This window comes from Cheilinus undulatus, linkage group 4 (genome assembly GCF_018320785.1).
Source record: "Cheilinus undulatus linkage group 4, ASM1832078v1, whole genome shotgun sequence".
NCBI classification, from domain to species: domain Eukaryota; kingdom Metazoa; phylum Chordata; class Actinopteri; order Labriformes; family Labridae; genus Cheilinus; species Cheilinus undulatus.
The window spans coordinates 48,160,533-48,231,074 of record NC_054868.1 but is presented as its reverse complement, the minus strand read 5'-3'; the positions used below and the strand labels follow the sequence as shown (position 1 = coordinate 48,231,074).

Here is a 70,542-nt window from a genome sequence, read left to right as displayed (position 1 = left end):
ATAGTTGCCCAAAATATCCATAAATTTTTAGTAATTTGTTTGTACTGTTAGGAAAATCTGCTGTGAAATTTTCAGGAATCTTCATGGAAATATTTAGGAATTGTATTGGTAATTTTGGGGAATTTTATTTGATTTTTTTGTGGAAAATTTGGGCGTATGTGTTAATTTATTTGTCAATTTGGGGGAAATAAATATATTTTATTTTATGATTATCATCATTATCATTATGCTGCAGGTGTGGTCCTTTTAAATTTTCAAATGTTTTGGTAATTTGGATGAATTTGAATTGATTTTTGGGGGAGATTTGGGGGTATTTGTTAATATATTTGTTTATTTTGCGGAATTAAATGGGTTTATTATTATTTTGCTGGGGGTGTGGTCCTTTTAAATTTTCATGTAAATATTAGAGAAATTTTTTGGTAATTTTCAGGGATTTGAATTAATTTTTGGGGGGTGTAAATTTGGAGGTATTTGTTAATTTTTTTTTTCATTGGAGGAATTAAATGGGTTAATTATTATTATTATTGTTTATATTTTTTTTTGCTGGGGGTGTGGTCCTTTGAAATTTTCATGGAAATTTTTTTAAAAGTATTTGTAAATTTGGGGGAATATTATAGGATGGAATTTTAATTGAAATTTTGCAAAATAAGCTTGAACCTTTTTAGGAATTTACTTTTTTATTGTAATGTGCTTTATAAGGAAGTTCCACTGACATTTTGAGGGGAAAAATTAAATTTGGGTGATTTTTAAGGGATATTTTTGTTAAGAATTTCACAGAAATTGTTGGTAATTCATGGAATTAGTGCACATTTTAAAATCAAATTACATACATTTTTTAATTGCATGATTTATTGTCTTTTCAGAACACTTTGGTTAAGCCAGGTCAGCGTCTCCCTGCAGTCACAGTGATGTAAGTTAAGTCCAGTACTGCTCCTTAATGTCTCATTCACTTAAAAAAAAAAAATCAGACAGCTCTGTGGACAAGTCAGAAGTTGTCTGCACATTTTGTCATCAAACATTTTTTTCTCCTTTTATATCCATAACAAGCTCTTTTTTCTGTGATTAAGTTTGTATTAAAATCTTTGATCCAGCTATAAAAGCAGCTTTAATTCAATCAGGAAGTCAGTCACCCTTAAATTAAGACAGTAAAAACATGAAGAATGAAACAAAAACAGGTTTGAATGCAAATAGTGAATTTAAAAATGCGATAAAAAGGATGCAGTTGACTAGAGAAATTAATTTTAAAGGGCCAGTTGATCTAAAGTCAGCACTCTTAAATGCAGCAGAGAAAAAAAGGAAAATTGTAAAAATTGCAAAGTAATGATGGAAGCTGTAACCAGAAGTATCAGGATTAAACATTTTTTAAGTATGTAATTTTAGTTTTCTAGACAAAATCAATAAAGTGTGTCAAACAAAAGAAGAGGAGACTTGACAAAGAAACAGTGAGTAAATGAGGGGAAAAGTTTTGGAACATGCCTAAAGTTAGATTCAGCATTAACCATCAGACCGTATTCTAGTCAGCAGGTGAAGTCTACATGTGCTCCTGTTTACACTCCTTACCAAACACACTCTCACACTGACCTACAGACTAAAGCAGCTCATACACACCTGGTTTCTTCAGCAGTCAGTCTGAACAGAAAGTCTTCTCTGTCCTCCGTCTTAATGCAAAAACTGGACCTAAAAATGAAGACTCTGTCTTTACTCTTTTCATCACATACGCTTCGATGGACCAGATCAGATAGTGGCAGTTTCTACTCCTGAACCAATGATAAGACCGACAGAAACAAGCTGTCCTTCAGACTGGAGAAAGACAAACTGGTTCTGTGACATTCTCAGAGACTACCTCTGCTTCAGTTTCAGAGACCGACCTAGGAAATGTCACCAGACTCCTACAGCCAGTTCATATCATGATAGTTGTCTTAACAGTGTAATGAAAAGAGTTTTTTTATAGCAGGCATTTTAACTTCCTGCTTGACTTGAAAAGTTCAAGACAAAGTCAGTTCCTCCTGCAGTGACAGTGACACTGCAGAAAAAAACACCAGGACCAGAGAATGACGCAGATAAATGGAACTCAGACATTTTATTAGACTTTCTGTATCTCTGCTTTCCCAAATGTGGTGTTTTCAGAAACTGCAGCATACTTCAGGGGCCTCATAGCTGGACTCTCAAGCCATCCTAGAAGTTTAAGAAATGCAGGGACATGCTCAGCAAAGTCCTTTTGTATGAGGCAATGCACAATATATAATATTACGATCAAAACCATTTAAAGAAATTAAAAAACAAGTAACTTCTCTCAACTGAGAGGTTGTTGGTTCAATCCCCAGCTCCTGCTGTCACATGTCAACATGTCCATTGATGTGTGAATGTGTACAGATGAGATATTGATGGACACTCTTTATAACAGCCTTCACCATGAGTGTGTAAATAGTCAGACAACAACAAAAGCACAATACAAGCTCAGTCCCAGCTTTTCTCTACCTTTTTTCCCTGTGTGTCTGAAAATCTCAAATCGAAGGATTAAAGGTCATATTTTACCCCTTAAGACAAGCTTATTTTGGTCTCAGAGGTCCCCAAAACATGCCTGTGAAGTTTTTTGGTGTATTGGATTTTAGTATGTAAAAACCCCTCTGTTTTAGTCCTGCTTACAACGAGCTGTTTCTGCATCTGTGGCTTTAAATGTTACATAAATTGTAACATAGTTGTAAATGGAGGTGGCTTAATGGATGTGGCTCTCCTGATCCTCGGATCAGGAGAAAAGGGCAGAACTTTCTTCCAAGAGGGGAGGGCCGACTGAACCTTTTCTACAGTCTATGGTAGGAACACAGCTAGATCACAAACAGGAGCTCACACTCTGAGAGATGAACTCACACGTAGTGAGTTTGGATCCAAAGATGTTTGCTGACCAAATAATACATTTATCAATAGATCAATTCACTTTTGTGTCATTTCATTATTTTATGATTATTAGTATCATCACAATCGTTACATTTTATTGTTTTTCTTATTTTATTGACGAATTTAATTTTCAATTTAGGGTTATTGTGATTTTAGTTATCTCTGGTTATGATCATCTACTCTTTCTATGTCCAGCTCTATAGGCTTTTTACTATTTGGGATCTTTTTTGTAAGGGCTTTATAAATTTCCAGCTTGTACAAAGAACAAAAAAATCAAAGAAAACCAACAAGGGCCTCAGACATTTCAGGTACATCTCAAAAAAATGAGAATGTCATGAAAAAGTTTAATGTTTTTGTCACTCATTTCAGAAAGTAAAACCCATATACTACATAGATTCATTACACATAGAGTGAAATATTTCAAGCCTTTATTTCTTGAAATGTTGATGATTACGTCTTACAGATAATGAAAACTTTGTAGAATTTTGTGAAAAAGTTCAATAAAAAAAAGTCATGGTGTCACACCCTAATGAGCTAATTAACTCCCTCCATCCATTTTCTATACCGCTTATTCTGTTCAGGGTCGCGGGGGGTCATCGGGCGAGAGGCAGGGTACACCCTGGATTGGTCGCCAGTCAATCACAGAGTGAAAATATAGACATTCACATTCACATTCACACCTATGGGCAATTTAGAGTCACCAATTAACCTAATGAGCATGTTTTTGGGGGTGGGAGGAAGCCAGAATACCCGGAGAAAACCCACACGTGTACAGGGAGAACATGCAAACTCTGCACAGAAAGGCCCTGGCCCTGGCCTCTGGTCTTGCTGTGAGGCAACAGCACTAACCCCTGCACCACTGTTTCGCCTGCTAATTAACTCCAAACACCTGCAAAGGTTTCCTGAGCCTTTAAATGGTCTCTCGGTCTGGGTCAGTAGGCTACACAATCATGGGGAAGACTGCAGACTTGACAGACGTCCAGAACACACTGACACCCTCCAAAAGGAGGGTAAGCCACAAAAGGTCATTGCTAAAGAAGCTGGTTGTTTACAGAGAGCTGTATCCAAGCATATTCAGAGAAAGCTGAGTGGAAGGAAAAAGTGGTAGGTAAAGGTGCACCAGTATAAGGGATAACCACAGCAAATCCATTCAAGAATTTGGGGGAGCTTCACAAGGAGTGGCCTGAGGCTGGAGTCAGTGCATCAAGAGCCACTACGTACAGACCAATAGACATGGGCTATAAATCTGGCATTCCTCGTGTCAAGCCACTCCTGAACCAGAGACAATGTCAGAAGCGTCTTGCCTGGGCTGTGGAGAAAAAGAACTGGACTGTTGCTCAGTGGTCCAAAGTCCTCTTTTCAGATGAAAGTCAATTTTGCATGCCATTTGGAAATCAAGGTCCCAGACACCTATGATTGTAAGGCCTGCGTAGGGGAATACTGATGTTGTTTGTTCTTGTCTAGATCTTTGCTTGTGTTGTTCTTGCTCTTGAATGTACGTCGCTTTGGATAAAAGCGTCTGCTAAAACAGTGATTCTCAACGTGGGGGTCGGGACCCCATTGGGAGTGGCAAGACACTAAGAGGGGGTCTTCAAATGCCCTAAAAAAACCTGAATATTTTTTAAATCCCACATTTGCCACCTTACACCAATTTTGCCAAATTTTCACCTGTTTTCATCACTTTTTCCTACCAATTTTAACACATTTTTGCCAATTAAAATTCATGATTTGTCCATTTTAACCCCTTTCCACCAATTTTTTCTGCCTGTTTTTGCCACTTTTAAACCAAATTTTGCCACATGCTGCCTATTGTTGCCTCTGTTGATCCATTATTACCCCTATTTATACATTATACCACTTTTTTGCCCATTCAACCCATTTTAACCACATTTCACAGTTTATTTTGCCCATTTTTTGACAGTTTAACCCATTACTGCATATTTTTCTGCCTCAGTTAACCCATTTTCGCCACTTTAGACCCATATTGGCCATTTTTAATCCCCTAAATCAATTTTTATGCCCGTTTTTGCCACTTTAACCCATTTTTGCTTGTTTTTGCTACTTTTATTTATTTTTTGCCACTTCTTACTCATTTTCACTAGTTTCAAAATCCCATTTCATCACCTTTCCCACCAATTTTTGCTATTTTCAACTCATTCTAATTCTGTTTTTAGGCAAAGGGATTTACATTTTTATGAAGGCCCTGCACAACAAATGTCAGCTGAATGTTTCTGGTGGTGCCGAGGGCCGCCAGGAGGCTAGAGTGGTGCAGAGCCAAGGCTGATGCAGTGCCAAATCGGCATATGCACCCCAGACCTGCCCTGACCTGACCTGGCTCCAATCATCTTTGAAGCAGACTGGAAAAAACTGCTGCAGGTCAGAGGGTACAGTCCCACTGAATACATCCAAGCAGCAATTTTAGGCAGCCATATCCTTGGTGTGTCTAAAGGGATCAGTTTTGGTGATTGGTGACAAGAAGCACCAATTCCAATCAACTGATCATGTAGCTCTGATCAAAAGTGTCAGATAATGATCAGTTCTTGATCAATCAGGACATCTGTAGAAAATGTATCCAAAGAAATCATCATCACTGCAAAAATTCTATGTGATTTTAGCAATCTAATAGTTTTCTTATAGATGTATAGTAATCAATAATAGTCCTAATCTTAGTTTTTCAGAATAATCCAGATTTTTATGGCATTGACTAATTTTGATCCTCAAGTTTTGGGCAACTCAACTTTTAGCTCATAGGGGTGAAAACCAGGATTAGAGCACTGGATTGTATGTGATTACATAATCTCTTTGTTTTGATTCAAAGATTTAAAATGTCCCACATCTTAAATCCTGTTGGATTAATTTTACATAGCTAGACTAAAGTTTTTGAAAATATCTGATGTCTTCTCCTCTCAAATGGGCAGAGGTGCCGACATCGCCCTGTAAAAATGCTAAAAAGGCTTTAACAGCCTTTATCAACCAGGTTGCCTTCTGGCACTGCCAGGGTGCCTTCAGAATGCTCTAAAATCAACTAAATAAATAGGATTATGCCAACAGGTGTTCCAGCATATGCTAAAGTGTGTTTTTAAGCTCTACACAACCTTAAAAACACACTTTGGCTGAATTGGTTGATTTTCTTAAAGGTCACATATTATGCAAAATACACTTTTTCAGGCTTCTCCAGCAAAGACATGCGCCCCTGGCCTGTCCACAACCCCCCCAAGTATCAGGATAATGTGTGCTGAAACAAGCCGTTCTCAGATTTTCCCCTCATGATGTCATGTGGGGAGTTAGCCCCACCCCCAGGTTCAGTTGGCCCTCCCTGCTGGGAGGAAAGTTCTGCCCTCCTCTCCTGATCAGCTGAGAGGAGGATCAGGAGAGCCCCATCCATTAAGCCAAGATGATGACGCAGCTGTAACAGTGGAAGTGCATCAGTTACCTCCTCTAAATGTGCTCATAACTTTAGACAGAAGAAAAAAGGGCAGAAAAACAAACTAACAAAAAATAACACAGGAGCAAAACCATTTAGTTCCTTATTATGTAAAAGAAAGTGTCTACCTGGAGGTCTCATAGAGATAGCTGAGCAGCTGGCATATCAGCCCCCCAGATCTAGAAACAGTTTGCACCAACAACTTAAGGAAACAAACCTATTACTAAGACTATAGGAATTATGGCAATGGGGGAATTTGCCAGAATGTTGAAGAATCCCTTTAAACTTCCCCATCACTGTGAATAACAACAAGGAAAAATTATGAAATAAGGTATTTGGCTCAAATTTTTCACATTAATTTAAAATAGTCTTATATTATGTGCTATCTGAATCCACTGATGTTAAATTTGTCTTCATTCTTGATAAACATGCTATTTGAAAGGGAAAGGTCAATATGAATTTGTTCAGTCTTGAAGTAAGATAAGTCAGGGATCTTCTCGAGAAAAACCTTTAGTATCTTGATTACTTTAATAGTTTTCCCCAGTCTCATGGGTTACATCTAACCGGTCTCTTTTTTTGTGTGTGTATTACAGGAGAACTTTGTCTGCTTATGCTAGTCCACTATTTTAGAACCTGCCTGCACTTGTTAAATCTAGGTGATGTGATGAGACTTCAGTAAGCTGTTAGGGTTAGGTGCAAATTCTAAATTTATGGTGTCAAGTGCGCTACATTGGAACTAGTTAAGTCATACCTTGTGTCATTGACAGTTTCACCACAGAGACTAAAAGAAAGAATGGCTGACTATGGCTTCTTTCGAACTCAGGTTCCAGAAATTACCTCCCACCACTGTTGTGACTGGTCAAATCAAGATTGAGCCACGTGTCCCAGTTAGAAGATTTATTAAAATCTTTACAGGGTGTACAACAATACATGTAGGGAATTACATGCATATGTTTATGAGTGTGTGGTTTCTATTGGAAAAGACAAGATAAATACAGATAAAGGTGTCAGAAATTACAGTCATGAAATAACTTGAAATATTACACACAAAGGCACTTGAGCGAGAGAAAATAGCAAAGCATCACATATGAACTGAAACTAACAGTGCACACTCTTCAACTGGTCATCTAGGCATCAAAGCTAACCAACTTAGCTCTGTCTATGATGATGCAGTTTAAGGGCGTGGGGGTGCAAACCCTGTAGCGCTGGTGGCAAGGGACGCCAGCCCCCATCAGCTCAATAGCGGCTGCTGTGACCAGGCCCAGGGGGCGAATTTTAACCAGGAGCTAGTGCTGACGCTAGATATTCACTGATATTATGATATGGTTTACAGGGAGGCCTTTTTGGGGCCCAGTGTTCTGTGGACAGGTCTGATTGTCTTAAACATGTTTATATAATAGCTGAGGAGTCAAACTCCAGTGTAAATTCATAAAATGCTGAATGCATATGGCCTATGTCAGCTAAAAAGGTCCCTCACTCACTCATCTATGTATTCCTGGTTGGAATATCTTTCCACTTTTACCCTCTCCGATCATTTCTTCTGCGTCCACAATCGTCTGCACAACCACCAAAACACATCTCTGAATACTTCAACTTATGTTTGCTCACATGAGAATTTCTGCTGGTTTGCACATCCGTGGTTTTCCTGTTTGTTGCATTCCTCAGGAGCTTAAAAAAATTCAAGTTTAAGCAGTTTGTTTGAGGTCAAACTGTTGTTTTTCTCCTCTTGGTTATAAATCACATAAAAACTGAGTATTTTTTCAAGCACTTTGCCTCTCGGATCAGATCTATGTGTTAAATCTTTGATGTGATCTAGTGGTTTTTCTGTGTCTGAGGTCTTCATGTCAGACTCATTGAGGACATGGAAACTAGATTGCCTAACAGCTGTTTGTGTGTCACCTTTAAAAATGCTCTCAAGCCTAAACGTGTTGACAGCTGTGTTAACAGTTTGATTTTGTGTTGCTAAGTGCTGCATTAGAGGTTTTAGACTATTACTTCAGCTAACCTGGACATGCTGTGCAGGTACAGACATCATCATCAATATTTCTTCAACTTTGGTTTTGTGCACGTTGCATGTAAAACCACGGCTGTAAACACTATACCAGTGGTTCTCAAACTTTTTTCGCCCAAGGCAAACCTAAGGTTAAGCCAAAATCTCAAGGCAGACCATATTTAAATCAATACAAAACAGACTTTTTAAATATTGTTACAGTCAAGGTGGCCTATAAGGGGAGATAAAGGGGAGAGCTTTCTAGGGCCCTGACAACTGGGGGATCATAGAGATGGCAAAAGGTGGCAAAAATGGGTTAAATGTGATGAAAAAACATACCAAAATTGGGCAAAAAGTGGCTAAATAAAGTCAGAAATGGGCAGAAATTGGTTAAAAAAAATGTGTACCCTTATATGTAGCCCTCTATAAAATGTGAACCCTGTTTTTTAAAGTAGAATAAAATTGTTTTAAGTTGCAAAAATGGCTTAATTTTTTTTTAAAAGGCAGAAAAAGTGGTAAAAAGGGATTACACATGGGGAAACTACCATAAGAAATGGTAAAATATGGTTAAAATCATCTAAAATTCACAGAAAAGTGATGTAAAGGGATTCATGGTGGCAAAAATGGGTTAACAGAGGCAAAATGGGCAGTAAAAGTGGTGGAAAGGGTTCCAAAAGAAATGGCAAAATGGCTTAGAGGTGGTAAAATGGGCAGAAAAGGAAGTGAAATAAGGATTAACAGGGGCAAAAAGTGTTAACAGAAGCAAAAATGTAATGAAAAGTGGCAAAAAAAAAGGTAAAAAGTGCTTAAAATGGGTGAAAAGTGGCAAATCTGGTCCGAAAGAATGGTTAAAAGGTTAAAAAGTAGCATAAATAAATAACTTCAACACCAGTCCCAACAATAGCTGCCACAGTTTTCAGCTCTAAAATTTGCCAATAGCCAGGATGCTACTGATCCAACCCACACTTATATCAACAAATCACATTTAGGGAAGCCCCATTCTCTGATATTGTCAGGGTCCAGCCAAATAAGAGCCTTGAGAACTGATATAATGTTTTTGATGAAGATGCTGTTTATGACCAAATAATGTAGCCTACAGATTTGTTGGTGATTAAAATGTAAGGAGCTCTGTCCCTGCAATGAGTCCTCCTTAGGACATTTTGGGCATCCACCACTTAATTTCCTGCATTTCGTGAATATTTCAGTGTTCTCAGAGTAAATTATCAACAGAAAAACTTCTAAAACTTGAAAATAAATTAACTTTTTCAACTACTGTCCATCCCTGTGTGCCCACTGAGGTTGAAGTCGCTTCCTTGCTCAACAGCTCTCCCTTGCGGCAAGTGGGGGCACTACAACTGAATATTTATCTTAGCCCATTGAAGAAACTCTCATCTTTCACGGTTAAAAAAGGTGACGGTTTCTGTCTGAAGCTGTTATTTTGATCTGTTTTTGTCGCTGCTGCGTTCACGTGTGTTGGGAATCTGAAACATTAGATAAGCATTTTTTAACAGCATCCTCATTGGTCGACATGTGACGCTCACGGAGGCGTGGAGCCGGACTGACACCCTAATGTAGGCGCTTTTATTCTCCTACAGCTGGTTTATATTCAGCTTTAAGCGAATATAAGGATAGATATTTCTGTCTTTTTGCTTTCTGTTGTATTTTTAATGCCTTCTCATCATTCTTGTGCTCCAGTTTGCATCACAGGGTCCTCCTCCCTCCTCTCCTCCCCCTCCTCAGCCTCTCCTCTTCCTCCTCCATCCCTCCTCCTCACATTTCCCCGGCGCTGCTGCCGCTGCTCCTGCTGCCTGCGTGCTCTCCAAGCGGCGCGCCGCGGCCATGGTGGACTCTCCGGGTGCGATGAAGAAGACCTTCTCGGTGCCGGAGATCAAACCGCTGGACCAGTACGACTTCAACCGGGCTAAGATCTGCGCCAGCGTTCGTTGGCTGCTATCCAAATCGTATGGCTCTGCAGGTACCCTCTTTTTTCCTCCTCTCCTCTCCTCTCCAAGGGGCTGCTTGGGTGGGGCGCTTAATAATTGATCAGGGTAGCCTATAAATTGAGCTCTGTGTTTGGGTTCAGAGGGAACCTCCAGCATCATCCTGCAGAACATCCATTCTCACCAGCCGCAGCATTCATGCTCCATCTGCCCGTCCCTGCATGCAGCTTTATGTGGGTTACCATGTTATTAATGAGGAGTGTTTTCAGCCAATTACCAGCATGCATATGAGTCCTGCCTGGAGGGATCTCCTCAGTGCTGCGTGATGCATTCAGAAGCTGAAGGATGCTATCATCGCTGCAGAGAGACAAAGCCTATTGTCAGAGCAGGCCTGTAGAGGCTTCATCAGATACAAATATTTAACCTGCAGAGGAATTAAAGGACTTCTGGTCTGTATTTTCATGAAACAGCTGCATGGTTATGAGCAGGCTGGCTGGAAATGGGTCAGGGCCGCATAATATTTGTGTCAGTGTTACGCACGCACGTTCTGCCGTAGCGCGTGGCACCACAGTGAAGGTGACATAGTGGGCTTCAAGACAATGGATGGGGTTTTACTGCAACAGCACAGGTATCTACCAGACCGGTTTAAGCTTAACACTGTGACTTTAAAGACTTTATAATACTCAAAATATAGGTTAACACATGTTTCTGCTTGTTAGTGCTGTGATGTAACAACAGTTTGATTTACTAAACTACACATGCAGTTATGTAAGCAGGACATCACCAGAAACAGTCAATCAGTGTAAATCTAATTATTGTGCTGCTGTTGTGCAGGATGACATCATACTGTAATGTGCTCCTTTAGTGTGAACCATATGGCTATTTTCACTTTGCATAAATATGTTAATTCAAAGGTCAATAACAATCAATCAATATGTGTAATGATAAGTCATTATTGGTATAGCACAGGGGTGTCAAACTCAAGGCCTGGGGGCCAAATCCAGCCCGTGGCGCAGTTTTACCCGGCCCGCAGGATCATGTCATATTTTAATTAGAACTGGCCCACAGGTCTGAGGTCTGCAGAGTTCCTCCAGTATAGAAATGTAAATTTAACCTAGAAGATTTAAAATATTCTTTGTTAAGTCATAAAAAGAAAAGAGTAAAAATAATGAGGTATAAAGTAAAGAATGAGGGAGAGAAGTTGATTTGTGTTTTCATTTAATATTTTCAATTTGCATCTGAAAATTCTGACTTAATCTTAGCATTTCGACTTTTTAGCTCATATTGTGAACTTTTAGATTCCAGTTCTAAATTTCAAGTCGTATTCTGAAATTTTAAGATCATGATTTCAAATTTAATCTCATATTTTGCCCTTTTGAACTCATAATTTTGACTTTTATTCCCACAATTTGACTTTTTGAACTCACAATTTAGAATTTCATCTCATATTGTTATCCTTTAGATTCACAATCTTAAATTTTAAGTTATATCTCGACCTCTTAAACTCAACATTTTGTGATTTATCTTATATTGTGACCTTTTTCGACTCCTAACTTTGATTTGTAATCCCATATTTTGACCTTTTAAACTCATGATTTTGGATTTTATCTCATATTTTGACCCTTAAACTCATGATTTTTACTTTCTATCTCATATATTTGCCCTTTGAAAACATTATTTTAACTTTTTAAGTATGTATTCTGACCTTTAAACTAATATTTTGAGTTTTTAATCTCAGATTTTAAACTTATAATTTTGACTTTTTAAAAAAATCTTATAATCATTTATCATTGTTTTTTTTCCCCCTTAATGTGTGTAATTATGTTGGTTGCCAATATGTTTTCCATTTACAATCTTGTCTTCATTTTGGCATTAAAAACTCAGATCAAGAGGCACAGGTGGCCGAGTGGTTAAGGCGCACCCCATGTATGTGGACGCCCCTGGTTTGAATCCAGCCTGAGGCCCTTTACCGCATGTCTCCCCCCCCGCTCTCGTCTCTGTTTCTGACTATCCGCTATCCTCCTCTATCACATAAGAGCACTAAAATGCCCAAAATAAACTTGGAAAAAAACAAAAACTCACATCAATAAATTCTTCTTGTCAAAATGTTTGTTTACAGAAATAGCACGGCAGCACTGCCTTGTGCTGAAACCAAGAAATACAGGGGTGGGGGGGTCAAAGTTTGGACACACATGGTCTAAACCAAAGAGCCAAATTGTTGAAAAATACCTTTGCAAGAGCCACAAAATATGAGGTGAAAGGTGGCAAAAATGGGTAAAAGCGATGACAAAAATAAGTTAAAGGTGAAAAAAATTAGTCAAAATGGGACAAGTAGGCAGAAAGTGGCAAAAATGTGCAGAAAGTCGCAAAAATGGGTGAGAAGTAACAAAACAAAATAGTATGGTGGGAAAAACTGCAAAAGCTGTAAAAAAGAGTGTCGAAATGGGGGGAAAGTGCAGTAAATGGCAAATAGCAGCTTATCGATAAACATGTCTACTTTGTTATTAGAGATGCATAATATTGTATTTTTGCTGATATCAGGCAGATTCATATCTATAGATTTATTTTAGCAGATACAGATTGTTACTGATGCAGCCAGAAAATATTCAGACTCCCTTCACTTCTTTCATTTTTATTTTGCAGCCTGATGCTACAGTTGAAAAAGTAATTTCCCCTTTCATAGTGTATACTCAGTCATGACAAAGGGAAAACAGAATTTTAGATTTTTTGCAAATTGCAAAACCACTTAAAATGTAGCTCAAGTGCCTCCATTTCTCTGGATCTTTCATGAGGTCAAAGGAACTGCCTGCAGGGCTCAGAGACAGGTTTGTTGAAGCACAGATCTAAGGAAGGCTTCAAAAATAGTTCTGCTGCACTGAAGATTCCCAAGAGCACAGGGGCCTCCACAACGAGGACTCTTACAAGAGCTGATTGCTGAGTAAAATTGAGCAATCGAGGGAGAAGGGCCTTCATAAGAGAGGTGACAAAGAACCTGATGGAAGAAACCTCTCCTCATTGCAAAACACAAAAACCCACTCAGCTTTCATGTGGAGTTTTTCAAAAACTCCAAGTGAGCAAAGACAAGCTCATTTGTAAGAATTGATGAAGTGTCTGGAGCTGTGAATGTTAGTGTGCCTGGTTGTTTGTCTATTGAGCCTCCACTAAGTGGTCTGGGTTGGTTCAGTACAGTATGGTGTGGTAATGTTCACCCTGATCTTGGTTGTGTTTTCACAGCCAGCCAAACCCTTGCTTGGTAGGCGGTTGGTAGTTTTTAGTAAGGTCTACCCCTCCGAGGTCATCCGTGTCTGCACTGCTCCAAAACAACCTGAAATTTCTCTGTTAAATCCACTAGATATTTGAACATGGTGTATTTTGTATTTGTGCATTATCAGCACACGTGAAGAGACAATTCTTTCAATCTTACAACAGATTGCGGGGCGTCTCACTGCACCTTTAAGGTTGCAGAGGTGTGCTTGGTATCCAGCAGATGGGTGCCAAAAAAAAAGCTTTCCTAACTTTTGATGCATATTATTGCATACCTTAAAGAGAACTGAATGGAATCACTGGGTGGAACTGCAGCTTATGTATCAGCTCTGTGATTGGATGGTTACCAGTCCAGGATGAACCCTACCACTCACCCAGTGACAGCTGAGGTCGACTCCAGACCTCGCAACCCTGAACGGGACAAGGGGAATAGATAATGGATGGATCATGTGAAAGATGTTAGAAGGAATAAAATGTATACACATGAATACAAATCACAACAAAACATCAAATTTAAAAATGAAACCAAACAGAGAAAGCAGCCACATTTGAAAAACCTGACAAAGAATACTTGTACATCTATGTTTGCGAACTGGCTTTGAACATAAATTAATTATCAGTAGTCTGTAGATCGCGTCTTTGAAGCATTATTCCTCATTGATAATCTCCTGTCAGTAATGAGCTGTGTATATGGGTTAATGCTCTGCTGACTAACGCTGATGTCACTCTGTAAGCTCCCACCGCCACAGTGAAGTCTCAGTGACTCTTTATGTAATAATCCATGTTATTTTATCTGTAGTAATAGTTTTAGACAGACTTTCTGGTCATGTTTGTGTCCGCTCTGCCCCTCAGAGGAGCAGGAGACAACATGAGCTGAAACCCTCCCAGCAGGACACTTCATTGTTGTCGATCAACTGGAAAATGCCCAGTGGGTGTCTCATTGAAATTTAATGGAAGCCCAGAAGAAAATAGCACTAATAAAACCACACATGAGGTCCAACATAAGGCACAGTCCTGATTCGGCTGAGATTTATAAAAGCTGACAGGGCCACAGGATGACTTCTCTAAAATAAAATAGTAAAGAGAGTAGAATATTAATGAAGTCTGTTTCTTTTTATGTTGAAGTAATCAGCTTTTACCCAGGCAAGCGGAGTAGGATTTACTAAGGATGAAGCTTTAGAACTCAGATTGGCTCCATATTTTTGTTAAACCAGGAATGACCCGGCTAAGATTAAAGAAACGGTCTGTCCCTCAAGTCTTTACCTCTTGGTTTCCTTTCTGTAAAATGGCTAAATTAATTAAAAATGACATAAGCTATGATATATCCTGTGTATTCAGACGGTATTCAGACCCCCTACACTTTTTTCAAATTTATGTTGCAGCCCAATGCTGCTAAAGTCAATGACATAGCCAAAACAGAATTTTAGACATTTTTGCGCATTTATTAACAAATAAAACCCCTGAAATATCACATTGGCATAAGTATTCAGACCTTATTCAGTACTTAGTTGAAACACCTTTGGCAGCAGTTTCTGCCTAGAGTCTTTAGAATATGATGCAACAAGCTTTGCATACCTGGATTGGGGGTTTTTCTGCCATTCTTCCGGGTGAATCCTCTCAAATCAGTCAGACTGGATGGGGACCGTTGGTGGACAGCCATTTTCAGGTCTCTAGAGAGAGATGATCGGAGTGACTCTGTGATTGTTGAAAGGTAATCAGAGTGACTGTGACTGTTGATTGGTCATCAGAGTGACTCTGTGACTGGTAATTAATCCTGAGTGACTCTGTGACTGTTGATTGGTCATCAGAGTGACTCTGTGACTGTTGATTGGTCATCAGAGTAACTCTGTGACTGTTAAGTATTCATCAAAGTGACTCTGTGACTGTTGATTAGTCATCAGAGTGGCTCTGTGACTGTTGATTGGTCATCAGAGTGACTCTGTGACTGGTAATTAATCCTGAGTGACTCTGTGACTGTTGATTGGTCTTCAGAGTAACTCTGATTGTTGATTGGTCATCAGAGGGACTGTGACTGTTGATTGGTCATCAGAGTTACTCCATGACTGTTATGGAAGTTTTTTTCCATAGGCTCTGATGAAGACAACGTTTCTGTGTTGGGTTGTTTTGGCATGCGGTGCCCTGTAATGCCTATCATGGTTGGCTAATGGTTAGTCTGGAGCTCAAGGACATCACCAAATTCTGAGTTTCCCCCCTGGAGAGGCCTTTCCAGGCCTAAACTTCAGCTTTTCTCATTGGCTGCTTGTTTGTGGGTCTTTAGACCTTCAGTTTTGTCTCTAGTAACTGAAAAGCATGCTCTGTTGGGCTGACATCATGGACTTGTCCATTGAAACATTTTCCTTTTTCTTTGCTATCAGAAATGCTTGTGTTACTTTGCAGTGTGTTTTGGGTCATTTCCATCTGGACTGTATCTTATCAGCTTTGCAGCATTTTGCTGAAGCGAGCAGAGACACTCTAGAATCAGCATTATTGGCAGGACTAGTATTTTATAAACAAAAACAATTACTCTGGGAAATAAGTGGCAGATTAACGGACAATTAAAGCTCTTAGCCGCTGCTCCACTCTTGTTATTGTCAGCATAATGCTGGAGGAAGATTTGAATGAGTCCCACATTGTGCCTGTTTGTGACATTTTTAGCAGAGCATCTTTGCATCATCGCGCTGTTGTGCTCTTTAGCTGCAGAGGCATGTTTCTGCGTTGGTTTTCTTTCTGATTGAATCAGTGTTAAGTTAAATGGGTTAGCTGGTTCCTGCTCTGCAGTCCAGTCTCATCGTCTCTGCCGTGATTGAGACAGAATGGCTGCCTTCCAGTTCCACCGTCCCCATAGCGACAGCAGTCCTATTTCCTCCCAGTGCTGCAGAGTGTGAAAGGCAAGGGTTTAACCCTCCGAACAGAGTGTGTCACACTGCAGTGGTGTGTGCTTAAACTAGTGTTTACGCAGTGGCACAGATAGGTTTTCTCATTGTTATGAAGGTATTTCTCCTCCATTGTTGAGGGGACAGACAGAAGGAGTGGCGTTACATAAGACGGCCTCTCTTCAGTGGGTTACAGACAGAGAGGAGCAGTTGTAGCTCTCTTTATGAGTCACAGTTAGATGTGCACAGACAGATGAAGGAGCAGAAAAATTGGCGTGGGCTTAAAGAAAATGAGCTCTGACTTTTGTAGTAAATTGGAGCGATGTGAACTCTGATACTGCCTTCGAGAAGTCCGATCCAATCTGCAGGATTATCCCGGCTCCTGGTGCAGCCTTCCAGAGCTGGAATATGGGTCAGCTAGGGAAGTGTGCGTTTGAGTGTCCTAACTGTGTGTGTGTCTATGAAATGACCCACTCACACCGGTCTGGGCTTCCTACACTCAATAGTCTGGAGGAGCTCGGCTGAGCTGTTCATGCACATGATGACATTATCTCCTCCTGCAGGCTCCTTAAAGTCAGACACTGTCACTTACTGTCACCTCATTTCAGGAGCTCTCTTTTATTCACTAGTTATTTAGTTTAGTTCGCCACAGAGGTGGGCTCAGGCTGTGTGAGGGGCAGGGGTGACAAAAAACAGCACCTGCTGTATTTAGTGGAGCTGCAGCACTCAAAAGTTGCAAGACATTTATTGAAAAAACAAAAGAATCCTGGGTAAGATTACATGTTTTTATTATGTGATTATACCTACGTCACCTCTGTGATAAAATATAGGAGGAATCATGTACCATTCTCTGGTTTATTAAAAAAAAATACACAAGGGAGGATGTCGGGGAACATTAACTTAATGCGTGGGAACTTATGGCTCTTAAATGAATTTTCTCCACTCTTGGACATGTGCCCTACAGAGCCTTTAATCAAGTAATGTCCACTGAGAGTGCATGCTACAGGGCACTTTATCATCTATCCATAAGAGGGAAATTAATAGTCAAAAATGTTCCACTCAAATGGAAGCAAAGAGGATTTTTTCAATATGTAAGTAATAAGTTTTGTCTTCTAAGAGGACATTTTGTCAGAATTAGTCCACACTGAAGTGACCAAAAAGGGCTTTTTGCAAAATTTCCTCCACTCAAATGGCAATTTCAGAGGACATTTGTCAGATTTGTCCTCTTAGATGACACCAAAGAAAGAGCTTTCTAAATGTTGTCTGTAAGAGGACCTTTTGTAATAATTTGTCCACTAAAGGACGTCTTAGAGGACTTTTTGTCAAATATTGTACAAATAGAGGGCACTACAGAAAGACCTTTTCAAACTTGTCTTCTTAGAGGACATTTTGTCATAATTTGTTCACTCAAATGGTGTCTTAGAAAATATTTTGTCAAATTTTGTCCACGTGGAGGGCACCAATGGATGAATGTTGCAAATTTTGTCAATTTAAATGGTGCCAAAGTGAGTGTGAAGTTTAATTGTGTCCTCTCATAGTACGTCAAAGACGACACTTTGGATATTTTGCTCACCTAGAGGAAATTTTGCCAAACTGTGTCCTCCTTGTAGGCATCAAAGGAATCACTTTGAAAATTTTGCCCACTTATAGAGCTCCCAAAAAGGATCACTCTAAATGTTGTCCTCTGAGAGGACCTTTTGTCATTATTGTCCACCCAAATCATGCCTATGAGGACATATTGTCAAATTTTGCCCACTTAGATGACACCAAAGAAGGATCTTTCTTAGCGTTGTCTTCTAAGAGGACATTTTGTCAGAATTTTTCCACTAAAAAGATGCCTTAGAGGACTTTTTGTCAAAGTTTGTCCACAAAGAAGTCACCAAAAGGGCTTTTTGCAAAATTTCCTCCACTCAAGTGGCACAAAGGAAGCCCTTTTGCCAATGTCAGAGGACTTTTTGTCAAATTTTGTTCACTCAGAAGGTGCCAAATGGATACTTCTGAAATTTTGTCCACTTAGAGGGCATTTTGTTGTAGAAGACGCCAAAGAAATCACTGCAAATTTTATCCATTTAGATTACATAATTTGTCCACTAAAAACGGTACCTTAGAGGAATTTTTGTCAAATATTGTCCAAATAGAGGGCACCAAAGAAGGAGCGTTGAAATTTTGTCCACTTAGAGGACATTTGTGATAATTTGTCCACTCTAAAGGCTCTAAAGGGAACAGTTTGTCAAAGTTTGCACACCGAAGAACGATTAACATTTTTTCCACTTAGAGGACATTTTGTCATAATTTGTCCACTCAAATGGCTCCTAAGCGGGCTTTTTGTCAAATTTTGTCCAGTGGGAGGGCACAAAAGGACAAGCAGTGCATTTTTTTTTCAGTGGCAAAAAAGAGAGTATTAAGTCAAATTCCATCCTCTTAGAGAGGACAAAATAGGACACTGTTCAAATCTGGTCCACTGAGAAGGTGTTTTGTCAGATTCTGTCCACTTAGAGGACACTAAACGTCCACCAGTGCGCCTCCATAACAGAAAAAGTAGAGCAGAGCTGTAGCTTGTGTGACCTTTATAGTGTTTCCACGTGGTACAATGCGACAGAGCGTTTCCCTGCATTAGTAGGCATCCCTCTATTTGTCAGAGAACAATGCAGGGAAGCTGACTCATTACTCCCTCCTCTTATTTCTGCAGGAAGGCAACAAATATCTGCAACGTAAACTTCAGGGTTTATCCTCCTCACATAAAGCTCAGAGAGCAGCAGACTGAGCACCTCCACTCACTAATCATCCCTGCCTGCAGATAATGATGGAGTGGACTCTCTCAGGCTCTGAAATATTAATCCTGAGCTCCTCTGAGTTCATTAGCATGGAGGATTCTTTCCTTCTCTCCTCCACTTTAAGCTCTGAGAGGCTGCATGGCGAAGCTTCGAGTTTAATGCCAAACACATCCATGATGCTAACATGCTAATAATAATTAGATGCAATGTTCCCTTGTTCATGATTTTGGTTGGCACATTAACATGTTAATATTTGCAAATTAGCAATAAACACAGATTGCAGCTCAGCATGATTGCGTGGCATTAGATTTGCAGAAAGCTGAGTGGCTGTTGACTGCATATTCTACCACAGAAAAGCACAGAATAATAAGCCACAGGAGCAACAAAGGAAGACAGATTCATCCTTTGTAACCATGAAAGTCTTTACAAAGTCTTCAATTGTATTTTTTGCCTTTCTTATGGAGTGGTGGGGGTTGCATAGGGGTACCAAAATAAGGTTCTGAAATCCATTAATTCAATTCAGTATGTATTGGATGTGTCGATAACAGATTTCTTCACTCATCTCCGATCTCAGGTACAAGAGTTGCAGAGACACTAGCTAAGAGAGGACGAACCGCTTAGATAATTACACTCTGCTGTTACTAAATTATCTAGGAATTATCCTAGAACCATGCATGTCTTATTTGTATTTTATCTGATTCAGCTTTATGAGAAAAATGTGAATTTTTTGATTAAAAAAGTAAAGTTTAAACTGGATTTGGCACCAGGTTCATCCTCAGGAGACCTTGCATTCATATATTGTCTTACATGGCAACTAATCTGAAGTTTTTGTTTCCACAAACTCATTTGCACTTGAGGAATACTTCAGGATTATCCAAATATTCATCATCTGTGAGCAATGAATGTCATATTTTCATTCTGTGCAAATTATTTAGAGAAATGTAGAGAAATATTAAAGATATTTTAACATTGAGGGAGGCAAAGCTTTCAATTTACCTGTCCATCTACCTCCCAGTCCTCATCTATGGTCATGAGCTTTGAGCAGTGACTGAAAAAAGGAGACTGCAGAGCAGCCTGATTTTTTTCTCTGGAGGGTGACTGGGCTCAGCCAGGTGAGGAGTTCAGACATCGGTAGGGAACCTGAAGTAGAGCTGCTGCTCCTTCCTATCTAAAGGAGTCAGTTGAGGTGGTTGGAGTGTCCAATCAGGATGCATCCTACAGGCCTGCCTTTAGAGGTCTTTTGGGTTCGTCCACCTGGGAGGAGACCTCAGAGTAGACCTGGAATACGCTGGAGGGATTTTAAATCCCGTCTGGTCTGGGAACAGAGTTAGAAAATATCAGCGGGTAGAGGGATGTCTGGGTTGACCCACTTCGCCTGCTGCCTCTGTGACCTGGTCCTGGATAAGCAGTGGAAGAAGACGTACAGGTTTGACCTGCAGATGACACTAGAGAAATATGCAAATGCCAAAAGCTTCTGAGAGTGACCCTCTGGGAATCATGCAAATATTTGGGATATTTTAATTTGATTTATGAAAAATTTTCAAGGTTTTACTAGTAGAAATTTGGTATCATCGTATTCTTTGGGATTCATCCATGAAGGTCTTTTGTGTGTTTTGTGCAAATCAAGAAGAAAACTGTTGAAATATTTTTCAGAAAAGTGAAGAATTTGGGCTTCAGATACCACCAGACAGAAATCAGAGACTGTAAAAATGTCACATTTAACCATGTTTATTCATCTGGTGTGTCGATGCAATTTATCTAAATGTTTTGAGGGTTTAGATTTGATCCAAAAACAATTTCTTGCTCTTTTGCAGAACTTTCAGATCATCATTTTATTCAAGATTTAACCCCTGTTAACTATGGATGTGAATTTTGGGCAGGTGAATGGGGAAATATCAGCATATTTTACAAAAATGTGAAACTTTTGACCTTCAGAGGGCAACAGATGAATCACAAATGATGGGAAGGAGAAGGGAGATTATGCATATCTGGCTATTATTTCAAAGTATTATATCAAGTTGCTGCAGCCTTTAACCAAACTCTAAAATGTCAAACTGCTTGGAGCAATGACTGTCTGTGCATTTTTCATAGTAATGCATGCTAGATTTGTTTTGCTGTGTATCAGTCTGGGTCAGAGGAAAGACTTACTTTTGTGATGCCATCCCCAGCTTTACACTGCTGTTGCTTTAAATCTCACAATCTGCCTCTTCTTTTTCAGAAAATGTTCCTGTGGAGTTGCGGGAGCCGCTCTATAAGGACCAATATGAACAAGAACACCTCAAGCCATCCGTGTCCAAGCTGCTTCTCTCCCCGGAGATCTACTGCAGAGTCCAGGCCCTGCTGGCTCAGGCTCATGCTACCTCTCCTCCTGCTACACAGAGCGCTCCCGTTGACAACTCAGCCCTGCTGCAGTTTCTCATCAAGAAGGGAGTCACTGCAAAAGTCCAGGATGCAGATGTGACAGAGGAGGACCTGAGCCATGTCCCCATCAAGACGGTGGGTCTGCAGACAATATTTAGATGTTCATTCATTTGTGTGGTGTGGTGGTTAACCCCTTAAAGCCTGTTGTATCATATTTGATACATACTTTTATGATACCTCTATCTAATCAATATGATCATAGATTACTAAAAAAAACAAAACTCCTGAGTACAATCTGATAAATGATAAAAAATGCCCTCAAGTGGATTATGAGTTACCAAAAAACCCTAATGTATCAAATGAGATACAAAAAATATATGTTAAATTTTATGGAAATTCAATTTTTTGGATTTCAGTTGAAAGTGAAATAAATATTTCAGTTCCAAAAAATTAGAATTTTCGAGCTATAATTTGTGTTTTCAGGCTTTAATGGGATAAACTTTCCCTCTTGTGATTGGTGCAGAAAGCTCACCTGGCTCTCATCGAGTCTCTGATGACTCTGGCGGCTAAAGAAACGGTGGATCAGGTGAAGATGGCAGTGGAGGCGGAGCAGATGGGTGTCGGGGCTCCATGGGAGAACGCTCTGATCTTCTGGGTCAACAGGGTGAGAAAATCATAATATCACAGTTACGATTTTAGTTAAAAATCAGTCACTTTTCTTTTATATCATATTTGGTTAAAGAAAATGTTTTTAGAAGTCATGAAGACCAAATTAAACTGTAATTCATTTATGCTTCCACCATGCTGCTGAAGCCTCTGATCTTTATTTGGGCCTTCAAAGCATTTAAACAAAAATATTTATTGTGACAAATTTTAACCTTTAAAAATAACTAAACATTTCTGCAGTACAGTTAGTATCACAAAATCTGCATGATAAGCATGCAGGGAAATATATCCAGCTGTTAATTTCTGTGCTAATACACTGCTGAATTGTGCTAGTACTGATACACTGTAATGCTAATACACCTACCCCTACTGCATGAATGGGACAACACAGCTGTAAATCCTGATTTATTCTCCTGATCCAAAAATCTGCACTATAACGCTGTAGGTACACATCGCCCTGAACCCTTCACAGAGGCCATGCAATTAGCCTTGTAGTAGCACTGGGTGACTGCCAATCGCCACGTTGTCTACAGGCATATGGTGTGTACTGTAGAGTGAGTTAATGGCTGCAGACAGTGAAACAACTAGTCAGATCTACTTGCCAGCAGCTGCTGCTCATTCATGTCTCCCTCAGTGGCTGAACGAGTGCAAAAAAATAACCCTGAGCTGATGCAGCACTCCTATGTCCTCTGAGGTCTCCTCTCCTTTTCTCTAATAACTACAGCATGATCAGCTGCTAATATCAGCTCCAACTCCAACATTATAGCCTAGGTTTCAGCTGCAGTGGTTTCCTGCATACAAACAAGCAAGAAATCCGGAAACATCACCTGGAACTGGCATAAAAGTAACATAACCAAGTAGCTTTTGGGTGGAGTATGACAGAGCGATGCAGTCTTGATGATGCTCAACAGCCACAGTGTTTAATTTGCAAAAATGTACAAGCCAATGACAGCACAAGGTTGTGTGAACCCTGGGGTCATATCGGGACAGAACACTGAGTCTAGGGACTAAACCAGGGGTATTTTTGATGGGAGGTAAAAGTAGTTTCAGTCACTGAAGGTAGCTAGCGCCATGAACACTGAGACAGCCTCTGCAAGAGCTGGTTTTTGACATCAACAATGATCAAAAGTGAGCACCAGGCAAGCCTGAAAATGAAGGATGATCTGCTGTTATGCAATCCTGCATCATCTGAACAGATGCAAACTCATAGATCCTACTGAGTTAGAGCATAATGATCAGGTAGTTTTGGCATTAAGTTCATCACTCAAACTAAATAACTGATTACCTGGGAAAGATGGATGTTTAAGAACACACGCAGACCAAAATATAAAAATATTAAGATGTTAAAATAAAGATGTTTAGAGATAAGTCATAAATGTTTTAAAATATAGTTGTTTACAATTTAGTTTTCTAAAAACATTGATTTAACTCTTAGAGCACACGCAGCACGAATCTGGGCTGCAGGCATACCCCTGGTTTGCTTGATAACTTTTGAACCATGAATCCTCTGAAAGCTCTCTTCTGTGCCTTTCTAATGACGCTCTCCATGCATTCATAGCTCTTACAGAACGTTTTCTACTCAGCCTGGAACTTGGCTGATGTTCCAGGATATTTAAAGATTCAATCCACACTAGTAAACCTGATACTAGACCTCTTTTTATCCATTTAGAATCCATTTTGAATCGTTTCTGCAGTTAACCAGTTAGCCTGCCGACATATTGTCTGTTTGTATCCCAAAATTCTTTGCGACTGGATTGTGACAACCAGTGGTGTGCTGTTCCGTCGTCATGTCATGCTTTGCTGAACAGCACATGTGCACAGACTTGAAAAATTAAGGAGCGAGTCCAAATGACTCATAATTGAGAGTCACTGCATTTTAAATAATGATTCAAATCCCCAAAAGTGCAAGGACTTTGTTTTGTAAAAATGTAAATAATTTTGAGGCTTAATGTTACAGAATGATGATTTTTTAATTCTCAGACAAAACTCTGAGTCATTTATTTTTACTGTTTAATACATAAAAATGTCCGATTATTTATTTTATTTTTATTTTTTTGCCTTTATAGCCCCATATTTTTTTTAAAAATCATGTGACATTACTGCAGCACACATATTCATTAAGCCAAGGTTGTCCTGAAATAAAGGATGTTTAGAACTTGACTGTGCACCACAGGGTTGATGTTTTACAAGCTATTTATGAAAAAAAGTCAAGGCGAGACAAAATGGTTAAAAAAAAATAGCTGTGAACTCAATACTAATAAACTTTTTTAAATATGGCACTTTTTGAAACACATAGTTACAAAGTGCTCCGTAAATCCTAGTAGGGACAAACAGACGCACAAGCATAACAAACATACCCACAATAAATCACACAAACCTGCAAACATTCCTCATAAACACAGGTAAAAACTGGGGGGGTAGATTTTATAAAAATGCTCACCTATGAAAATGAGTTTTTAGTACATTTTTAATAGAAACCTGATGTCAAAGGGAAGTTTAGGAGCTGCCACTGCAAATGCATGATCACCTCAGGATTTATCATTTGAATGACTTTTAGGACACCCTGATCAGACAATTGGAGAAGGTTGCTGCTAGACGAAGGGCTGAGTAATTCACTTATATGTGTAGAAGCCAGACAAGCAGGGCCTTGTATGTAATTAATACAGTTTTATTTTATATATTCTATTAATGGGGCTTCACATTTGCACGTTCCACCCATGCATGCGTGAGTCCTCTGCAGGTACTCCAGCTTCCAGACCAAACGCGTGCTCGTTAGGTTAATTGATAACTCTAAACTGGCCGTAAGTGTGAGTATGAGCATGCCTGCTTGTTTGCCTATCATGGTTTTTGAACATCTTATAGTGCATTACTAACATTAAATCTCATTTTAATGTCCCCGATGAAAACTAAACTTACTTTTCATTCGAAAATTTATTACCAAAAATCTTGTCTCCCTCATGGAAAATTCTTGGGTTTAGACAAAACTAACATTGTAGAGAAGAAACACAAAACATACTCACACTCTCCTTGTCAGTAGATTTGCCACGGACCGTTGGCACCTTCTCGTGTTTCGGGAGGACTTTGGCTGCCAGTACTGCTTTCTACTGCCCGAGGTTGATGAAGCAGTCGGGCAGGAAATATTTGGTGCACATGAACAGGAACGTTTCTTTTGAAAATAAAGTCCAGCTATTTCACTTCTAGGTCCTCTTAGACCAGAGAGAGATTTAAGACACATCAGTCTTTGAAGCCAAAAACAGAGATTCATGGTAGATTAATGGTGGACTTTTGCAAAAGTTAAGCTTGGAAAACATTGGTGGAGAATTATAACAATTATACTGTTGTCATGTCACAAGGAGGATACACAAATAAATGTGCAAAAATACTGAAAGTGTTTTTCATATCTCTCTTTAAATGAAAACTTGAATGCATCCCTGTTTCAATGCAGCTGAACCAGAAGCTAAGAGAAAGCACAGAAGAAGAAGAGCCCCCCCGGTCCCAGTGCACCGACCTGCAGCCTGCTCAGGACTCGGTAACCAAACACACCCAAACCCTCACATGCATGACGTTTTTCTTTATTAATTCTTTGTCCCACTGTGCTGCTACAGCTTCTAACACAGTCACTCGCTCTGCTTCTGTTTTCTCCCCCCCGGTTTGTTTTTGTCACGCCTCGCTCTCTGGCAGTGTCAGTCCACCCGCTGGTACTGGAAACTAGTCCCTGTAAGTGAACTCTTCATCTCTGTACCTCTCTGAGTCTGTCTGTATGGCTGACTTTAATGTGCCTGCTGGAAATGCCACACATAGCTCTAATCTGTGCTGTAATGAAAAGTGCCTTTGTGTATGATAGTTCTATATCTGTTGACCTTTTCTTCTGACCAATGAGAAGCCACTAAAATGCCCTCTAACTGCTGATTATCACTTTATTATTGTTGATAACTGATGATTAGACATTGTGGTGTCATTGGTTTCATCTCAAAGATGATCAGAGTCGAGGGGGAGAAGGAGGTGTTTAGGAGAGAGAATATCTCCATATTTATTTGATCAACAACCTCCTCCCTCTTTTGTTTGCCCCCTCCTCCCCTCTTCTCCTCCTCCTCCTCCCTTGTTGCTCTCCTCCCCCTGAGCAGTGACTGTGTGGTGTGGCGGTTCCCATGATGACCGGCCCCCTTGTCATTTATGCTTGTTTCCCTCTCTCTGCCATCCCCCATCCAGCATGCTATCGCTTTTTGTTTGAAGGAGTCGGGGAATAAGCCGCCTGTGGTAACGTATTACACCTCGCTCTTCTCTCACCCTCATCCTCCATGTCTCCCGTAGCAACGCACCTGACTGACAGACCTGACCAATCGCCACACCTCTCCCACACTGTTGACCAGTGACTGACTGACTGACTGCAGACTAATGACGACTCCAACCCCGAGGTTGGACAGATCAATAAAAATCCATTAGCTTTTTCAGTATTTATCCATATTTATTTATGTCTCGCTGCTTTGATTTAAGGTAAATGTTACAAAGCTGTGTTGTAGGAGGAAAACAGACCAGATCTGATTTTTTTATCCCAGTCTTCCTCCAACAAGGCTGTGTGACATCAACCAAACTAAATTTCACTTGATGCACATTCAAGATTGTTTTGGGTATATTTTTCCTCGGAGTACTAGGGCCACATTAAAGAACAATAACGATTCTGAGAAGAAAGTAGCCAAGGTACAATACATTATTTGCAGATGCCATCATATCACACTGAAGAACTCCAAATGGGGGGCAGGAAGTGATTTCTGCACAGAAAGCAGCTTTCAATTCCTGAAAGTAATGTCACATTAAAGCAAAGACATGAATTAAAAACCTTCATCTTATGTCTCACGGTTGGTCCTGTAAACACTAAATTTGCTAAATTTGCTTTCCACAGCTGAAGTCCCTCCCTCATTGCGAGGAAAATCTCTCTTATTTAAGATTCCAGCCTGCTCTTCATTTGTTATCAATGTGGCCAGTTTAAAGGTCTGAGCAAAAATTATTGAAAAAATGGTACTGGCTCTTAAAAGAGCTGGCTCAGGGCTTGGGTGGCCTAATGGTTTGTGGCGCGGTTGGTCTGGGTTCGAATCTGGCCTGTGGCGCTTCAGTTTTTATCATGAATGTCCTAATAGTGTTTTTTACATGAATTATAAATGGAACTAACAGCTGAATGGGGGATTTCTGAAAAACTGATAAATAAAATAATTCCTGATGAAACCTTTTCAGTTGTTTTTGAAGTTTTTTAATAGCTGTAGAGATATAAAAAACGGGTAACTGAAATTCCACAACGTATGTTTCTTACTAACGTTCCTCCGTCTCCATTGAAGCTAAATCATCGTTCCTCACTTCTTGACGCTCACCTGCCATTGACATCATGTGATTGCAAACAATCTGTATGCTGAATTTTCACATTAAAATCTAGAATTAATTAAAAGTAATACAAAATCTTTGTTAAATTTATTTTTAGAGTACTTAACCTAAAATATTACCAAGGATTGCTTAGTTATTAAAGTTGTAATACGTCATATCTTCTCACAGTGCAACAGATCCATATACTTCTAAACTCTGTGAAAATGGTGGATGTTTCGTCACAGAATATGGCTTGTAAACTACTATCGAAAGCTGCCGTTCTGTTGCTGTATCTCATTCACCTTTTGTAATATTTACTTGTGATTATTCTCTGACATCAGCTTTGAAATCTGTCGCCCAATCTCGCTCCATAACTTCTTCCTTGCCCCAAATCTGTACATCATTGTGGCCCCATTAGACATTTCCAAATTGACTAGACACAACTCCACCCACGAGTTATTTGAATTGAGAAATATTTTCAACAAAAAATGCACTCCAAGAGTTTTTCACTAAACACCACCATTTTGGTTTCATGGATGAATTTCACAAAATGAGGGAGCAAATGCTTTAAAACGGTCTTCCTGTCTTAGGAGGTTTTAAATAACCTTCATTTTTCCTGTTTGTTTCGCGTTGCTTCTGTGCTGCGATCTGCGTTCTGAAATGGATGTTGTATTCTCACTGACTGCAAAACAAATCTACCTACGGGGACAAATAAAGTAACCTGAACCTGAATACAATAAAAAACTACATCACAAGAGAATAAAACTCAGACATTACATTAGGGGCCTGTTCATGTGGAGCTTTAAGGAATGATAATACAACTATAAATCCAATAGGAAGGTAGTGGCAGGTAGCCATGCAGGGAGGCAATCTCTATCTTTAACTAGTAATACACCAGGCTGCAGGAAACTCTTTTATCATTACAACTTCCAAAGTTCTTGTAAATTTAGTTTCGTTCTCATAAAGTGACAACTTTACTCTCAAACTGTCAGATTTGTTCCTCTAATGTGGTTCTAATATTCTGTTGAAATGGTTTGTCATACACGAGAAAAACACTGTTTCTTGTATTAGTAAGTATTTTTTTAATCCTATCACCACAGTGTCGCCTGTTTGTGCATGGACATTGGAGGAGAACATAACAATCACTAACATTTTCAGTTGTACTTTTCCCCCATTGTATTAATGATTTGTTAATTTTGCACTGTCTTTGCAAAAACCTTTGCATTGCACCTCCTGGTTGTGTGTGCGTGTGCAAATGTTATTTAAGGCATCACTGGTCTTGCGCTTTGGTTCAGTTGGGTTTTCTCTGCAGTCTCCCTAGTTTGGCTGGCGTCATAGTTTAAGGATAGTCTTTGCTGGTTTTACTTTCTTTAAATCACTGTTCTTACCCTATTAAACACATCCTTTATTTATACCTCTAACTTGATTTAATCTGCTTTATAATCCTTCCTCTTTCTACCCATTTGCTCTTTCTGATTCCTGTCTTTGCACAACTCCTTCTCTTTTCACCTTCCTCTCTCCTCCCTCTCCTTCTGTCTTCTCTTCTGTAGATCCGCTATAGGAAGGACAAAGTGCAGTCGAAGCTGACTCCTACTTTCCCTCTGGTTTCTGCGGTCAAAGATCTGTCTAATGGCTGTGCTATAGCTGCTGTGCTGCACTTCTACTGCCCCAGCCTGCTGCCTCTTGAGGGTACACACACATACTCAGATGTTAACACACATACATGCATGTACACAGGTCAGGATTAAATATTTATCTCTGGCTGATGTAGGCATCCATCTTCACTTAAAAGATGGTCCTGTTGTTTAGAAAAGTTTCCATCATGAATGGTAATCTTGCACAGAAACACTGTTCACTTTACTACTGACTTATACATCTCTAAAACGGGAGTAACATGAGTAAAAGCAGCTCTCATTTTCAATTAGAGACAGGTGCACCTGCAGGCTGGCATTGTTGTTTACACAGTGGATTTTAGTTATTAAATCTTTAATAGACTGAACTCCAGCTGGCTTTTTCAGCTCTCTACTTTCATCGTGTTACTGAACACATAGAACCCACAAAGGTCACTGGATGAAAAATGCTGTGGATTTAAGTTTTAGTTAACTGACGCATTCCTACAACATCAGAAATGATCAAAAAAGACACGGTGAACACTTCCCCACAAAATGTGACCTTGTTGATTAGTAAAATCTAGAGACATACAGACAGGATTGGACAGGATCCTGGGGCTGAAAACATATGATTATTATTTATTTTACAGAATCCCAGACTACATTCTCTTGCAGGTGGTCTAACACCATGTCCTAACTACGCATGACATGAGAGTGTCATCGACAAAATCAGCTTCATCACACTGAATCCTAGTGCAGTACCTTGATAGCATGCAAGCATTCAAGTGATACAGTGTGAAGCAGTGCTATTGATAGCAACAATTTTTCTCTATCCCTATTTTTTCTCTGCAACTTGCGTTGAGATGGGCGTGGAACAAGGAAAGCGAGAGATGACAAGAATCAGGAGTGTCAGAAAGAAATATTTCCTTTTCTTTCACTTTCCTTGCAAGTAGGGAATTGATACAAGTTTTTAGTGTGTTTTACAACGTATAAATAGTGGTGCATTAATAATATCCACATCCATGAATGAAATGTTAAGCTCAGACTTGTGTCAACTCGGGGGCAAAATTATTCAGCTCAAATCTGTCATGGGCTCGTCATTTCAAGGTGTCACACCTCTGTTTGTCCTGATTTTAAATAAAAGTGCTAGATGTCTTTTTTTCATGGTTGCAGCGTAGAAAGCACGTGTGATACTGTGGATGCAATAACTAATGCTCACATGCTGTCAGAACACAAAGTAAGGTGCAGGTGTTGGCTGTGTCCTCAAGATAGGAAAATGTCAGAGTTGCACCTGATCTCTTCTCCTTACAGGACAATTGCACCTGCAGGTTAGTTGAGAGGGGTCTGGCTGCAGACCATACTTCTCTGTCGACCACTCTAACAGAATGTTTATCTTAGACACTGTTTCTTTCAGAACAGAAATGCACACTTAAACTTTCTAAATAGATTCATATCAAACTTCTGTTGAGGGTTATGGAAAGGGGAATGATACCAAATCTTAAAAGCTGAAACCGCAACCTGCAAAACCTGCTTACAAAACATTTAATAAAGCCGAATAAACAGTCTGCTACAGGAAAAAGGTAATCCTCTGTGAAAACATACTAACACAGCACCCATAGCTAATGTAGCTCTGTTAGCTGCATAAGCTTTGTAGATAAAGTAGCAAATGTAGCCAAAACTAAGCTGCTATGTTAGCTAAATAGCTCATATTCTCTATGTAGCAACATTAGTTTTAGCTGCATTTGCCAGAGCTTATGTTGCCGAAGCTTACTAAGCTACATTGGCTTGTGCAGTAATGTTATTTACATAGTTAGTGTAGCTATGTTACCTTTAGCTACAGCCAAAGCAATACTCCATCAAAGTAAAACTTTTAAATCAGGTCTATACATAATTGAATCCCAGATTAGACCTCTGACCTTTTTCTCTATTTTGTGTATGAAATGATGCTTAGTCTGTAACGTTTGCAGTGTTTTTAGGTCATGAATGTAACCAGAATTTATTAATAAAGTGGAGCTTAAAAAAATAATCTAAAACTTTTTACCGGCAAATTATGGTTCTTCTGTTCTGAAAGAGACAGTGTTTCAGATGAACGGTCTGTAAGAGTGGCCCTCAGAGATTCACCATCTGTAACCAGTCTGTCTTAAGTTATTTAGCCTCCTGTTGTAATGACAACTTGATGTATGATAGAGCCCTTGGATTCTTAAAAACATATACTTTATTTCTTTGGAGGAAAAATTTTGTATTCTTTTTGGAGACAGTTTTTAAATTTCTAAATCTTAATAATGTAATACAAGGACCCACAAATAATAAAAGACATAATGGAAAACACAAACATGAAACATACAAAATGTGTTTTTGGTTATTCATCTTATATTTTTTGCCGCTTTTGGAATAACTCTTGGAAATCCTCCTTTGTAAATAATCCACAAGTCAAATAATTCATACACAGCACTACACATTAAAAATATGTCTCTCTGCTCCATACAGATGTGTGCCTGAAGGACACCATGTCAGTGGCTGACAGTCTCTACAACCTGCAGCTCATTAAAGAGTTTTGTGAGAGCAGTTTGCAGAGCTGCTGCCCCCTGGCTGTGGAAGATCTGCTCTACGCGCCTCCTGTTCTGCATGTAAGCATTTCAGCCCTTTAAATTTGCAGTACAGTTGTTTTTATTTTGAGGACGAATATGCACTAGAGTGCTCAAAAGCAGCTCCACAGTGAAGACTTAGTGGAAGAAAAACATCACTTCACTGACCTCAAAATATCAGCCAATTATTGTACCCACTGGTTAGAGAATTGCTTCAAGTTGGAGTTGAAATTCATGATCTCATCTGTACATTTTTCTGCACATATATGCAGATATTTGTTAATAAAGCTAAATAAAAAAGCTTAAATGATGTCTGATAACTAACTCTGGGCTCTGGGATCGCACTTCTGCCAATGTATTTTCCCATTTTTTGCTTTTAACGTGGGCTGCTTTCCTGCAGCAGTCAAATCCTGCTCAAAAGGTGCTGGGTCAATACTACTCCAATGACAAACTGGAACTAGAACACTACCACTACCAGAAATGTGTCTGTTGGATAAAGATCCTGAAATAACTTGAAAATAATAATAATCAAATTCAACGGGAGTGAACAGATGGTAGTGGAAGCAGAATTTCCAGCCCAGTTTAAGGTGCCAGTCCACTTTTTCATCTGAATCCCTTTGCTCCATGAGATGATGTTCCTGTGCCAAATATTTCTCTTCAGAGTGTCACTTCTCCTGTGAATGAAGTCAGCAAATCTTTGTCCCTATTCTGCTCTTCGTGATCTCATCAATAGTGAGTCACCTCCAGGGTAACCTAATGTGCTTTTCTCCTCAGCTGAACATCATGAGCTTCATCGCTGAGCTGCTGGAGTGGTTTGAGGTGAAGAAGCCTGATTTTGTCAAGCCCATCCAGCCCATTGATCTCACAGGCAAGTGACATCCAGAACATTATCACAAACATTTCTTTAGCTTTAAAAATCGGACTCGTGAGTGTTTGAAATATGAATATCTAAAAGATTTTCCTCTATCTTTCAGACATCTCAGGTTTTCTAGACTGCACCAGTCCTTTGAACGGGAACAGCAACAGGTATCATCTCATCCTCCCAACCTTAATACCCCAAATTCAGGGATGTCCTGATCAGATTTTTTCTTCTGCTAATACCAACACTGGTCATATTTTTGTTTTGTTACAGCAGTTGGTTCAGTGGTTGTCTACCTAGCCTTGTAGTGTACATGGATCTCCCTTACAGATGGCAGTGTAACCTGATAAAAAAAGCACAAAAGTCACCCTTATTCAGTCAAAAACATGCTTTTACTGACTTTGTTCAACAGAGCAGAGCAAAAACCTCCAAGCAGCAATGCAACAAGAATCCTGCAAAAGGGATAAGTGAAAAACAAGATGTGATGAACTATTTATTTAATGTGCTCCAGAAATTAGTTTGTGCAGTTAATAGACTAAAAAAGATAAGCCCATAGTCTAAACAGTCTAAGTAGTCTAGTAGACAGAACATTCACTTGTTTGCATGATCAAACTGATGAAATTTTATATTGCTGAGAAAACAAAATTACCTCGAGCTGTTTTTATCCAAGACCAACAATTACATTTGAAATAACGTGAAATAATAATCATGAAATAACATTTCAACACATCATGATGACCTTTTATTAACCTACACTAAAGTCATTTTCACCCACCAAACTTAAAACATACAACAATCAAACTGGCAAATAGAGGCAACACAGTCTAGCAGACCATTCAACAGACATACTGTATATCCCAGAACAGAAATATACGCTAAAACTTTCTAAAAATAATCAGATTAAACTTCCATTTAGGGTAAAGGTTAAGGTAAGGGTCAGGGTTAAAAAAAATAAAGTTGTGAAACCTGATTACAAAATGTTTCATAAAGCTGACCGAAAAAATCTGCAGCTATGTAGCTACATAGCTAGTATAGCTAAAGCTAAGCACACAAAGCAGCTATGCATCTACGTAGCTAAGTTAGCTTTGGCTATGTTTGCAAAAGCTCACATTGCTAAAGCTAACTTAGCTGCAGATAACATAGCTACTTAGCAAATGTAACTAAAGCTAAGTTCACAAAGCAGTTATATAAGCGGGTAGATACGTTATCTCTGTAGCTACAGATAATGGAACTCCATAGCTAATGTAGCTAAAGCTAAGCTCAAAAGCAGCTATATGAGCAAGTAGATACGTAATCTCCATAGCTATAAACAACGGAACTAAATAGCTAATGTAGCTAAAGCTAAGCCCAAAAAGCAGCCATATGAGCAAGTAGAAACATTATCTTTGTAGCTTTGTTAGCTTTTTCTGTGTTTGTTAAAGCTCATGTTGCTAAAGAGATCTTAGCTACATTGGCTTACGTATTAATTTTAATTATGTAGGTAGTGTAGCTATGTTAGCTTAAGCAATGTTTGCTAAAGCTCACATTGATAAATCTAACTTAGCTACACTGGCTTATGTAGTAATGCTAATTATGTAGGTAATGTAGCTATGTTAGCTTAAGCAACGTTTGCTAAAACTCACGTTTCTAGATCTAACTTCGCAACATTGGTTTTTGTAGTAGCTTTAACCGCCTAGGTGGTGTTGTTATGTGAGCTTTAGCTAAAACTAATGAAGCTAAAGTGAGCCACTGCTCATGTAACTACTGCTAAAATGGATTTATGCATACTTTAATCCTGGATCACACCTCTGATCTTTTTCTCTATTTCATTCATGAAATGTTTCTTAATCTTCTAATTTTTGCAGTGTGGTTATTTCATGAATGTAACCGACAGATTTTATAAATAAAGTTTATTTAACAAAACAAGAATCAAAAACTGAAACTATGTTGTACAGGCATAATGTCAATCCTTTACAAGCAGACAGTGTAATGGCAGTAGTTCATGGTTAGCAGTTGAATTGCCCTGTATAATTATACTACATGACACACACAGTGCTTGTCTCAGCTGTAGACACCACAGGTATTTACCACAGGTGGTCAGTTTTGGTGGTGATGAGTAAAAGCATTAACTCCGACCTATCAATCATGCATTTCAGTGTGAGTGGCTGATCACCCCAGGCATCTGTACCCCAAATACATGTCTGATCAACTAGAGGAATCAGGAAATCTTTTTGTCTGGTGGGAATGCTTTCAGCAACTCCAAACCGAAAAACATCATCTGATAAAAAAAAGTTTAAACCTAAATAGAATTTTAAAATACAGTTCAAGCAGACCCAGCTGAAACATGCATGAAACAATCCCAGAAAAAATTTGAAGCAGTGGCTAGCAAAATCATTTTGGCTTTGAATTCAAGTTGCACAACACGCATATCTTAATGGGAGTCACAGTTTTCATTAGCTTTAGATGAGTATGTGTGGATAAATAACATGGTGTTGTTTTTATGTTTTAGTGGTTCTCCATCCTTCATCTTCAAACAACCCTTTGTGCCAATCTCCTCCCCTGTGTCTCCAGGTAAGAACAAGAACAAATTGCAAATGCAGTGTTGGTATAAAAGCAGAGCAGACTTTAAGAGATTTTTATGCTTCTCTTTCCAGAAAACAAAAGTTGGACAAAGAAACAAATCAGGTACTTAACCTGAAAGGTTCCTCTGATCTTTATAGTAAATGTTGTGTTGCGTTTATGTTTTATCTCCATTTTAATCTTCTTACTTTGGCTTCTGTGGTTTCTGCTTTTCCATTTTCATTTGGCACAACTCATCCATTTGTCCACCCTGCCGTCGTCATCTCCCTCTCTGCAGTCGTCCTCTGTCAGCAGTGGCTTTCAGCATCCCATTTGGACTGGACAGTGATGTTGACATTGTCATGGGAAACCCAATAGATTCTGTCTTTCGCTCCGTCAGCAATGACAGCCTCACCACCGGCATCCCTGCCATGACTTCACCTCCTGAGGACTTCAGCCACCTGGTCAGCGCTTCAGTGCCATCGCAGCATTCATCCTGGGGTCCTTACGCACACGCGGCACCACTGGGAGAGCTGCCAACCATCGAGGAGGCACTCCAGGTGGTTCATAGTCCGGGCAACAAAGATCGAAAGAAGGGGAAGACATCAGAGAAAGGTGGAAGAGGACTCCTGGGAGGAAGGCCAGAGGCAAGGTTACGTCCTGAAGGAGCTCCTGCTGGTTTCTTCCTTCACTCCCCAGAGGAGGATAATCCACAGCTAAGCAGCTCTGCCCCCTGTCGCTCTGGCATCCTCTATCGACCCGTTGGAGAAGTTGTTGATTCAAAAAGGCAAGGAAGGGGAGAGAGGAGGGAGAGATCTGGTCGCTCCTCAGATATGTCACGAGATGACGACTCTGTTCTTCGAGACGGAAGCGTTGACTCCTCCGAAGCCTCAGATGACACCCCGAGGAACGCCCCAGGTAATATTCGACCCAGTAGCAGCCGCCAAGGAAACCACAGCACCAACAACAGTCCACGTATGACGAGCTTCGCTGAGCGACGGGACAGTAGACGGAGACATCCAGCTGCCCCTGGAGAAGAGTCTACTTCAACCCCCACAACCCCAGGCACTCCTCATACACCTTCCACCCCAGCAGGAGCACCAGGGCGCCAGGAGAGCCCAGGGCCAAGAGGTCCTGAGCCGGGCTCAGAGGCCTGGGAGTTGGGGGCTCGCCTGGAAGAGAAGCGAAAAAGTATTGAAGCCCAAAAACGACGTATAGAAGCCATTTTTGCCAAGCATAGACAGAGGCTTGGGAAAACTGCTTTCCTTCAGCTGAAAAGAGAGCAAGGAGAGGGAGGAGGCGAAGGAACGGAGGAGGATAATCTTACCCTTGAGGAGCGACTCACTCGGATGGAGGAACAGCTGAAGCAAGAAGAGGAGAAGGAAGAGAAGGCAAAGAAAGACCAAGAGAAAGAAGGCGAGAAGGAGAAGCCATCTGTGTCCAATCCTCCTCGATTAGAGAAGCAGGTCACATTTTCTATCGATAGTAAGAAAGGAGCAGAGAAAGAAAAGGAAGCAGAGAAGGAGAAAGGTGAAGGTGTCATAGTTGAGTACAATGAAGTGGTGCAGAAATTAAGTGAAGCTCTGCAGTCGCTACAGAAGGACATGCAGAAACTTACAGAACAGCAACAGCAGCTCCTGAGCAACCAAAGACCAAGGAATACTTCCAAAACCACTCCAAAATCAACACCTAGAAGTAATGCCAAAACTCCTCCACATACCCCAACAAAGACACCACCAAGAACTCCAACAAAGACTCCTACGAAGAGTGCCACTAAAGCTTGGGTGATCCCTGCTGGTCCTAATACTCCTTCTGGTTCCTCACCATCACGGCGTTCTCATGCTATCACCTCCCCTAAAACCTCAATCATCTCTTCTTCCTGCCCTACTCCTCGCACCAAGATCCATTCCTCTACCACTCCCCGTAGCCCCAAGCATCACCCACGTTCCCAACACCAGCCTCACCCTCGACCCTCAGAACTCAAGTTCCCGCCACTCAACCGAGTCTTGACGCCAACCCAGAATGTGGACACCATTCCCCACTTGCGGCGTGTTTCCCCAAGCAAGTGTCAGGTTCAGACCTCCTCTTCCTTCCGTATTGGTGGACCACGGACTCCACAAGAATCTCCTCAGCCTAACCCTAATCTTAACCCTAACCCCCCACCTGAGGATAGCACCTCAGACACAGCCTCCAGTGAGACTCCAACCCAGTTCAGCCTGGAGCTGGAGCAGGAAGACATGGAGGCTGTAGGAGGGCTGCCAGTGTTTCAACAACCAAGACAAGATCGTCCAAGAGCTGCAGGTGGAAGCAGCTCTGAAGCTCTTTCCGAGTGCTCATTTGAGAGCGACACTCTGTCACTTTCTGCTGCGTACAGCACAGGAGGAGAAGGTGCAAGGGGTGGAGATGCAGGCAACCGCTGTAGCCTGATTGAAGCATCGCTGTCATCTCCTGGAGGGCAAGAGGGAGGCAGTGATGAACCAACTGATGAAGGACATGAGTTTTCCTCTGATTCTATGAGCGATAACACTGAATCCAATGCGGAACCTGCTGGAAGACTAGCAGCTGAACCCTTAGATCCCTTAGAGCAGCTGCATCTGGCCATGGGAACCATCAGTGTGCCTGAACAACAAACCAAATCAGAGAGAGAACAGACTGAAACTTTGGAGCCAAGAGAACAGAATGAGGCGGGGCCTAAGGGAGGAATTCAGTTCTTCTTTAAGGTGAGTGCTTGTTAGTCTTAATGAAAAGGAAATGAGACTTACATGCCAACATGTAGGCATGCCCTTTTTTGCTAGTTCAAGGATGCGCAAATGTGATCATCTAAAGTGGTGTTTCCCAATCATTTTGTTTTGGGCCCACCCCCCTACATGTGTGTCAAAAATCAACTTAGATTTGTTTTACTGATAAAATCCCAAACAAGGCCTATGCATGCTTTTCTTATCAAAAGATCTTTGTATAAACTACTTAATAACTGCTTTATCATGGTTTAATCAATATTTGAAAATCTAATTTTGGCAGCCTCAGAGCAGACAAAGCCTCGTGACCCCCTAAGATCTTTGACATGCCCCCTGGGGGGTCCCAACCAATGGCCACATTAATTTTAAACTCACTATTGAAAGGCCAGTTGTTACAAAATGTATAAAACTCTCAATTTAACAAGTATAATAACTAGTTTAACAACAGGACCAAACATATAGCTGTCTTCAGAATAAAGTATCATTCTAACAATTTTATTTTTAACCCCAAATACTAACAGTAGTGCTTAATTAAATACAGCATTAAGCCAGTTTAAGCAACTTTTCAATGCAGTCAACAGAGGATTAACTTGTTGTTCTTGTACATTTTAGTTATGCCAAATAGTCTTGTTTTTACAGTTGCATTTATTAATGCATATAAAAAAAGATTTTACAGACATGTAATTGTCAGTTATATCTATGGTTTATTCAAACAGAGTTCAAACATACTAGTAATCAAAATTGACATGGAAATATTTCAGGTTTATATGTTTTAATTGCAGATTTTGTCACTTTTTTTTTTTCATGTTTACCATTTATTAGGACCCTAGCACCGACCTCGGAGTGAGGACCCTATTGAATCTGCAGGCGTTGTTAGATGAAATTATTTTGGCCCTTTGTAGCTTGGTTTGGGGGCCTTGACGGGACTAAAAAGTCCCAAAAACCTTCCATAAAGTTATTAAACTTTTGACTGATATTGGAATTTTGCAAGTCCATTGCACAAGGGCCCCACAGGGATAATTATGAAACCTACAAAAAATTCTCTTGCCCAAATCTCTACAGGAAGTCCAACAGTTTCATCTCAATTTCAAAATAAGGCATTTTCGGTAATAGCAAAAGATATCTCGCCAATTCCACAGGAAGTTGGCATCACTCTCATCTGACATCATTCATAATTCACATCAGTGATCAAGGTCTGCCCCTTTACACATTTAAATGTTAATTTCATGATTTGCTTTGGCGCCATCCACTCTAACAAGCCAGTCACACTTCTAACATACCGTGTCCAATCTTCTTTGAATTTATGAATGATAAATATCAGTCTTGCCCTGATCACATCTACAAGCTAGCATCTTGCTAACTTAGTGTTAACAGCCAGTACTACCTCATACACACAGTGTAACCTGCTCATTATTTTTTACTTAATGACAGTCCTAGCTTGGACCCAGCTATTTCCACACACCCGTGGTGTCGGTATGTGAGTGCCCCCTAGTGCATTTGGGAGTTGCATTTGACCCCCTGACCCCTAGTTGGCCACCCTTTAAATAGTTACTGTTGGGATCAGTTTTGGTTGCAGCGGCTTATTAGTTTTAAGATGGAAAACAAAAACATGAATAATTGTTCCCCAAAGCTTATGGTAAAGTCTAAGGCTAACATGTTTACATGGCTTTTAAAACTGTTTTTTTTTTCAGAATAAAACAATATTTTGACTTTCTCCAACTGCTTGTAAAATCCCTGAGCAACGTCATCCATTGGTTTCTGTAGCATACTGCTGACACCAGTTAATGGGGGCTGCAATCGTGATAGCCAACCACGCCCCTCCTAGCCATAATATCAACATGGATGTGTGCCAAAAAGACATGAGCTATTCAAGCCAAATTGGAATCTGCCCTGGCTGTAAACAGGTTTATTTCTGCTGTAAAAAGGGTCATTTTAACACGGGGCATAAGTGAATCCTCTGCAGCTTGCCTCAAGGGAAAAATTATGGAACTGCAGTTTTTTGTACTTCTGCATTAATTTAATTTCCCATTGCTTTGTTTGCATGAACATTTCATCTATAAAACCATGGTTCTATATTTTGGTTGTAGGAGGATGGCCACAGTGAGGGAGAGATGGCCCAGCGTAGAGCAGTTCTGTTGGAGAAACAGCAGAAGAGAACCGAGGAGATGAAGAGGAGGAGACAGTGGCATGAGCTAGAGAGGTAAATATACAAAAAATGTATCAATACTGCTGCAGAAAGCAGATTGACTTCATTCTTCACATCCACACTTTCCTATCCTCTGAGTTCTCTCACAAGTTCATTCAAAGCTGGGATTGGCCCATGTAAAAGAAACTTTTTTTCTGCTTCTCAGGCCGTCATCCTCAGACAAAAGAATGGCATCTCCCTCCAGTACACCTCCTGCAGGCACAACCTCACCATCACTCACCCCTCCTGCCACGCCAGCCCGTCGAGGTGACTTCACTAAAGGGGAGTACGCACGGCGGCAGCAACTCAGGATCATGGAGGACCTGGACAAAGTTCTTCATCAGAAATCAGCCACTCAAGGAAAATCTTCCACCAAGAAAACCCGATCAAGGCCTCGCAGCATGACCAGGGAGGAGACGAAGCTGTCACTCAGTCCTGCTAAAGGAACATCAGGTAAATGTGTATACCAGCCAGTTAAGTGATGGCTTTTAAAGATTTAAGTCATTCTGATGTTTCTTTATTTGTCTCTTCAGGCTCTAAGCTGACCAAAGTCTACTCTCACTCCTCCCTCAACCTGGCAGCAACAGAGGAGCCAGGAAAGCCATCAGCTGAGACCACGAAGAAACCCCAAAGGTACAAAGATGCATTGGGCTTAAATATGAACCTCCTGCTGTCTTTAGAGACACCATTACTTGCCTTTTTTTTACTTTAGAGAAAAACATGCTGTGAAATTTGCTCCAAAAATCTCTGCAACTGAAAGACACATCTAGATTGCATTAGAAACCTCAGATTTTGGTTGATGAATCAAAATGACTAAGTTTTGATTGGTGCTCCACATGAACTTTAGAAAATTTGAAGGTATAGTACTTTTAAAATAACTGCTGAATGTGGCCTGAAGAAATGTTCAATCACTAATGGTTGCAGTCCTAAATATTGGTTTCACACATAGATTATATGACAGGCTGAATGTTAAATGTGGTAACATAGCATCAGCACTTAAGTGTGTGTTTATGACAGTGCAGTTGCTCTCAGGAACCTTCAAGGGGCGCCAAACTGCTTTTAGCATACAGGGAATTTGACTCTGCTTCACTTTGCTTCATGACTTTAGCCCAATAGATTCAAGCCTACTGAAGAAAATTGTGCATTGCTGAGGAGTTCAAATGATGCTAAGATAAACATGATAACAAAGGATGCAGCTGTAACAGAACAGTAGACAGACACATTTACAGTACTTGTGTTAAAATTGTGCAAATAATATGAAGACAGATGAAGAGAAAGTTTCAACATCATAAATGTGCATCCATAAAGTTGTTCACAGACACAAACATCTCTAAGCACTCACACTTCTCTGAAGTCGGAGGACACACTCTGCTCTCTCACTGTTGTTTTTTAATATTTTGTTTTTCCTCCTTCAGCCGTCCTGATTCACCCTCAGGATGTGTGACACCGAGCAGACTGGCCACTCAGAACGGAGATAAGGACTGGGAGACTGGTTCCAATGGAACATCACCTGCCCCAGAATACACAGGTACAGTAACACAGAACTCAGGGTGTGCTATCAGTGTTATTTATACATGCACCTAGTCATGATGAATTGATTACAAAGCCCGTAATTACGTGTTTTAATATAAAGATTTTCTGGAATGTCAGTGGAGGATTTGAATTTGGAATTTTTTTTTTAAGTTTTATTTTGTGCATTTTTGTGCCTTTATTTGATAGAGGAGGATAGTGGATAGAGTCAGAAACAGGGACAAGAGCAGGGGAGAGACATGCGGTAAATGGCCTCAGGCCAGATTCGAACCCCGGCCGTCCACGTGCATGGGGTGTGCCTTAACCACTCGGCCACCTGCGCCCCTTGAATTTGGAATTTAATTCCAGTGCCAGGTCCTCCCAAAAAGCGTCCAGTCACTGTTGAGCTCTACGTTGGCATCTGACGCTATTACACTGCTATGTTAGCTAGGACCTGGTTACAAGCTAATGTTTACTGTTTCCATAGAGAGCACCTTTGTTATTGATATCATCGTTTTGATTATGGTTTTTTTGCCTTTTTCCAATTTTGCTTTACATCAATTCTTCAGTCGCTGATCAATTATAATGAAGAGAAATTAAATAGATTTGTCAGATTCTTTGAAAACAAATCTGGAACTCAGCATTACAACATAAACACACAGTATATAAAATTCCCCCACCTGGGGAAAAGTACACACCTATTGTACTGAAGTAAAAGTACAGTTACTCTAATAAGAAATAACTTAAGTTAAAGTACTGGTCTATAAATCTATTCATGTACAAGTAAAGAGTATTTAATTTGAATTCTGAGTACTGAATAGCTCCTGAGGAGTTGTACAGTAGAATGTGAACTTTCCTCCTTGGCAAAAACAACAAGAGATTATGGATTTACAACCAGGTTTTCCAGTTAAAGTCACCGCTTAATATAATGTAAAACACAGCAGCTGTTTGGGGATGTGATGCATAATTGTTCTGTCAATTTTGGGATACTGGGTTTTTGCTGATAAAATGCTGATATTTGCAAAAGAAGTTTAGCCGATACGGAAATTCAAACATTTTAGACCTAAACCTTTGGTCCTTTTTACACACAATTTAAAGGTGAAGGACAAAAAAGTAAACAAATTCCAGACTTTAAAACACACTTTTACATGTTAATGATGATAATAAATAAAGAAAAAAGGCTTCAGCTGCTATTGCCTGTAAGTCTAGACAAAAACTTCACCAACAGACAGTATTTACAACTGTTACAGCCCAATTAAATATCCAAAATATCGGTTGAAAATTGTACTCCAGTTAAAGTACAGTTACTCTGGTTAAAACTTATGTAATTAGAAGTAAAAGTACTAATTTCAAAATGTACCCAAAAAAGATACTCAACTACAGTAATTTCAGTAAATGTAATTAGTTACTTTTCACCCCTGCTAGCTAGCTAGCTAGCTAAACATACAGACATAAAATGTAATTACTAAACAGAAAACTACTGTTTTGTTTTCTTTCATACATTTCTCATAATAAGGGAATGCATACGTGTGCCAGCAGCTAGACCGTATGTGAATCCTCAGACCGCTTCTAGCATGAATGTGGAAGTGCACTTTTAGTACATTTCTTCCTCATTATGAGAAATTTATGAGTGAATACAAAACTTTGGTTTTATGTGTAGTAAATATGCATTCTTGTGGGATGTTTCATTGAAAAGTGCTCAGTTCAAAACTAGAAAAGTATTGAGAAAGATGCCTCTGAGGTGTGTGGCACTGAGGATTGCTGGTCTTAACTTGCTGGAAATGCTGAGTGGTACAGAGGTGAGTCTGGGCGGTTGAACTCACAATCTGTGGCAGCCTCCATGAAAGTACTGGTCCAGGTACAATTATGAAAATTAAGATGTTTGTTTTCTATCTTTGAAAACTTTAGGAAAGACCTCTGAATATACAAAACACAGGAATGGTCACTTTCCAAATTAATATCGATACTCCAGTGCAGAAATTCTACGTTTTGATTCTTTAAAACCAGATATTTGTTAGAATAAAAACATGTGCATGTGTTTGTATTTGCAGGTCCAAAGCTCTTCAAAGAACCAAGCTTCAAGTCCAACAAATTCATCATTCACAACGCTCTCTCCCGCTGCTGCCTGGCTGGAAAAGTCAACGAGACTCAGAAAACCAAGATAGTTGAGGTAGATTTTCCCTAAAACTCAAATACAAGCCAACTTATTTGCTGTTTTGAAAATTAAGTTAAAAGTGCAATCTTACTTGTGCATTTAGGCACCAAACTAGCACGTTAAAACCAAAATAATGATAACTTGCCTTTGTCTGTTTTTACACCACCTCCATTTTTTTAGGAAATGGAGAAGAGTCCTGCCAACCACTTCCTCATCCTCTTCCGTGACTCGAACTGCCAGTTCAGAGGCGTTTACACCATGAACTCTGACTCCCAGGAGCTCGTACGTTTGGCCGGCGTAGGCCCACGGACAATTAGCTCCGCCCAGGTTGAGTCCATCTACAAATACAGCTCAGACAGAAAGCAGTTCAGCGCCATCCCCTCCAAAACCATGGGCATGAGTGTGGATGCCTTCACCATCCCCAGCCACCTTTGGCAGGGAGGAAGCGGAGGAGGAGGAGGAGGGAGCAGGAGAGCGAGCATCACTAAGAAAGCAGTAGTTTCCAAATGAAAGCATCCAACATGACCACGATAGAGTAAAAAAAAAAACACTTTATACTGTAATTATAGTGACAGCTTCTGTCAGACATGACAAACAGTAGGAGGGAGGATCAGGAAAGTAAGAAGAACTAAAGCAGACGTTTTTATGTGAAACAGAACCAGATCATTAAGAAAACACTATAGTTATGATGAAAACAGAACAGCGGTTATGTGCACGCTGAAGTTTAACGTGTGCACATATACACCTTACCTCTCACCCGTGGATTTTACTACAAATATAAAAAAATTAAGAATATTTGTACCCCCTCTAATGTGCATGAAAAGGTTAACGGCACAGTTTTCTTTTCCAAACAAAGACACACTCATACCCGGAGTGTGCAGATGAAGGTTTTATAAATGTAAGGTTAATGGCACAAGACGGAGTTACTTTTAAAAAGTCTCAATATGTATACTTTCATTCTTTAAAGTACAAACTCAAAATGCCTTTTTCTTTTTAGAGAAAATGCTAAGTTGAAGAACTCTTAAAAAGACACATGATTTCTGTCTGTTCCCACTCTGGTTCTGAGGACCGAGGGCCCCAAGTCAAGTCGTACGTTTTATACTTTCACCCAAACAGAAGAGAAAAAGCCTTTTCATGTTATAGTAACTGCAGGACTTTAAACTTGCATGGCATTCAAGTTGAATTCTGCCAACAACTTGCCGATTGGTAGTCTTAAGCACATTTGTTTTGCTAAAGAAAGATAAAGAAGAAAAAAAAAAAACACGCCTTTCTCTGAGTGGATCCAAAACAAGCGAGCATGAAGAACCATGAAGATCAGGAAGCTGCTGTAAGAGGAGGGATTTAGCAGTGAGTGACATTTGGAGCCAACGTGCTCTTCCTTAAACGTCCAAAACCAAAACTAAAGTCAGCCATAAGCTGTAAGAGCATAGAGGTGAGCGTCTAAGGTCTGTGTCAGTGGTTTCCAGAGAGATGATCACCACAGCATGAATGGTTGTTTACTGTACCTGGTATAAGCTTATTTCTAAACACTGTCACAGTGGAGAGGTGAGGTTTAATCAAACTACTAGGAAACGTGACTTTATGTTTGAGCATCAGATGACAGCAGTCATCATTAGGCTTTCTGCATATGGAGGATAATGTGTGTCATAAGATTACATTTAGTATGTCTGAGTTTGTTGCACGAAATTAGGAGTGGGGTTCAGTTTTAGTTCCATATTCAAGCTTGTAAACCAACCACTAAATTCCCTACTGAGTCCCTTATTGAATCTTTTATTTATGGTCTTCTGTACACATGCACTCCTGAAAATTTAAATGTTTTTGGTATTAATCAGGGTTCCTGCACATCCTTAAAACCTCTTTAAAATCCTACATATGATATTTTAAATAAAAAGGTCTTACAGTGTCTCAAAAAAAAAGGGCTGTCAAAGGATTACATTTTCAAATCACAAATTTTCTGTAGTTAATTGTGATTAATCTGATCATTTTAAAAGCATTTTTAAATTACACTATTTTGCATTCATAACCTTTTTTTTGTCATTTTGGATTTTTCCACTGAGGGTTATTGACTTCATGTTTGGATACAGACCTGCTGTTGCAAGGAGATTAAAGAAAAAGGAACTTGTTATGGGCTGAAAAAGTAAAAAGGTGAATGTTTGATGACAGAAAGTGCAGATGACTTTTGACCTGTTCACTGAAATGACACACTAAGGAGCAGTGGTGGATTTATTCTACGTCACTGTGGCTGCAGGAAAATGCTTGTGTAGCTTGACCAAAATGTGAAAGTAGGGCTGAACGATTCGTGAAAAATAATCAAATTGCAATTATTTTTCCCCAATATTGTAACTGCAATTTAATACGCAATTATTTTTAGGTTCCTCATCTTATATATTTTTCAATAAAGACAAGAAATGCATATTCTAAATTATAATCTACACAATATCAGATAGAATATACCGGGGTAAAACGATTTAAAACAATCATTTTGCAAATTTGACATCAACTGCTGTATTCAAGAGGAATATAATTTTTATGCCAATCCCATTTAAAATAATAAAAACATATTCATTGGTTAAACAGGGATTTTTAGATGAAAAAAAACTTGAATGTTGCATAATGTGCATAAAATCTTTGCTGCAAAAAAAGTATGAAGAAATATTTTGCTACTTTCGTGATTTGTAAATTTCAGCAGGCCATATTGGGATTTAATCTAATTTGCGATTGATGCCCCGCCCTAGGTGAAAGGGGCAATAAATCATGCAATTTACTGTGACATAAAAACAAAGCATTTATTATTGACCTTGGTGAATTGCAATTAATGTGATTAATCTTGACAGCCCTAAAAAAGGCTTATTTTTACTATTGAGAGGTCCTTAATTTTACTTTTGATTGAGGCATTTCTGAGAACTTTTTATTATCTACACTGGTGAGCATTATATACATTTTATAATACTCTTTTTTTTGTTGATTTGCTTTTTATTCATGACATTTGAAGCAGCATTAGCCACAAATCACAATTAAAAAGGAAAAGGGAAGGATAAAATTGACTAGGAATGGATTGCAGGAAAGTCCAAAAAGCATCAATGCTACATGGTGCACAAATCCTATTAAAAAATACATTTTCTTTGGTTTGGTGTTAAATAAGTCAAATACAAGACTTTTATTAGTCTTGTATTTGATTTTAAAGCATGTGTAGCAGCCCTGATTAATGTAATGTGTAATTGGACCTGTTTACAGTATCAAAACAAGCAGAAAAAACAAACTGGTGAGCAGAAAAGAGTTTGGAGCAGCTTCATTACATGAACAACCATCACACTGATCATTGGTCACCATCATAACCCCTCTTTGCTTCTCTGCTCTAGTTTCCCTTGATATTCTCTGCCCCAGTCACACTTTGACTTTCTCTGACTTTATGAGGAATTTTACTGGGGATCTGACAGGAAAGTTCTGGGTAAAGTCTGAGTTCAAACATGAAGCTCACCTTGAAGATTCTGTCAAACTTTCAGGACTGTTATGTATGCTTGTCAGTACTTTCTGTACTCATTTCTGGCTCTACAGAAAAACAGTGACGCACACAAACACACGCCGACCTTACAAGATTGTTACCTGAATCCCTAAAGGCTGCATTGCCTTAACTTCTGATGTTCAAATAAAAAAGCTTCCTTAACATTTGCATTAAATAGACTTATGAATCATAGGTGAACTACAAGTCACTGCCTAATATTTTTTTCTACTGTTTCAGCAAAAATATTTCAGATGTTTTAAACACTTTCTAGCTTTATGACACTGCAAAAACTCAAATCTTAGCAAACATAGACGTCTTATTTCGTCTATAAAATTTTTATTACACTTAGAATAAGCCAGTTTCATCAGATAAGCCTAAGCAGCATCTTATTTCAAAATGTGACAGGTAAAAATAAACCTGAATTGTTTGCAGAGATTCATTTCAGGGTCTTGATTTTTGAATGTTTGTTTTTATTTATTTATATTTTTAAAGAAACTTGAGTAAATTTAGCTATTTTAATCTGAAATGAGTCCAAACCTTTGTTTTTTTATTGTGATATCATGATATGAGATGTTTATCTGGACTTGTTTGGTGAATGTGTCCTAATTTCAGAGTAATGGGACATTTTGGCTCAGAATTGGTAAGGCTTGAGTTTTTGCAGTGCAGGGTGACTGTTTTCTGTAATCTATTGCAGAGGGACATTTTCATCCAGGCAACATTAAATGCATTTTGCATGTAGATAAAGTTGCAGTTCACCTGGTCTCTGCATAATAACATGCTGTAGAGCCATTATTCTCCTCTGAGTTTTTATCTGAAGTCTCTGTGGTTTCTGCAGCTGAAGCAGCACAGTGACACGTTTAGCAGGGAAAGCCCCAAAGTCGTCTATATCAATCTAAACCTTAGTGTGGCTCTGAGAGGAAGCGTAAAGGCTTATTTTTAACTGGGAATGTCACCATCCAAACTACAAGGTTCAGTAAGGGATTCAAAAGGAGCTGGATTCAATTCAGGACATGTTTAAGATTCAGTAAATACTGTTGAACCCCATCTCTACGTAGAGTGCACAGTTAAAATGGTGTTTTTCAGACCAGCATTCATGTATGAAATAAACTGGATTAAACTCCACTGATCAAGATTTTTCTGGCTCTGTCTTTTCTTTTTCTTTCCTCTTGTTGTTTCCTGGAAATAGTTTGGTTCTTCTTGGTTTCCAGATCTGTTCACAGGCCCGTATTTAAACTGATAAGTAATGTATTTAATTAATTTGCAATTTATAGTTCAGATGATTAGGAAGAAGTTTCAGAGGGGGTGTAAGCCAAAGCAAAATCCCCTTCACAACTCTTCACTCGACACTGAGGTCGTTTGTTTCCAACACTTATTCAATCGTCTTTATTTGTTAAACTTGATCGCAACCTAGATTTTTCTGTATATTTCTATTGCCCTAGTAATTTTTTGCCACTTTTTTCATTTCTTTGCCATTTACATCAATTTATACTGCTTTTAGCCCATTTTGTCACTTCTTTTGTCACTTTTCACCATTTTTTGCCACTCATCTCATTTTTGCCTCTTTTATCAAGTTTTTTTTTTATTTTTGCCATTTCTTGTGCCACTTTTCACCTATATAAGCTGCCTTTTGCCATTAATTGCCACCCTTTCCCGTTTTGCCACTCTCTGCTCATTTTTCCCACCTTTTTTCCTGATTTTGCCCATATTCTTATTTTCCCCATTATTTTTTCTCATTTTTGCTGCTCTTTGGACATTTTTGCCACCTGTAACTCATTTTTGTTGTCCCTTTTCACCCATTTTTACCGCTTTTGCCACCTTGAACCCATTTTTCTTGCCACTTTTCACCACTTAGATTTTGGCTCTTGCATATGTATTTATCAACAATTTGGCTAATTGGTTTAGATGGGTTGAGTAACACTGAGTTAGATTGTTCTTTGCCGGGTAGCACTGTAACTTTTAGGGCACTTTAGAGGTAACATTTTACCAATTTAAGCAGATTTCAAGGATAATTTTGATGTCTAAGTTGCCCAAAAACATGCTGTAATTGTTGTGAGAGATAGAAATGAGATAAAATTGGATTTTCTCTATCACTGCTATTCAGAAAATAAAAAGCATTGAACAGAGCCCAGTCATAGTTTGTTATGGTTTTTATTGCACCTTCCTCAGAACATACAGTATGAAGCTCAGATACTCATAAATACACAAGTTCTCTATCAACTGATGTGTCTGGTATTGCATTTATCAACCAAGCATCAGTCTTTGGGATCTTTGGGGCACTTTTACCTCTTTTCAGATCAAATCAATCATCAGGGGTTTAATGGAATTCTAATTTAATGATCAGAACTGAAATAGATCAGGGTATTTTTTGGAGTGTACACAAACCAAAGTAAACATGAAGATATTTGTGCAATATAGCATCAGTGAGCCTTAGTCTGATTCTTTCTTCAGAAACCCTGCATGTCCTGATGTCTTCTTTACATGATGGCACATGTGCACTTGTCCTGGCTCTCTACTGCCACCTGCTGTCACTGCTCTGCACAAACATCTAATATCACTCCTGATCTCTCTCTATGTGCTGCTACTCACGGTCCAAACTCTGTAGGAAATCCTTTGGAAAACATGTAGATGCAGGATGTCATGAATTCAGGAGATTAAAAGGAATTAATGTGAGATACATTGATGGATCTAATTACAGTAAAGTAGATCCCTCTGTTTCTTACAGTTAAATGTTATTGGTTATCAAATAAAAACATTTGGGTCTCTGCTGGCTTAAAGAAACATCAACACCCAGGCGGGGCTGGAGCCGATCTCAGCTGTCACTGGGTAAGAGTAGGGCTGGACTAACGAGCACATCTTTGGGCTGGGGGAGGGAGCTGAAACCTACAAGCTCCACATGGAAGGGCTCCTGTCTGATAAGGACTTGAACCAGGAACCTTCCTGCTGTGAACTCGAAGCACTAACACTGCACCGCCATGCAGCCCTTATGAATAAACATACATTTTTTCTACTGTTAGAATTTACTTGTATGGCTTAGGTTAACTGCTCTTTAAAGATGCTGCAGTATTTATTGCTGTCCTTTTTTAAACAAATCTAAGCTAAATCTAACAACAGGCTTTCTCTATCTGTCATTTATGTTAGGATAGAGGCGGCGACTGTTGACCAAATATGTGACGGTAATTCTCTGAGAGTTGATTTAACACATTAAATGACAAGTTTAGAAAACAAAAGAGCAAATGTCTTCCCAGGCACTTAAAAACATGATATTTAACACATTACTTGCTTGAAATACTTCACTGAGCCAGACATAGAGAGGTTTAAGGCTGCACCAAAGATCCCAAACATCCCGCTCAGGTTTCACCACATCTGAAATAAAACCACATGGAGCTAAACAGAGAGAAGCTTCTCACATGTTCTGAGCTAAAACAGAGACATGAACAATCACTTCTCCTAAAAGCATAAAACTCCATTTACAACAGTGCTAGAATACATTACAGACATATCTCCTCTGATAATTCAGTGTACTTATTCTACTGTGAGAGCACACAGAGTAACTTCAGGTAATTTCAGATTAAAGGTGGGGTTTAAAAACATCTCAGCCTTAGGTTTTAGATCGACTAACAGTACATGGATTAAGGGGATAAAAATATGCCAACATGGATGACTGAGTCAGTAAGTACCTTCAAATTAATATCATTTATACAAAAGCTGTGGCCATAGAATCACGTCACACAAACAGACCAATATGTAGCCAATATTTACATACATTTAAGATTTTATAAATTGGACTTTTTTTATTTAAACATCTGTAAGAGCTAAGCAACAACAAAATTAGAAATATATTTGATTGGGGGGGGGGGGGGGACTATATATGATTATATATATCTATTAAATATATTTAGAGATGAAAAAATTGTGAAAATCAGGACTGATACAGATTTTTGAAGTAAAACTTGCAGCCAGTTAGATTCAGATGTGGATTTGTCTTCCTTACTGCTGTTTTAACATTCGAGAGGTGTGATAACAGGTTTGGGGAACTTTTTTATTTTAAAGGGACTATTTTCTGCAGGTTCTCCCCCCTGCATTGAAGCACACTGCAAATCCTGCAGGATCAGGTTGTCAGAAGGTTGCAAATAGAGGGTCAAAAAAATCACACCACATGGAAGGGAAGATTAATGTTTAGTCTAATAACACGACGCGTTGTAAAAGCCAAGAGCTGATTCACAAAAAGATTGCGCAGCTTTACACCTGCTGGAACTTTACATATGAGTCAAAGACGCCGTCTAATTCACAGAACAAACTAAATGTGCTACAGAGCAGACACCATAGAGGCGCTCTACTGCACAGTCTCCTACGAGCAGCTTTGCTCTACGCTGTGCCACATGCACAAATTAATGAATGGAGGCAGAATCACTGAAGTGGTGCTTTCATAAGATGATCATTCTGTTTGGTTTAGAGCATGGGGGTCACCACTGAGACACTCTGAGTAAACCTTAAATGCACACTTTCATCTTCAACTGACTTTTCCCTCCTCCCTTTTTGTTTGTGACTTTTAAAGTTTTTAGAAAGGTTTTAATGTTTTCATTTCTTGCAGAAGTTCTGAAGTTTGTGTGAACATATAAATACATGTAAACGTTTAATAAGAATAGAATTAAAATGACATTTTAAAGAACAGACTGAATCTATGTGCTTAAATATAGGTCAAATAAAGTCATGTCTGTAATCATAGGGAGCTTTAGTTGAAAAAGGTTGCTGACCACTGGTGCAGAGTTTTTATTTTGCTGAGTTAATTTAATGTTTTCTGCTGTCGATATTGAAATGTGGACATTTATTTTTAAAATCAATAAACAACCTAACCTCCATTCTGGACCCTTGGCTGTGAGATTCTTTCACATCCTCCAAACCCTCCTGGTTGTGAGCCTGATTAGATGTTTGACATTGTCATCAGAACTGCCTCAGCTTTAAAGTCCTGAGACCCTGCGTGCACATATGAGGACGCTGTTATATTTTTACTTTCCAACAACATAGCAATACATTCTCTCTTCTATTAGAATTTTAGAGAAACTGGACCAGAATTACAATAAAAGTTTAAGTAATTTGCTTGGAATGTCTGGAGAATTTGCTTTAAAATGTAAGGAAAATTTTTGGGGACATGTTTGAGTTTTTTTTTTTTTTTTTTTTTACATTTCAGTACTTTAGTGGGAATTTGAGGAATTTATCTGTAGAGTTTTGGGGATATGTCTAGAGATTTGAGTGGAGACTATCCTTCAAAATGTTCCCAAATTTTATAGAATTTTTTAGGGAAATTCGTTGGATTTTTGGAAGGACTTGATTGGAAATTTCATGGAATTTGGGGGAGATTTATTTGTATTTTTTTTTGTGTGTGTGAATTTAATTAGACATTTTTGGAGAATTGCTTACAATTGCTCGAAAATTATCCAGAATTCTTGAAAATGTTTGGGGATATGTTTGAATATTTTGATTATTTTGATTTAAAGGTTTTTGTTGGAAACTGAAGAACTTATTCGTAATTTTTGGGAAATTTGTTTGGAGATTTGGATAGGGAATTTCCTTCAAAATCTTTCTGAAATTTCATGGAATTTTTAGGGGATTTCTCTGGGTTTTTGGAAGAACTTGTTTGGAAATTTCATGGAATTTGGGAGAAGTGTGTATTTTTCATGAATTTGAGTTGAAATTTTGGAGAATTTTATTATTATTAATATTATAAGGAATTTTCTTGAAAATACTTGGGATATGTTATGTGATATGTGAAATATTTTGACGAGTTTGATTTCAAGTTTATTGTTTTTTGTTTGTTTGCTTTTTAAATTTCAGTACTTTTATGGTAAAAAGAAGAATATATTTTTTATTTTGGGGGAATTTGCTTGGAGATTTGGGTAAAGAATTTTGAAATTTGTCAGGAATTTAGTGGATTTTTTTGGTTAAAAAAATACTATGCATATCTTTAGGCTTTATGCAGAAAAGCCTACTGAAACATTCAGGGAACATTTTGGTGTATTTTTAAGGGACTTTTGAATTTTCACTAAAGTTTTTGAGATTAAAAGGGATTTTTTTAAAGTTTTGGGAATCTCTTGTGGTTTTTACAGGGGATTTTACAGGATCTCTAGAACTTTAAGTGTAAATTTAGGTCATATACACAGCCTTGACAGGTTCTTGTGGTCCATCGTCAGAAAAAGAACTAGACAATACATCTCTGAATGACTGACGACTCTTCCTACAGACTGAACAGCACCCTACCAACTGGCAGACATACTTGAAATGTATTAAAATAAATAAATACATACGTTTTTGTGTGGTGTACAGTTTATAAGCCTCTTGTCCTCATATGCAGATGTAATTTCTTGGTGAAAACTACTTCCTGTTCGCAGACAAGGCTTAGGTTTCACAATCATCAGGTCCTCCTGATCCCAGATAAGTGGGAGAAACTAAAACTTCACTGGATCATGTCTTATAAACTCTCAGACTTCCATGCTGTCTACATTTTCTTTCACATTTTAGCTTGAAAACAAATCAAAGTTCGTCCAACATGTCTTCTTCTGAGCAGTTTCATTAAACCAACACCTAGCTAAACTAGCTCTCCTATTTACCAGTAAACGAATGCAACACAACAGATACATGTTTCTACTGACTTTGGTGCATGCCATATTATTTGCAAATAGTCTATTAATGTTGATGTTTGTCAGCTGACCTGATAAAGGCTCACATGATCCATCAGTACAACACTAAGCCTAACAGATAGGTTAAAGATATGGTACATTGTTCACAGGCCTATGAAACGTCTTTGTAGACTTTGTAATTGCAGCGACTATGTTGTAATGTTGTCAGTAAAATGCTGAGCTGTAGTAAAACTTGATTTCCACCCCTAACCTTGAATCCTAACTCTAACTGATACATACATGGTACTTTATGCTACAATGAAAGCTGTGATTAGTTCAGAGAGACACAGTGGACTGGTGTGGGTTTGCTAACAGGAAGCTGCAGGTGCAAAGCTGTGACAGAACATGGATTTAAACATTTATAAAGAGTGATACATGGAAACAGAGATGTGGAATAATAGAGCAGCTTTCTCCTTCTATCACGCACAGCCACACTGCTGACTTCCCTATTTAGATTGCATGTGAATATACCTGCAGTAGCTGCTCAAATAAACTTGCCTGCTAATGTTAATGCTAATGAGCGTCTTCTGGTTCCACCACAGGGTTGCTGTCGGCTTGTGTGTCCACAGAGCTGTGGGCCGTGCTGTTCCACATGGCAGTGTCGGACTGTGGCTCCAGAGACGGGCTCACGGAGACCACATCGGAGGAGTTGTTTGTCAGGTCGAGGAGGATCTGGGTGGAGGTGGGCGGGTGGCTGTATGGGGCGTTGGCGGGCAGGTTGGATGAAGGGCTGGGTGGAGCGTTGGATGTGGGGAGAGCAGGGGACTCGGAGGGCGTCTGAGAGGAGGTGTTGGATGTGAAGGAGATGTTGGAGGAAAGGTTGGAGAGGGTGAGCGCAGGGGAGTCAGAGAGGGTCTGTGGGAGAGGGTCAGAGGCCAAGTTGGCAGGGGAGTGGGTGAGGGTCGGCCTGAGTGTGTGTGGGGGAGTCGGCTCCTGTGGATCACTGCAGACGGGCTCACCCTCTGCCACGTACCACACCTCATTGTGTCTGTTCAACAGCTTCAAAGGACTACACACAAAACACACAAACACAAAAAAGTAAATTGAGAGACACATAGAAGTGAGGATTGTTTGTGGGTGAAACACTGAAAAATGTTTAGATAAGTCATAAAAAAATCAAGAAAAAAATGGACCATAACATGCTTGATTATGTGCTATATATTTTCTAAAAAGTCCCAGAAGTAACAAAATTCTGCCTGAAGTCTTAACTCAACTTTTTGTCATGTATTTGTGTGAAGAACAGAAATGGTGTCATGGTTTAATTGGTGTTGAAATAACTGGGGACACTCCATTAAACATTTAACTATGCTTTTCGCATCTGGATTGAGTGAGTTTTCAGCACTTTTTGAGACATAAATGTTACACGGAGAGTGTTTAAAAGCTGACAAAGTACATTTAAAGAGATGAACATGAGAAATAAATATGTGGCTTTGCAGCTGGACAATCAAAACAAAATAGCTGTCGGTCTAGTAGCATCTCTGAAAACTTAAAAGTTCCCATTAAAATTCTGTTTAATAAAAATATGGGGCAAATACATTTGGTTTGTTATTGTTAGAAGGGTTTTAGTGGACACCAGGAGGTTCTCATGTTTCATTGGGCTTCAAAATGTTTCAGTTTGGTAGCAGCTGCTGTAATTATTGTATGATCTTTAGTTTCCATGTCTGCCTCCTGTTGTTTCTAGGAATAGAAAATGGTCCCATTTAGGGTAAAAGAGAATTCCTAAGAGCAAAGCTGTCCTATGATCGTCAAGCCGCTTTAAATGTGTGGGATCCACCTTCTTCTCCAAACATAGCCCCTTCCAGCTTCAATCGAAAGCCGAAATATCAGACTCATCTTCTCCTGGTAACTTCAGAAATATGTAAGACTGAGTTGTCTGACTGTTTTCCCTCTGAGGTCTAAGGGTATTCCTCATTTTTCACATTATTTTGTAATTCACCTTTTTAAGATACTTGCAAATAACACAAACCCCAAGTGTTTTATATCAAAATTTTCAGGACAATCTCAGCTTTATGGATACTGTGGCCCATTTCTGTCCTAGAGGACTATGTAAAGAGTTATTTTAGCCAAAATGCTAAGTTTTTAAATCTCTGTCTTGTGAAAACACACCTTCACTCTTGGTGGATGAATTGTTTTGGTATTTGTAATAGGTTAACCAAAGTCACGGCTTCACAGAAGCAGTAGAATATATGAATAAAATAATAGGTATGTGCAGAAAACATGTCTAAAATTAAATTTTGTCATATCGTTTTTTGAGCATAATTGTCATCCATCATCCTATTTTCACCAAAATAAAACTGTCATCACTGTCTTCACCATCATCAGCTCAACAGGTCTAATTCTCTCCTTTCACTCTGGTCTCTCGCCTTACCTCTCCTGCAAAATCTGTGATAGGGAGGGCCTTAGGGATTCCAGAGTGTCTATTGGTTGGGAAAGGTTGATGGACAAAGGATTCAACCAGTGGTAAACAGTGAGAGGTGATGACATGTGCTCATTGCTCTCTTATTGGCCCTGTAACTCTGGCTGTGAATCATGTGGGATGGCAAGTGAGGGCAGAAGGGAAAGATGAGATTCTCCCGTTACGGAAGTGTTCAAATAGCATTTCTACAGTGTAAAATGAAAAATATATTAATAAAAACATATTGAAAACACACCGACGAGTGCTTAGACCTCAGAGGGTTAATTTGCTGAGCTTGCATTTATTTTTGTTTATAGTTAAACCACAGTGAGAACCAGGGAACAGGGGTTAAGAGGATCAAAGTTTTAAATTCATATAAAATACAAAAAAGTATTAAACTGTATCAACATTTGTACTGATACCAAGGCACCCAGCACTCAATATATGATCATTTGTTGTTGCAGTTATCAAAATCGCAGGAAAACGCAGACTGTCTAAATTATATCAGTTTACTGGCAACGTCTAGATACCAAGATGTTGTCAGTGTATTTGAGTTGTTTGTGTTTGCTCCATTTTTGATGGATCCTTCCTTTTTTAAGCACTGTTTTTGGCCACTTATTTCCCTTTTATTATTCATTAACAAAGTAGAAAAAGATTGCACTGTTACAAAACATATATTATTGAAAATAATAAAGTATTATAACCTTTGGCGCTCTGGCTGTGAGGAGAAAGAAGAAACCGCTGCCACTTTATAAGTTATTAATTCAATATAATGCTTTTTTTGCATGAATATAATTAACAATGAACAGGGCAATAAATCAGCATTTCCATCAATATTATTATTATTTTAAATCTGGCCTATTAGTAGTATGAAATATGTTATAAACATGCTTTAGTTAGAGTTATGATACACCAGCATATGTGGTCAGTACAAAGCAAGAGCAGACTTCATTTACTCACTAGCAATCTTGTGATACATAGAGGTTCTAAAGGATGTAGAATATTTTCATGCAAGATAAACATTGATAAGTCTTTTATGAGGACAAATAATGAGCTAAAATGCTACTAGTACACATGAATATGACCCAGAATTTACTGTGAAATCATTGTGGCTCTATATTCGTTACTACAGTTTATATACAATAAAAGACTCACAGATGTATACTACCTGTCATATCCGACTCCATAGTGGAAGCTATGGTTGTACGGAGCTCGGACTCTCTCCAGCTCTTTGGTGAGCAGATGAGCGTGAAGCCTGGAGGTGACTGACAGCATCCAGCCTCCATAACTCCTCACGTACACGTCCATCTCTGGCATCTCAGTGAAATACAGCTGTGAAGGAGACACAGAGGAGACACTATCAGAGACACAATGGCAGCGCATAGATCAGAGGACATTGATAACAGCAGGGAGGAGACAAGGCAGCACAGAGTGGTGAGTTTCTCTGCAGAAATGTCACTGGGCTTTTACTTTGAAAAGCACAAACCAGAAGAGTAAACATGCTGGTCCTCTTGCCTGTAACATACTGATGTGGACATATATATCTGCAAAAGAAGATTTAATACGGTACACTTTTTTATCATCCTTACTAATTTTTTTACATACCATTTTCCCATCTTCTGGCTGACATGACTAGCAGTTAAAAAAGGAAAGTCTTCTACAAATATTATTGCATGATATGCACACCACCTTATTTTCTTTTATTGTCTCAAAATCCTGCATGAATCATTATCATCATCCTTTATTTATTATTAACAAAATAAGACCCTGGTCTCCTGCAAGGGGTGCCTCTGACCTGTATGTGGGAGGTGCACCGTGAGGCTCGACAGTTCTCCCCTAAGCATGCACCCTAGGAGCTGCAGCGCTCTCCAAGGTGCTGATCCCGAGCTTTCTTCTATCTGTTCATCTATCTAGTTGGTCATTGGTTTGTGTTATTTTTATCTTATTGCAGTTATTTTTGCACTAGTTATGTTGTCTTTTAACGTTGATTTTTTTTTGTTTTACAGATTTTTGCATTTAACTCATTCTCTTTATTCTTTCATGTGTGTGTGTAGATGTGAGCGAGCAGGAAAAAACACATGACAACCACAGTAAATTGATATCAAACATTAATGTTACCAATCCTGCTCAGGTTTCTCTACAATTTTACTATCATAATGTGATTCAACTGCATCCAAACATTTGTTATCAGTGTGCTTCTGATCATTAACAATGAAGCAACACCTGACTGACAACCCCAGGTGGGGGTGCTAGAATGCTGGGGTCCTAGTGCAGAATGTTTACATGGTGTGGGAATTAAATAGGAAAGAAAAGGTTTTCATGAATGCTGTCCAGTAGTGTTGCATGATTTGGTAATAATCTGCAGTTGCAATTATACTTGAAAATATCGCAATTTGCGAATGCAATTACAATATAACCCATACATAGTATGATGAGTCTACTTACTTGATTATCAAGGAAAATGCTCGGAATAATGGTAGTTTTGAATTGATTGTTTCTCAACTCAAACACAGAACTATTAAGCAGCATAAAAATACAAAACCTGACATTTTCAGAGCACAGGCTTCAAAATGCCTTAATATCTTACACAAAAAGGTAAAAAAGAATCCAAGTTTTCCTTTTTAAAAATAATAAAAGTACAAACTTAAAGGCCTCTGCAGGCATTTTTGTAAACCTTTCGAGTACAAACATTATTGCAGCATTTTATGCAATGATGTAATTGCACAGCCTGACATTGGGATTGCAATTATGATTAGATTAATTGTGCAGCACTACTGTTCAGCGCCTGTTTCTTCATACCTGAATGGTGCTGTCAGACAATAAGATCACATCCAGTTTGGCATCATCAGCCTCTCCCATCATTAACAAACAATCTTCAGCAGCAGAGTTGAGCAATGCTTCATCTATGTTGTAGAATTTTCCTGTTTTCACTAAACATAACGCCACTCGATGTGATGCTTTGGTTGGCTTGCTATTTTCATTTTCTCAATTGAGAAAATTGAGACCTGTGGCTCCTTTAAGTCTTACTTGGGGAAAGAATCCTCTAATAACCTTAGAAAAGGGAAATTTTGAAATCAGAAATAATATATTGCAAGTCAAATGAATTAGTTGTGTTCTCACCTTTCACAGTAAGCTTTAAATGTCAAATTTAATTGACAACCATTATTTTTGGTCTGTATATTTATTATCGAATATGAATGAGAAGAAGAAAGGAAATGCAAGATAAATATCACTGATTCTTGAGAAAAAGGGCAAAACAGGTTTCAAACATTTGAACCAGAAATTTATGTAGGTTGAGGTCTCAACTTACAGCTGTGTGAAAGAACAGATTTTTAATACATTTTTTCCAAAATATGTTTTTGTTTTTTCTTGATTTTCACCAACACTGTCAGACTCACTTAAATATATTTTATTTTTATTTTATTAATTCATAATGGATGTCATGTTGTCAGTTATCTAAAATTGGTATTTAGTTATGATCTTTAAATTCTTTTAAAAGCCTAATTTTTACTTATTTTCATTCACCTTAAGTATCCTATTTCAGAATGTTATGATTTTCTAACTCTATCTTTAAAGACCCTGTAAAGAAAAAATAAATCTGTATTTAGGTTTGTTGTATGATAGATCACTCATTAACCTCCTCACTCATGGTGTCATACTTGGAAAAATATTTTCCCCTAAAAACAAAACATGCATAACTATAACTTTGCAATGAAACATGAACATTATAGAACAGTACAAGAGTACAAGATTGAATTCCTTTGCACAAAATGAACCAGAAGTCCCTGCTCCAGGTGACTGCTTCCTTCCACAATATTGTAGTGTTAGAGGGGCGGAGTCATTCTCTACTGTGGGCTCATGACATTGTGAGCCCACTTATTGGCCCCGCCCACATGAAACCAAGCCAGGAAAGAGATGAAATGGCCTAAATCCAGAATTCAGTCTCATGTAGATCTCAGAGTTTTCACATGTTTACAGCAACCATATTCCAACATTTCTAGAGTGTTAAGACAAAACCTTTGGATTTCACTCTACAGAGTCTTTAATATTAACCACATCAAACTAATCTTTTTAAATAAATTAGTTACTAATGCCTATAGATTAGCTGGCATTTTAACAAATAAGCAGAATAAAATAAACAGAGAACAATTCTTTTTTTGTAAAATGAACAAAACCATCAGCTAAACAAGTTGGCAAACATCACAATGGATATAAAAAGTAATGGCTAAATTAGCTTTTTGATCCAAATAAGTTTCTTACTTGACTATAGATAGAGAAAATAATGAAAAGGAAGCTGAAAACAATTTCTCTGTATCCTCTTATTGATATTTTTTGTTTTGTAATTATTGGATTTCCCCTCCCTTGTTTGGATTCTGGCTCTTGAAAATGCATTTTTTTAACAATGTGGTTCTTTGGTTGAGCAGTGTTGAGTAACACTGCTTTAACTTCTTGTCAAAATACTCCTGCAGGTAAAAGTGGGCACTTTGGGACACTTATTCTAGTCTTGCTCTGAACTGAATAAATTCTGGTCAGATGCTTTTAAGTGTTTCTCAGAAGTATGACCCTCCTCATAGCAATTCTGGGCAGAATCCAATACCAAATGTGTCTCACTTGTAACATAAGACAATAGAATATGGCATGGTTGTAGCAAAAAGAAATACCTATCTTAGCTCTCTGGAAATCTAAGAAGGTAAGCTTTTTTTCAAACCTGGTTAGCAGAAATGACCAATCTATCAGAAAGAGTCAGATACTGTTTCTCCCTCTACTCTGCAACCTTTGACAACATGTGGCAACCATACTTATCCTTTCTGTCAAAAACAACTTAAAACTTAAACTTATTTGTATAAATTTATATTAACAGTCAATATTTAATGTGCCTCTTTTCTCCTTGTTTTACTACCTTCGTCAACCCTTTAAAAGATGGAGCTGTTTATTTGTAAAATTGAAAATGTATGAATAAAATATATATACTTAAAAAAAAAAAAAAAAACTCCTACAGTTTGGTCACAGCTGCCATGCACCCACTCTGAAACAGCTGTTATGGTCTTATTTATCATTGTAGGTAATATAGAAGCCATGATATCAAAATAACTAAAGAATTGCTTTAAAAACTGTTCTTTAATTATATCTTATTCAGATTAGTCAAGGTGAATCAAGGTGAGCGAGTTACAGTCAGTAAAGGGGGAAAATAACTGAAAAAGGAAGTAAAAATAAGCTGATTTAACTTCAAGACATGGGTATAAAATTAGGAAATACATAAAAATGGGAGACTATATGTGACAATAACACTGGAATTAGTGTACCTTGGGAGAAAATTATATGTATGATCTTTTAAAATGACACAAATAAATAGTAAGTGCATTACTCATACTTCCCATCATGAACCTTTTACCACATAGAGAGCGATAGCCCTGACACAGTCATGAGCCAGCAGTATCTATTTCTATTCTGCTGAGAGAGAAAGAAAGCAGCACTGAAGACTGTACAAACATCAATGCCCTCTATTGATCGGTGCCTGATTAGATTACACTCTGATACTGGCAGGACAACAGCATTTGACCTCATCACTGGCAAGGGCGAGCTCACCCACTGAAAGAAAAAACTTTGTAAAGTCACCCTACACCCACAGCCCCCCACCCTTCACATCCCTCGCTACCTGTCGACTCAGCTCACCTTGTCATTGGTCGGTGTGGGTGGCTTCTCCTGATAGGCTGACGGCAGCGGGAAGTTGAGCGTGTAAACAGCCGGCTCCCACATCTTGGTCTCCTCTGGGATCTTCACCAGGACGGGGGCGGTCATCTCCATCTGGACGCCTGCACACAAAGCAATCACACCTTAAGAACGAACACACACTCAAAATGAACACACTCCTGACTTTTTGCTCCTGTTCTGTCTTTACCTCCCTCATTGGCTCCGGTGATGTACTGGAAAAGTCTCCTGAAGGCCATGGCTGCTCCTACGCCCATGAAATAAGCCTCAGCATCAGTCGACACCCAGCGAGTGGGGCTGTAGTGTCGGACCTGAAAAGGAAAACATTAAGTAAAAAATCACAGCTTGATTTGAAGGTAGGCCAGCTGTTAGACTCGTGGTCACTGACCTCATATTCGTCTGTTTTGCAGACCAGCTCATACTCCAGACATTCCTTCGACTCTGTGCAAAAGCTGGTGTTGGAGCTCGGCCTGTCAGAGGAAGTACAATAATTCATTTTCAACAACCATTCAAATTATTTTTCGCACAGAAATAGGATCTGATTATTTACATGTGAGCACTATTACTGTTTTAAAATGGTTTTAGGGAGGCAGGTACTTTTTACGAGGTATTTTACACCATAATGAACAATAAAAATGTAAGCAACAGCTTGTAAATGCACATTCCACCACCAGGGGGCTCTCAATCAAAACAATCACGAAAGATGACGAGTACAGACGAGCTGCCCACCTTTGCCACTTAATTCTTGATTTGAGTTGAGGACTTTATTCAACAGAAAAACTGCTCTCCATAAGGTGTATTTCTAAAAAATATAGTGACATTTTTTATTTTTCATGGATAATTTCACGAGTGAGAAAAGCTACACACAAAGCATCCAGGGATTACTGGCCAAGCAAAGCAGGAAGATAAAGTGCCACTTTTAACAGCTTTTCACCCTCACAATGTTAAAATCATCTATGGAAAAATAATGTTGGTATGGCCTTTAGTAAATAAAGCTTATGGACTACAGTTTTTGTTGAGAAGACATCTGAATTCAAACAGGAAGTGAGCAGTGGAGGAACCCAGAGCTGAGTAGTGTTTCTGTACTCAGAGACTGAAACTGGGTTTAAAAAATTGATTCCCAAATTGAGATCAATTCTCATTTTATAATTATATTGATTCGTGTAATCCAGAGATTTCCTGACAGTTCCTTGGCCGACAAGTCTTGAACTTGCACCGCTTATGCAGCTTGAAACTTGACCTGCCCTCATTTCTTATACCTTTAGACTCCCATTCGAGATTTGAATCTTATGCTCAGTCATCTTATTTTGGATATGTGGTACATGTTATCTCTATGAGCTGGTTATACATATGCAAGATGTGCCACATGGATGTAAAATAAACGTCAATACTACTAGTTTGAGGTCATATTTAATGCAAGTCTTGATATTCCCGAATAATGTGTCTGGTTGGGACATTCTTTGTACTATAGCCAACTTTTTTTCTCTGAGAATCTCGCAAAATAAGTATCTAATTAAGATAACCCTAAATGAATCGATATTAAATTAGATTGAATCGAATCGTGACCTTGTGAATTGGAATTGTATCAACTCAGGCAATCAATGGTGATACCTAGCCCTAGAAGAAATTAATCATGAGTCATCATGAGTAGTTAGCAAAGCTAAACATGAAGTAGTAACAGAACAATAACTTCCAGTAGCAGTACCCACTTCTCTACGTAGTAGTCTTTCCTAGTAGCAATGAACATTGATGTCTTGTCATGGCTGCTGCCAGGGCAACCATGACAAGACATGCATATTTATCATTGCTGTGGAAACCCTGGACGTTTTGTTTGTGACAAGATACAATCCTTTTCAACTACAAAAATTAAGAATTTCACTGGCTTTGAAAGCTGTTTACAATATTCAAGGTAATGTATGAACTCGACCAAAAAAATAAGCCAGGTTTGGCTGTTTTTCTAACATTAATTTAGACATTTCAGTACAACAAAAATATCTAAGCTACAACTTGTACCTTCAACTAGCCTGTCTTTGTTTAATTTCCACAGATATTGTAACATGGCTAGTAAATGTGCAGAGGCTAGCTGCATTAGAAGTTAGCATAAGTAGTAATAGCTCGTGGGCTTAGACAGCTTACAGACAAGAGTTGGAATACATTCAAATCATACATGAACAGTTAAATATAGCCCTCTGGTAGTCAAGAAAAACACAAGATGGCTGTCTGTGAGTAAAAACCCACTCTTTCAAAAGCCAAAGCAAGACAAAGCTATGATGTGGTGATAGCTTGGGAGGCTAAGTAGGCCTGGGTAAGTCTACAGCATTGAAACAGGATGCTAACCTATGTAGCTAAATTTCTGATGTAGTGGCAGGCTGCTATGCTAGGTAGCTAAATCTTTGAAGTGTAAAGAGACTGCTACACAAGCAGATAAATCTACGACACAGTGCCAGGATGCTAAGATGGGCAGCTAAACCGTTAATCTGACGGCTGATTGGGCTATATGTGAGGAAGTTGAATCTATGACGTAGTGGCAGGTTGCTAAGCTAAGTAGCTAATTCTATGATAGGATGCTAAGAGAAGCAGCTAAATACATAATGTAGCAGCTGGTTGATAAACAAGGAAGTTGAATCTATGATGTAGTGAAAGGTTGCTAAGCTAAGTAGCTAACTCCATGACATAGTGACAGAATGCTAAGTGAGGCAGCTAAATATATAATATAGCAGCTGGTTGCTGAGCTAGGTAGCTAAAATAATAATAGCTAAATGACCATTATTATTTTTACTGCACATGAGTAAACAGCAAATAAAGCATGCATTATTTACATGCCATTTACAAAAATGTGACATATGAAATGCTTTAAATGAAGAGGAAATGGGAAATTTGACATTAAAAGAGACAGCCAGTAAATGTACAACAAAAAGCCATGATTTTGGATAATAACCATTAAAAGAAAGCTAGGCCAGGTCACCTTCAGGTTTCATGTTTGACCTTTAGACTAACAGAAGTCAGAGTACCCTGCTACTGAAGTCCAGGGAGGCTTTATTACCATCGACCTTGTATTTTCTAATGCTGCTTCCAATAACTGGATTACTTCCTGGCCACTTTAAAGCTCTTGTGTCTAAATGGAGAAAACAAGAAATCCCTGCAGCCCTTAAAAGCTTTCCCAGAAGAGTAGAGGCTGAAACAGCAGCAGATTAAAGCCCATTGTTAAGAAATAAAGAATTTAACACTCACATAACACGAGGAAGCTGATATTCTGGGGTTTAGAGCAGACGTGGGCTAAACTGTAGATCTGAGTGCACTAATGATGACAACCCACTCTCTCTATATACAATATCTACCACTCTTTCAAAAGAAGCTTCTGCACACTCATACATGATTTTGGAGATATTAACTAAAATATTAAAGTAACATTGTTGATTTTTATATCAAATTGTCTGATCTCATTATCAATTATCATGCCCCATTCCCCCAGTAAGGTAACTGTTTATTCTATTATCTTTATCAAACATGAAGTCTGCCTCGACTTCCAGCTTTGAAGCAGAGAGCGTGGATGCAACTCTATTCCGGCTGACTGGTTGTCATGGTAATGACTTGTCAATCAAAAGCATCCCATGCCTTGTCGTCTATTTGTACTCTAAGAATTTAATTCACGAAATTAACATGTATCAAAATTGTCTTGTATTGCATGATTTGGTTCCTTGTGATTTATTTGTCAACGTGTTTGCTGTCTCTGTCTGGATTATTTCTATTATGTTTACGATGATCTTGATTTCTGCAGGCTGCACAGTTGTGCAGCTACGACTGTGACCTCACAGCAAAAGGGCACTTAGTTTGGATCCCCTGTCAAAAAAAGGCCTTTCCTGCATGTTCTCCCCATGCATGCATGAGCTTTCTGGCTTCCTCCCAAAATCCAAAGATATGTTTGTTGGGTTTATTACCTCCGCCAAGGAGGTTATGTAATCGGGTGGATTTGTTAGTTTGTTTGTTAGCAACATAACCTAAAAAGTTGTGGACAGATTTTCATGAAATTTTCAGGAAATGGCAGAAATGGCATAAGGAAGAACTGATAAGATTTTGGGAGTGATCCGGATCACTGTCTGGATCCAGGAATTTTTTAAAGGATTCTATACTATTGGGAGATAGGGCTAATGGCGGAGCTCTGCGCTGTTACCACTTTACACCAGGAGATGGTGGACACGAGTAACTACAATCCCAGCAGCATTTTTGGGTGTTTTTCCATTCAAAGTTTTGGAGGTAATAGAGTTTGAAAGATGCACGCCCAGTCGAAGAGACAAGTCGGAGCGTAACAGAGAGAAAGACAGCAAATTTTTGCGAGAATACTCACAATGCTGGGAGGAATAGAGGAATATTCACCCTCTGCCATGACTTCCAGTCATCCAGTGAGACCATGGGTGAGACTGGAAGTGCATCTGTTGGCACCAGCAGGCAATGCTCCTGCCATGACAGTCTACCCGTAGCGAAGCCAATGCTCTGTCTCACTGTGTTTCCACCCCACTGGGGAGGGAGTAATCCATGAATGCTGAGGTGGGGGGCACATGGGGACGGATCCAGGAATTTTTTTTAAAGGATTCTTCACTATTGGGAGATAGGGCTAATGGCAGAGGTCTGCGCTCTCTGAGTGCTTTCCTAGTTCTCTCAATTGTGCATGTGAAGTAATTGTCTGTCTCTACAAGTAAGTGATTGACTGACTGAAGACCGCTCTAGGGTGTACCCCGCTAATAGTTCAACCCAAACCCTGCTGCTGAGTTTGAACCCTCCACCATAATGAAAGGTACATTTTTCCTGACATCAAACAGAGTTAACTCCATGCAGGTCTATTTCAGTGCCTTTAATTCAGAAATGGCTCCATTTTAGGGAGTACACATATGAAAATGCAGGTGAGCTGTTTCTTAAGGGATCCACTTACCCAACACTTCCCTCAGCAGAGAGCGCTAAGGCCAGCACAGCCGCAAAGACTGAGATGAAAGCCCTGAGGAGGAAAATCAGACATCTCTGTTTTTTAAAAAGCACTTTAAGAGAGTAAAACAGTGCATTGACCTGTAGAAGATCTTCTCTGTACATTTAGGAGGAATAAAGCTTTTTCCTTTCCAGTCTAAATCTTTGATTGACAGCTATTAGAAAGCTGTGAGGCAGTATCAGTATGCACGTCAGTGTGCTGCATTTCTCACTGCAGAGCTGAAATGGGACACGTTTTCCTGCTCTGTGAGCGACGCAAAGAGGAGAGACAGAGGAAGAGATGTGCTGCATCATCAGGCTCAGTCTCCTTCACAAATCAAAGGCATTTTAAGGTCACGCAGGATCATTGATCAGCACCTTATCACATCCCTTCATCATGCAAATTTAATACTATTATCGGCAGCTCAACTGCTTCTAAACCGAGACAGTAGTATCAAAATAAAGGTTTGAGATGGATCGTCCTCGTCACTTTCATGCCTGCTGTTTTACTCTTTAATGATTGTGCAAAAGTATTACAGTAAAATATTGCGTAAAGAGAGATTTCCCTGCACGCACAGCCGATCATGAATCATGCAAAATTAACTTCACCTTTGCGTGACGCTGCAGAAAAGTCGCTAACAGCTCTAGTCAAACATCCCTGGAGACATTTCTCTTAATACAGCAGTGCCATATTCACTGAAACAGAGCTAAAAGCTGATACTCACATTGTCCCGGCCCCGTGTGCGTGTCCTTTCCACCTGCCAGGGGAGCGCAGGGAGGAAGAGGAGGAGGAGGAGAGGAGGAGTGATGGAGACTGCAGTGTGCTGCACTCTGAGTGACTGCAGACTGCAGAGAGGAGAGGAGCAGCCTCCTCGTGGAGCTGGCGGGGTGGGCGGGGCAGACTGCAAACTAGAGGAGCATCAGTGGACAGATGATAGGAGAGTTAATAAGAGAGATCACCTCAGTGTCTTCAGCAGGGAGGAAGAATGATGAAAAGTCCGCCATCATCCATCTATCATGATGCTGAAACATGAAGATGGAGAGGATGGAGCTGTGGACCTCTGATACAGCGCTGGGGATGACTTAAAGTACGATTCAGCCTGATCAGACAGATTACTTCAATAACTAGGGGCTGAAATCACGATATTATCACGATATTTAGGACCAAGGCCGTCCATAAGGGGGGAGTAGGGGGCAGTGGTGTGCACAAGCGGGGGGCTGGGGGGGCGGTCGCCCCCTTCGTGGCCCAATTGTTGAAAAACGCATGCTAAAGTGTCCTCTTGGGAGGCAAAACACATGCTAAAGTGCCCTCGAGAGCCAAAAGGCGTGCTAAAGTGCCCTCCTGGTTGACAAAAAACACTAAACTGCCCTCTTGGGTGGAAAAAACACACTAAACTCCAGAAGACCATTAGGACCAAGAAATACTTTGAAACAATACTGTTGCAATGACTTTTATGTTGGGCCCTTTCTTGATCTATATTGAGCCAGAACTATTAGTATATCTCACAGAACCAGTTTGAATTATCTGGTGCTAATATGGTGTTAAAATGCACTAGAATACAGGAAATGGCATCTATATAATTGAAAATGTTCTGGGGAAAGACCCCCAGACCCCCTAGGGATTTATTTATTTATTTCTGTGTGTTCTTCACAGTCCAACGCTGAATCTACACAGTTCTTGTGGATGCTGATCCTAACTACAAACTAACTTGAGTAGTCTGTAGTTAGTTTGTTTAAAGGCTATATAATGTGCCACTTGTATAACATATAAACATGTCTAAAGTGAAGATGATGATGATGTGCAAAAACAAAAGGATGCCAGACAATAAAGAAAGAAATGAGACAACTTTAACAGAAAAATAATTCAATAATTGCACAGAAAAAGGGAAAAAAAGGGGTTGAAGTGGCATCAAAGGATCAAAACTGGCAAAAGTGACAAAAATGTGCTACCAAAAAAGCAAAGAGAGGTCAAACTTAGTGTGGCAAAATGGACAAATTGTGCCTGGAATTGTTGGAAGAGGCAAAAGTGTAAAAAAAAAAAAAAAAGGCAAATAAAGGCTAAAAAAATTCAAAAAAACGTGGCAAAAATGTGAGAAAAAATGGCTGAATAAAGTAGTGTAAATGGGTTTAAATGTGGTATAAATGGACAAACTGTGGCAAAAATGGATTAAAATTGTAAACAAATTGAAAAGTTGCAAAATTTTGAAAAACGTGGCAACAATGTACTACAAACATGCTACAAACTTGGAGGGAAAATGCTGAGAAGGGGGTAAAACAGCGGCAAAATTGGAAAATTGTGCCAAAAATTGCTGGAAAAAAAGGTAAAAAAGGGTTACAAAGTAAAGGGACAAAAAGGTGAAGAGGTTAAAAGAGAGGGAAAATGGGCAAACTATGGCAAAAATGTGTTGAAGAGACAAAAGGGTTAAGTCACAAAAGAATGGATGAATAAAGTAGGAAAAGGGAGTTTAGTGAAAAGTTGTGTAAAAATGGGCAAAATGTGGCAAAAATTGATTAAAATTGTCAACAGATTGAAAAGTGGCAAAAATAGGTTGCAAAAATGCAAAAAAAAAGGACATAAAATGGGTGGCAAAAATTTTGAAAAGGGGTTAAAAAGTGGCAAAACTGGTTGAAGAGGAAAAATGGGAGATAAGTGGTAATAATGGGGTAAAAGTGGCAAGAATAAAATGGTGAAAAGGGGTTTAAAAAGTAAAAAAAAAGGCGGCAAAAATGGATAATGGGGAAAAATGTCAGAATGGATGCAAATTTTGGTGAAAAGTGGTTGAAAAGAGCCACAAATAAATAGCTCCAACACTAGAACCCAACAATAGCCTGACACACTCTTCAGCTCAAATGAAGAAACTGTTAGCCAGGACATTACAATCAATGCTACTGATCACACACAAATATGTTGCTATCATCTATTAATCACAACTGGAGAGAGCCCATTCACTGGATTTTTCATGGGCAGGCCTGCTTAGGACAAGACACATTTCATCCTATTTTCGATGTGTCAGAATACTGTGGTAATATATAATTAACTGAACACTGTCTAATCTCTGTTTTAAATGCTGGCCTTAAAGGTCAACTGTAAAATCATTTGATTATTATAAAAAACTTTTCACCAGATGCCAGCTATCTCACTCTCTTCTTCACTCTCCCATAAAGCTTTGACTGATGAAGAACCCAGGTAACAGTTGCTGTATGCAGTCTCTCCCATCTCAGCTGCTGAAGCTTTGAACTCCTCCAGAGTAGTCATAGGTGTCTTGGTGAATTCTCTCTTCTCCTTGCGCGGTCTCTCAGTTTGTGAGGACGCCTGATCTAGGCAGATTTACACATAATGATGGATTTAACCCAACTCTGGAGGATGGTCAGTGCCTTGGATATTTTTTGTATCCATCCCCTGATTTATATTTTTCAGTAACCTTTTCTCTGAGCTGCTCGGGGTGTTCTTTTGTCTTCATGGTGTATTGGTGGCCAGGAATACTGATTAGCCAGTGATTGGACCTTCCAGATAAAAGTGTCTTTATACTACAGTGACTTGAGACACATTCCCTGCTCTCAGGTGTTCCCCTTTCTCTAATTGTGAGACTA

General features: G+C 39.1%; 2 protein-coding genes across 2 annotated transcripts; one reads left to right on the top strand and one right to left on the bottom strand.

Annotated features, from left to right (window-relative positions):
• Positions 1-10,148: 10,148 nt before the first annotated feature.
• On the top strand, positions 10,149-45,661 carry LOC121508523 (calmodulin-regulated spectrin-associated protein 3-like). Its single transcript, XM_041785444.1, has 19 exons — positions 10,149-10,284; positions 21,379-21,656; positions 22,045-22,185; positions 25,633-25,716; positions 25,869-25,904; positions 26,397-26,444; positions 29,090-29,228; positions 31,637-31,776; positions 32,509-32,602; positions 32,709-32,760; positions 35,082-35,143; positions 35,227-35,257; positions 35,430-37,851; positions 39,954-40,066; positions 40,218-40,504; positions 40,585-40,684; positions 41,467-41,579; positions 43,612-43,730; positions 43,896-45,661. The coding sequence occupies exons 1-19, from the start codon at positions 10,149-10,151 to the stop codon at positions 44,223-44,225; spliced, it is 4,725 nt and encodes a 1,574-aa protein (XP_041641378.1). The 3' UTR covers positions 44,226-45,661.
• Positions 45,662-51,077: 5,416 nt separating this feature from the next.
• On the bottom strand, positions 51,078-67,785 carry soul5l (heme-binding protein soul5, like). Its single transcript, XM_041784334.1, has 7 exons — positions 67,677-67,785; positions 66,923-66,985; positions 62,384-62,465; positions 62,186-62,306; positions 61,960-62,099; positions 57,455-57,618; positions 51,078-54,900 (listed from the first exon to the last, which is right to left on the bottom strand). Coding segments are annotated over exons 1-7 (1,068 nt in total). The 5' UTR covers positions 67,679-67,785; the 3' UTR covers positions 51,078-54,404.
• Between the last annotated feature and the right edge of the window lie 2,757 nt (positions 67,786-70,542).

Bases quoted from the DNA above. Each gene is read 5' to 3' on its own strand.
- soul5l (XM_041784334.1), bottom strand. The intron at 62,466-66,922 runs GTAAGTGGATCC...TTCCTCTGACAG, and splicing joins TCTGCTGAGGGAAGTGTTGG to GCCGAGCTCCAACACCAGCT. The intron at 62,307-62,383 runs GTCAGTGACCAC...TTTCCTTTTCAG, and splicing joins GCAAAACAGACGAATATGAG to GTCCGACACTACAGCCCCAC.
- LOC121508523 (XM_041785444.1), top strand. From the start codon at position 10,149: ATGGTGGACTCTCCGGGTGCGATGAAGAAGACCTTCTCGGTGCCGGAG. The intron at 21,657-22,044 runs GTGGGTCTGCAG...TGATTGGTGCAG, and splicing joins GCCATGTCCCCATCAAGACG to AAAGCTCACCTGGCTCTCAT. The intron at 41,580-43,611 runs GTACAGTAACAC...TTGTATTTGCAG, and splicing joins ACCTGCCCCAGAATACACAG to GTCCAAAGCTCTTCAAAGAA.